This window comes from Gopherus evgoodei, unplaced genomic scaffold, assembly GCF_007399415.2.
Source record: "Gopherus evgoodei ecotype Sinaloan lineage unplaced genomic scaffold, rGopEvg1_v1.p scaffold_36_arrow_ctg1, whole genome shotgun sequence".
Taxonomy (NCBI): domain Eukaryota; kingdom Metazoa; phylum Chordata; order Testudines; family Testudinidae; genus Gopherus; species Gopherus evgoodei.
The window spans coordinates 1,325,417-1,397,195 of record NW_022060038.1 but is presented as its reverse complement, the minus strand read 5'-3'; the positions used below and the strand labels follow the sequence as shown (position 1 = coordinate 1,397,195).

Below are 71,779 nucleotides of genomic sequence, written 5' to 3'. Positions count from 1 at the left end.
CCTGGGTCTAGGAGTGTGTGTGTACCCATCTTCCCTTCCCCTTTCCTTTCCATGTGGGCTACTGACAGTCTGATCATCTCACTGGATGCAATCAGAGTAAGCGGCGCCGTCTCCCAGAGACTAGCCGACGCTCTTTGCTGAAGGGAGGTGTAGGAGGGTCGTGGCCATCCTCGTTAGCCTCTCCTGTGTGAGTACCCTGTAGGGAAAAATCCTTAGTTTATGAGCCGCTAGTGCGGACAGGGCACCCTCCCTGTGTGTGTAAGTGGAAAATGGGTGGGGAACAGTCTAAACATTCCATCTCACCCCCTAAGGGTACCCCAGCATATTACATGTACGTACATTATAGTTCAACAACTGCAGGTATTTAGAGAAATGGAATATTTACACGCGTGAAAATCCATCTAAACAATGCCCACTAGAAGGTACTTCAATCTAGATAAGATCATACATCTAAGAGGAGCGTTTAATCACCAAAAAGCCCTGACACAGGGTGAGCAAATTTGTCTATTGAGGAAAGGAACGGGTTAATTTAAAAATCATCTTGGCCCAGGGATGGAAGGGGGGGATTGCTCTGCGTTCAAGGTCCAGAATCAAAGCAGACTATGCTAAGTACAAAGAAAAACTGCTTTCGGCCCCAGCTGGCTGTGAAGGAAAAAATATAGATAGAGGCGAACCAAAGGCAATACAAGTTACAGAACTAAGATTACATTTGCAAAGCTTAACTGTCCAGTAAGATCCAACAGTGTGCCTTTGTGACCCCGGAGCCGGTGTGGCTTGGTGACACTGAAGAAGCCGCAGGCAGCTGACCTGGATTGGAATCTCTGAAAGAGACGCTGCAGAAGATTCCAGGGTGCAAGAGAACAGCCCTCCAAAGAACGGAAGCAAGTTAGAAATTCTGGACAAGCTGTATACAGGATAATCTCCAGTCCACCTCTCCCCCCTTCTCTGAACATTATACACAGAAGTGGCCAGTCTGGACGTACGTGTGTGGGTATGAAAGGGGCTTGGGGCATTAATGTTTTCCTGAGTGATGAGGGAGCGTTCCCAACACTCTCCGTTGTTGTTTTATTATTTTATTAATGAAGCTTTAAAATTCAGTTATATGGTGTGTTTTCTTTATCTTCCCCCAACGATCCTGTAGTGTCAGCCTGATCACCTGACATGAGGGATAGATTGGTAACAGAAATTTGTCACAGTTTGGTGAACAATTAAGAAGGGGGGAGCCCTGCAGAATTTACACCATCTATTTGTTTTACCCTTGTTATTTTGTGTTTGCTTTGCTTGGTACTGTTGGTGTTATATGTTGAGAACTGCATGAGTAAAAGTGAGTCCTAATAGGATAAGAAAACGCTATCTGGTTCTGGTTCTGTTCTGTTTAACCGGTTACTGTTGTTTTTTTGCTCTGTTCATTTGGGCGTTAGGAGTGTGGGCGGAACTGAACCTCTTGTTCATAATTCCTCGGAGTGGAAGCCATGTGTGCGAGAAAGTTCTGAGGTCGAATTGAGATCCTTCTGTCCCGTCCCCTGTAGCGGTCAGTGTATAGAAGTGGGAAAGTCTGGCTTAGACTGTAATTCCCTCTGCTCTCTGTGTAATTCTCTTTTCTGTTTAAGTGTCAAACAGATGAATGAGTCTCTGGGTAAACCCTCTAAGAATAGTCCTTTAAATTATATGTTAAGTAGATGGCCTTTGCCCAATGGGCCATGTGTTTTTGTCCAGGTGGCAAGCCTCATGAAGGAGGACTCGGGGAGTCTTGTGAGTAAGAATGTTTAAGGGAAGAGACCAGGAGGGGTGGAGGCTAGATGAGAAGCCCACCCTCCTAGCTAAACTGGTAGTGGAACAAGTTGGTGCCCATGGAAGGGACGGTTCAGCAAGAAAAGCAGGATCGGGCCCAGGCAGGCAGGCAACAGAGAGAGAGAAAGAGATTGAAAAACAGGTTGGAAAACTTTAAGGGTGTAGTGGAAGGAAGGAGTCAGTCAGTGTAAGCATGGAGATTTCAAATACCCAGGACTTACTTGGAATGGTGATTTAAGTTGATAAAAGTGGCTGTTGGGAGACAAGCAAGTGATTTAAGGGAGAGTGAGAAGTTAACTCTGTAGTTGCTGGAGAAAACGGCAGTTGAACTTTGTAAAAATGCTAAAAAAAAAAAAAAAGTTTTTGGTGTCTGTGAAATGTTTGTAAATAAATTCAGGCAAAGAAGTTATTGGATCGCAATCATTTGGTGTGGCTATGAACAATTTAGTTGAATTAGCTGAAGAATGTATACAGTGTTATGTAATTGAAAACCTGGGCTGCCTATGAAACAAATACAAGAAACTATTGGGTAATTCCTCTGTTTTGCCTGAAGCCAACAAGAGTATTTGTATATTTCAAGCGATGATTGTCTGCCTAGAAGGGTAGACCTCTGTTTTTTTTTGTCTTTCAGATAATCAGAGAAAACTGATGCCAGCTGAACAGCATTCAACGTATCATGCATTTACTGGCACAACAGGAATTATGTTTTGTGTTCTATGTCCTGTCTTGTGGTGTTTGTCTCGTGGCCAAAATTGTTGTGTTTAATATTTTCATAGGATAGTCTAGTTAAAATCAAATAGAAGGGTTAAATTAAAATGCAGATATTTGTTTTGTTCAACTTGGAATACAAAGTGTTTGGATAAATCAGGAGAATGTAATATACTAAAGTCTAATGCATTTCCTTAAGTAAGGAAAAGAAATTTCATTGGCCAAACTGTTAATTGCAAAAATTGTTGTTAAAATTTGCATACCAACAGTCTTTGAAAGCAAAGACATGAAAAGTTAACCCACTCCCCATATTGTACATGGGATCTTTCTGGCTACCTCAGATTTCTAGCCAGAGGGCTGGGGATGGTGAAAGGCTATTGGACTAGAGGTTGTATTGAGTTAACTCCTCAAAGTGGGTGTGCTTGTCCTGGCTTGTTGCTCCAAAGCTCTGTAATAAGGTTATTTTAGTAAAAGGGTGTGTGTGGCATATATTAAATAATAAGACTAATTACTGTATAATGACAATGTTTATGTCTTCATTGTTGGGAAAAAGGTGTATAAGTAAAAAGTGGAAGTTTCCTTTGCAGGTTAAAAGAAGACAAGAAAGGAAGAAGAACAAAGCACAGAATGAGTTAACGGGGAAAAAAAAAATTAGCTAGCAAGCTCAGGCTATAGATAAGACACTGACTCCATTCAAGGACACTGCTCACAGTTAAGACTTGGCTAACAACTAGGAAAAGGTGGGCTTGAATTTGCCCACACAGCTATGAGATCTGAAAAACATTGCCAGGCACTAATGAAATGTGTTAAGTTTCTTTTCTCACAGGTAAAGAAGGGCTACCCAAAGACCCTAGCAGCCCTGCCACTCCTTGGAACCAGGAGACAGGATTGATGTAAAGGTCCACCGACAAAAGACTGCCTTGGCTCCATGCTGGAAAGGCCCTTATTAAGTCCTGCTACCTACCAACACCACTGTGAAGTGCCAAAGACTGACTGCTTGGACCCAAGATTCTCACTGCAAAAAGACCCCTCCACATCGGGAGAATTCTCCTACTGATGATTAGCCTATTTCACCTTCTAGCTCCACTGTGCCTTCTGGACAGTAGGGAAAAAGTACAAGGATGCTGCACCATGACTGTTTTGGGAAAGAAGAAGGAACACTCGCTCCACTGAAATTGCCAAAGTCCAGGAATTCCTGACTAGAAAGGACATTAAGAACTGACCCTGGTGAAGAAACAAAGAATTATACACTGGTGGGAGGACATTTGTGGGACCCATGTTTGGGAATGTGGTATTAATTGGATTTTGGGGTTTATTCTACAGGCTGCGCCATGTGTTTTGGATAAATCCTTCAGCATATATATCTCTCTCTAATTGGATTTTAAATAACAAGTACCCAAAGAGTTTTTTCTGCTACTAGAAATTTTACCCGTATTGAAACCATTCCAGTGACTAATAATGTATGCTATTAATGGAAATGCCTTTTGACAGTACCTGAAAATAGTTAAATAACAGGTGTATTATAGTACTACACCAAAAAAAGATGGTATTAAATATAACTGAGGCTGGGAAGGCATTGCAGTGGGATCTAGTATGTTTAGGAATTCGCGATTTCCTAAATGACCAGCTGATGGCCATTCGGAGTGATCTTGAATACCAGACTTGGCCCACTGCCCTTACAGACGCATCAGGAATACCATCTGATCTGTGATCATGGAGACATACTTGGACACTTCCTGGGTGGAAGTGTGGCTTCCCAGGGCTGGGTGTGCGCCCTTATAGGGGATGAATGCTGTACTTATGTCCCAGGAAGCGCACAGGATATTAACAGGCACATCCTGTCAGCCAAACAGGCTTTTGAACAGTGGAAGGCCCAGGAAAGGAAACCCACTATTTCTAATTCCCTCTGGGGCTGGTTACTCAACCTGGGAGAAATAGGGGAAGGCATTGTTCACCTCCTGCTCACTGGTGTGGTGTTGTGTATTGTTACTCTTCTCTTGCTTGCTTGCTGTAAAGCACTCCAGCTCCCTAGAGCTTAATCACATGTTATCCTTTAAATGTGAGAACACTCAGCCAAAAGTTTGTTGAGTATTCTCAAAGGAGGGAGTTGTTGGTGTCACTAAGCATAACCCTACGTAACTCGGGAGGGTGGAAGGCCACAAGAGTATGGAGCCTTCCTGGTTTTAGGCCTCAGCAGACAAGAGTCCCTCCATGTTTGAACTTTAATTGACCTAAAAGGCCAGGTGTAACAGCCGTTATCAGTTGCAACAGTTCTAACTGGTCTAAAGCAGAAATAATGAAGCTTGTGCACCTTTAGCAGAAGGACAAGATAACTTGCAGAAGGAAAACTTACTAACGAGCTGCTGCGGCCAAGATTACTTAATGCACCTGTGCTTACGTAATTGCTACAGGGGGAGGAAGGAGGAGGAGGGAGGGGAAACGGGGGATTGCTAGTCAGTGAGAAAAGTTCTCATGGATATAAAGGAACAGACTGCTTGTTTTAGGTGTGCTTGATCTGAGTCAATCTCCCTGCACCGCTTTGAGATCTCAAATAAACTTGGTTTGCTTCTCCACCCTGGTGTGTTTATTGGCGCGGCACACCAGGCGATGGACCCCCCCGCTGTTGCTTGGCCTCAGGCAGTTATCTGCCGGCAACAACGTGACTTGATGTAGCAAATGTAAGATCAGTATCCCATTGGTACACGTACTTTGTTGGGACCCTTGATGACCTATGATCACAAAATTCTTCTCTGTGGTTTAGCCATGTGGCTAACGGATTCAGTACAGCCCAAAGGACTAACAAGTGGGAGAAGATGGTAAATCCCTCCACAGGTTTAATATGCAGCAGGTTATAAAATTCCCAACCCTCACTCCCTGGCTTGTGGACACAGTTCAGGCAGCAGGGGGTCCCCAAAACAAGTTCCCTGACTGACAACTTAAAGATAGTGCACTCACAAATTCCATGAATGATCCTCAGGGTCAGAGCTGACTCAGGACTCCCCAGTCACTGCAGAGGGGCTGGTTTCTGCTGGCTGGGATCCTCTTCAGGCAGGAATCATGCTGCATCGGTCCCAGGATTTCCCCTTCCCACAAAGGGGTGCAGGGCTCAAGGTGCAGGTTACACAACTACACCAAATTCCAAACTGTCATTTCCTAGCCCAGCGTCCAGACACACTCCCAGCAGGCAGCAGCCCTGGACTAGCAGCTGAGGGATTTTGCTTTCAGGTCCCTAGAGGCCAGTTCTCAGGGGTAACCTAGCATCCAGGCCTGGGACTCCCCAACTCCCCACACAGCCAGTCCTGCCTTTGCCCTGGGTGGCTCCAGACTGACTCCAAAATGGCTTTTCCCCTTTCCTGAACTCCCTGGGAAGGGCCTCTCACTCCCAGTTGCTGGGCAGACTCTGAGCCTGCCTTGGCTCCCCCCTCCCGCCTACCAGGGACAGTGCCTTTCCCTGAGCTGCCCGCAGACAGAGCCCCAGGAATCCAAGTCATCTCCTTGGTGGTTACACTAGGTTAACCTAATCAGACTGTAGCTGCACTTCCCAACAGGGCAGTGAAGTTGGTGAATTGGAAAACTTCAGTGAACCAACAGAAAACCACACCACCCGAAAAAAGGAAGCTACTGTGATAGATAGAAGGACACAGAAAGAGACAAGGAAATGATTTTAAAAACAAATATTTGTCTAAACTACTCCCAATACATTTGTAGTTCGAATTTTAGCAGGTAAATCCCTTCATGTTTCTAACAATACTAAAGAGTTCAAGTCACTGTGCTGGTGAATTCCTGCCCAGATGGATTTTGGATGGAACCCTTGAACGCTTCCTCAGACCTCAGCACTAACTTTAATGCAGATACAGGCAACTTACCAAAAATTCACTCAGGAGAGAGTGGAATTCTCCTTATGACAACAGGAAGGAAGAGTCATGAGAATCAGCATATGAATCTCACATGTCTGACATTTGGCGTGCTGAACAGCGACCTTTATGATTCCCCTGAACAATCCCTGCAGACTCTCAGGTTATACAGGTCTCCCAGACAATTCCCTTGGCTCCATCACCAGTGGGAAGAGCAGAAAATAGACCGTGGAGAACTTCAGCCTGAGAGCCTCCCCTGGGAGTGAAGAAATGAATCCCAGGGGTTCAGATTGTCAGGGAAAATTGAGCTTTGCAGACTGTTCAGCCTAGCAATTAACGACGGCTTTTTTTTTTCTGTGTATAATTGTACTGCCATCTGCACTATTTGTGGCAATGCTGCCACAAGATACAGGACCAAAACCCATTTTCTATTGATCGTAGTAGCGTACCACTGCATGCCACACATGAAGTTAATTCCCATTCCCTTAGGATCCAAAAAGTCTCTGCCACCCTGGGAAGGCCAAATGACATGATCGTGAATTGATGCAAACCAAAGGACATGGAAAGGCTTCCTTCTTACAGGATTCTGGCATTAACAGTATTCATCAAATCTCTAAATCGGATAAGCATCAAATGTCAATACTGTGGTGATCTTTCAGAAATCGATGCAGAAATGGGTTCTGATATCCTGGGTCAGAATTAACACAATGGAACTCTCCAATCACTGTGTGATTCCTTCACCCGTCCCAGGCCAAAATGACCTGGAGTTCATCTCACATGGAATCCTTCATTTTACAAGCGACCAGCTGTGGAGATTCCCTGAAATGTTCCCACAGGGCCATTTCAGTGTGGTGATATTTTAGGTAAATGTGTCACGCTGGGGTCATGACATGGTGGTAAAGAAATCAAACAACTGCTATATCTGGATCTTTTCTTTGAGCTACAGCTCCTCCCCCATACAAGCATCATAGGAACAAATTTGGGCTCTGGAAGGTATGTGTTTTGTCACCTCCGAGCTGAAAACTGGGAGCCATGGAAACTGCTGCGCTCTTCTAACTACACATCTGGGCTATTCATTTTTACCCTGCTTTTCTACTCTCCAGGCCCTCTGATCACTCAACACAATAGCAGATGGAGCCACAAACTCCAGTTGAGCTATGTAAGGTCTTACCTAAGCCACCCAAGTACAAACAGCAGAGACCAGCCAATTTCCCAGCTCCTCTTGAATTACGCATGGCTCTGTACAATGTAAGATGATTAGTGGAGGTTGCCCTTCCCTCAATGTGGGAAGGATATGGAACAAGCCTGTGCTAACCAAGCTGAGATTTTCTCCAGACACTTCATTCAAAGCGACACTGGTTTAGATAAAGGGGGAAAAAAACAAGTTTAACTACAGAAAGACAGAGTTTAAGTGATTATAAGTGAAAGTAAACAGATTAAAGCAGATTACCTAACAAATAATTAAAAACCCAATATTAAGCCTAAAATGCTAGATAGGTTGGATATGGATTAGCAATTTTTCACCCTGGCTGGTGATCCAAAGTAGTCCACCAGTTTCCATGAACAGAAAAGAAATCCTTCTGGAGTGGGACCAGCACTTCCCTCAGTTTAGTCTTTGTTCCTCAGTTATTTCCAGTTCTTTTTTGTGAGAAGTGAGGCCTCTAAATGATGTTGCATACCACCACATATAGTTTTAATTGATGATGGAATCCTGTGTTCCAAAACCAGTTCCCAGTTGAGTTCATGGAAAAAATACAGGTACCTAAAATAGAATTCAGTGTCATGCGGTCCGGTCACATGCCCACGCAAGCGCTGCTGAGTCATAGGAACCATTATCCTTTGGCTATATGGAGCTTTCTCCCCAGATTGGGAATAAGTTTCTCCTAAGGTCTATTATTTCCCTAATGGCCCATTTCTCTGGATAGGTCCTTCACCAGCTTTCCAGATTGGAAGCATTTTGCCTAGGGTGCATCACCCAGGTGTAACTACATATGAAATACAGATACATAGTCAATATTCATAGCATCACATACAAAAATGATACATGCACACAAATAGAATAAATAATTTCAGCACATCATAACTTTTTCAATGACATGTGACAAGACATATCATGTACAAAATACATCACATGTCATATTTATATTATAATCATACAAGCATGGAGAATGTGGGGCACAGTGTCACAATGAGGTTGTGAGGAGGACCCCTCCTAGCGGTAAAGCACATGAGAAAACACAATCCCAACTATACATACAGAATGATGGAATCTAAATCAGCTGTTACCACTCAAGAATGAGACTTTGGAATCATCATAGACAGTTCTCTGAAAACATCTGCTAAGTGTGCCACTCTATGAATCCCAAACTATGGATACTGTGTGCAGTTCTAGTCTCAAAAAAGTTATGTTAGAAATCAAAAAGTTGCAGAGAATGGTTGACGGCGTCTAATCTGGATATTAATTCAAGTTCAGTAGTTTCTCATTGAAGTCTGTTTTTGAAACTTTTCTGTTGCAAAATTGCCACCTTTGAGTCGGTTACTGAGTGACCAGAGAGGCTGAAATGTTTAGGAATCATAACATTCAAAAACTAGTAGGAGAGCTAAATATAATCAGTTTAGGTTTGAACAGAGACTGGGAATGGTTGAGCCATCACACACATTGAATCTATTTCCCCATATTAAGTATCCTCACACCTTCTTGCCAAACTGTCTGTAATGAGTTACTTGATTATCACTACAAAAGTTTTTGTCTTAATTAATTAGCCTCTTAGAGTTGGTAGGGCAACTCCCACCTTTTCATGTACATAGATATATATACATCTCCTTACTATATGTTCCATTCTATGCATCCAATGAAGTGGGCTGTAGCCCACAAAAATTTATGCTCAGATAAATTTGTTAGTCTCTAAGGTGCCACTAGGACTCCTGTTTTTTATTGATATCTCGCTTTTTCTCATAGGCTAAAAGCTGGTTCCATACCAATCTGCGGAAAGCCCTATGATCATTGTCTGCTTTCTGAGGAAACTGCCGACGTTGTCCAGCCTGCGAGCTTTTGGGTATGGAGTATTCCTTTATTTGGGTTCGTGGGCTACTCCTTTGATGGCCGGCAACACAACTGTGATTTCCTTCCTTGCTACTGGTGATGGCCGCTACCCTTTTTCCTTTGGTATTAACAAAGAAGGCCCCTCTTTGAAGTTCATACCCCTCCCAGAATTAGTGTCCATTTCCCGAAGAGAAAGGACCAAGAGAACCAAGAGATCCCACAGCAATCTGAAGGACAGGATGTTACCCCTGGACTACTGAGTTCTTAAATTCATCAATCTCTAACCTGGTCCCTCCTGACAGTAAATAAAGGATTTTTTTCCTTCCCAAGTAGTGCTCCGGGTACACCTCTACCGATTGCTGTTCAGAATAAAAGCCACCTATTAGGCTGCTATGTGGGAAGAAAAATTGATGAACTCCTTCATACATAAGTAGGGGGGTCAAGATACTGGATGCTTGCAGCTCTACTGGGAGGCTAAAATAATCTTCAGGATTTATACACTCCTGGATGAGAGCTGCAATTTTTCCCACCACCAGATCTGGTATGGCTGAGAACCTGACCATCCAGTCCAGCACAGTCTCACAAGTCAAGGGGCCCATGCATTTACTTAGGTATTATACTTTCTTGGAGGAGAACATCTTGCTCTTATGTCTTGTTTCTCCACCCCGAGTCACCATTGTAGAGATAACCGGAGCCAGAGGGGCTGGCTCCTCTGCACGGTAGGGATTTGATGTTGCAGTTTCCCATTCCTTTTACTCATAATAGGGCACCAATGACAGGATGTGTAAGCCTGTTTTCACCAAGTCCTGGAGGAGTTAAAAATCATCAGTTAAGGATTGTGATGGGGTATTACTGTCCTTTAATCTGTAGAGAAGGAAGATATGTTGGTTCTCGCTGTTGCCTTTTCCTCAAATCTGCTGTCCTGTTCCTCCATATTCTCTGGAGGTTCCAGCATTCTGGATGCTGTAGCAAAGGAAGAATGTCTTAGGGGCTCATGGGTGTGGGTAAGCCCAAGAAGCGTGGGGGCAATATGCCATCCAGAGACCCCAGTAGGGCTTCTAGGGAAGTGGGATGTTCATGGCCGCCCTACCATCTTGATGGAGAAGTCAGTTGAGGGTATACCCGAGGAGGTCCTTGACAATAGGCATTGTAGAGAGCATGGGAAGAGTAATGAGAGACGACCTCCTAGGGCTCATTGTCTGATTCGCTACTAGAAAGTGGTAGTGCACAACAGAGTACTGGAGAAGACTCCTACAGTTCTGGTGCTGAGAGGAAGAGACTCTGGTATATCAGATACCCCGAGTTCTCTTGACCTGGTGCCATTGGCAGTACAGAGTGAGCCAGGAATTGTGCCCACACTTAATGTTCCAGTGCTGGATGGCTGGATGAGGGGTTTCTGCCAGTTTAAAGCAGAGTCCTAATGGGAAGGTGCTAGAGAGCCTAGATCTTGGAAATGATGCACTCTAATCTTTTCTCATCTTTGTCAAATAGCCTCTGAAAAAAATATGTCTGGCTTTTTTGTGGCATAACTTCTGACTGACACAGATAAGTCTATCCTCTTTCTATTCCCTATAGTTCATGCCCTATTCTCATTACCTTTCTGCTAGGAAGCCGAATAAACAACCAGTGGGGACACTAGACAATAGAGGTGCTAAAGGAGCACTCATGGATGATAAGGCCATTGTGGAAAAACTAAATGAATTTTTTGCATTGGTCTTCATGGCTGAGGATTTAAGGGAGATTCCCAAACCTGAGCCACTCTTTTTACGTGACAGATCTGACGAACTGTCCCAGATTGAGTTATTGAGTAATGGTCTCAAGTTGCAGTGGGGGAGGTTTAGGTTGGATATTAGGAAAAACTTTTTCACTAGGAGGTGGTGAAGCACTGGAATCTCCTTCCTTAGAGATTTTTAAGGTCAGGCTTGACAAAGCCCTAGCTGGGATGATTTAGTTGGGAATTGGTCCTGCTTTCATCAGGGTGTTGGATTAGATGACCTCCAGAGGTCCTTTCCAATCCTGATATTCTATGATTCTATGATCACTAGAGGAGGTTTTGGAACAAATTGATAAATTAAACAGCAATAAGTCACCAGAACCAGATGGTTTCACCCAAGAGTTCTGAAAGAACTCAAATGTGAAATTTCAGAACTACTAATTGTACTCTGTAACCTGTCATTTAAATCAGCTTCTGTACCAGATGATGGAAGGATAGCTAATATGACACCAATTTTTAAAAAGGGATCCAAAGGTGATCCCGACGATTACAGGCCTGTAAGCCTGACTTCAGTACCAGGCAAACTGGTTGAAACTATAATAAAGAACAATACTATCAGACATATAGATGAACATAATTTGTTGGGGAAGAGTCAAAATGGTTTTAGTAAAGGGAAATCACACCTCAACAATCTACATGAATTCATTGAGGGGGATCAACAAGCATGTGGACAAAGAGGATCCAATGGACAGAGTGTACTTAGATTTTCAGAAAGCCTTTGACAAGGTCCTTCACCAAGGGCTCTGGGATAAGAGGGAAGGTGCTCTCATGGATTGGTAACTGGTTAAAAGATAAGAAACAAAGGATAGGTATAAATAATCAGTTTTCAGAACGGAGAGAGGTAAATAGTGGTGTCCCCCACGGGTCTGTACTGGGACCAGTCCTATTCAAAATATTCATAAATAATCTGTAAAAAGGGCTGGACCGTGAGGTGGAAAAATTTGCAGATACAAAATTAATAAAGATAGTTAAGACCCAGGCAGACTGTGAAGAGATACAAAACAATGTCTCAAAACTGAGTGATTGGGCAACAAAATGAAAGATAAAAATTAATATTGATCAATGCAAAGTAATACACATTGGAAAGCATAATCCCAACTATACCTAAAAAATGATGGGGTCTAAATTAGCTGTTACCACTCAAGAAAGAGATCTTGGAGTCATTGTGCATAGTTCTCTGAAAACATCCACTCAAAGTCCAGGCACAGACAAAGAAAAGCAAATAGAATGTTGGGAATAATTAAGAAAGGGATAGATAACAGGACAGAAAATATATTGCCTCTACATAAATCTATGGAACACCCACATCTTGAATACTGTGTGCAGGTGTGGTCGCCCCATTTCAAAATATATATATTGGAACTGGAAAAGGTTCAGTAAAAGGGCAACAAAAATTATTAGGGGTATAGAACGGCTTCTGTATGAGGAGAGATTAATAAGACTGGGATTTTTCAGTTTGGAAAAGAGATGGCTAAGGGGAGATATGATTGAGGTCTATAAAATCATGATTGATGTAGAGAAAGTAGATAAGGAAGTATTGTTTACTACCTCTCATAACACAAGGACTAGGGATCACCAAATGAAATTAATAGGCAGAAAGTTTAAAAGAAATAAAAGGAAGTGTTTCTTCATGTTAGGATATAGATATTCAGGCCTGTCTGCAAAGGCCTATGCTTTAAGATGTAGGTGTATTCTTATCACTTAGCTAGTTATAGAGGTATAAAAGAAAGAATCAAAGATCACTGTCTGTGTAAGGGCCTTCTCTTACTGTGACAGGCTAAGGCCTTCAGCTAAGATGTAGTTAGGCAGCCACAAGCTGGGAAGTGTATGGTCACATCCTCACATTCCAAACTAGTCACATTGAAATAAGGTGCTATTGGGCTGTTAGGAATACAATCCTGTCCTGATATTCCATCACCTCCAGAGAAAGGGAAGAGCCTAGAAGATGTAAAAGGAAACCTAGTTTGATAGCATCCTGTCTGGCAAGAACTCTCTTATCAATAGACACAGCTGGAGAACTCTTATGTCTGTATAGATGTAGTTGTGAAATCCTCACTTCTGTATTGTTTTGTATGTTTATTTGCATGGTCTCTGTATGGTTCTGTGATTGTTTCTGTCTGCTGTATGATTAATTTTGTTGAGTGTAAACCAGTGAAGGTGGTGGGGTATAATTGGTTAAATAACCATGTTACAATATGTTAGGATTGGTTAGTTAAATTTCAGTAAAATGATTGTTTAAGGAATAGTTAAGCAAAGGAAGTAAGGAGGGGGAATGGGAACAGGGACTGGGGACGGGGGAATTGGGATCATGTTTTACTAAAGGGGGAAATGGGGACAGGGGATGGGAACAGAAACAGGGACACAGACAAGGCTCTGTGGTGTCAGAGCTGGGAAGAGGGACACTGAGGAAGGAAACTGGAATCATGCTTGCTGGAAGTTCACCCCAATAAACTTCGAATTGTTTGTGCCTTTGGACTTCAGGTATTGTTGCTCTTTGTTCATGCGAGAAGGACCAGAGAAGTGGGAGGGTGAAGGAATAAGCCCCCTAACACTTCACACAATGCACAGTCAACCTGTGGAACTCCTTGCCTGAGGATGTTGTGAAGGCCAAGACAACAACAGGGTTGAAAAAACTAGATAAATTCATGGAGGATAGGTCCATCAATGGCTATTCACCAGGATGGGCAGGAATGGTGTCCCTAGCCTCTGTTTGTCACACCAAGAGTTTGTCCAAATTAGCATAAAAGCTGTAGGATGAAAATCAAATTAAAAAACAAACCTCCAGTATTGATATTTGTATCCTGACTGAGGATTAGCAAAGGTTTCAAACAGAACTCTGAAAATGTTGGTGTTAAAAATAGACCTCAAAATAGCCCAAAACTTATGCAGTTCAATAACAACAACATTACTAAGTTTATTTCTTATAGCATTCTGCAATGGCATTTAATTATTTCACCCTGGCTGCCATTGTTGGAAGTAAAATGCTTCTGCTGCTGGTCATATATCAGCAGTTACTAGGGCAATCTTTTCTTTCGTTGGTGGAAAATGTTCACAACACATTTTGTGTTCTTGCCTGTACGCCCTAACGTTAAAAATGTTTTCTAAAAGTTCCTCTCACATCTTGTTGCACAGTATAGTTTTTATCAAGTTTATTTGAGAAAATAGTCTTTCAGCTATGGCATTGCTAAAGTGTAGCAACAGCAATGACAAAGCAAGCAAGACAGGTTGACTAAACTGTTTGTCCCCAGCAGTATCTGTGTGTTTGAGACTTCCAACCCAAAACTACTCTATTTGATTTTCTGAGTATAAGACCAGTGAACTACATGCAAAACTCTCCCCTGCTGCTCCAACAGTTCAAGGTCTCCACAAAACAATCACAAAAATGACACATCAGACAATCTAGGTAATGAAGGGCTGATCACAGCAGGACTTAGCACTGCAAGCAATTCAATCACCTGGACGTTTGGTGGAATCTTTCACAAACTCCAAGATGAAATCTCAATACCTACTTTTGACATCTTCGACAACAGGAACAGTTAGAGTGTATTTTGAAAGTTGCCGCTGAAACTGACTCCAAAACAGACTGCACATGGCAGTAAGTTATTTGGCTCAAAGCTGATGTCACAGCAGTGCAGTTCTCAAAAACACACAGTTTCATAACTCTCACCAACAAGCTCTAGTAGAATGTCCTCAATTCCTGCATTAACTTTCCTGTACTTGCATTTCCAACTGAAACATTTAGTTTATCATCCAGGCTTTCGGAAGGATTGCATGCAGGAAAATCAGGCATATTTTGTTCACCAGATCACATATGATACATGTCATAAGTTAAGCATTGTACTTGTTTTCTTTTTCTTCGGCTATCAGAAAGTAAAGCTTCAGTTCATCAAACTGATGAAGAACCCTGTTACATAGGGTCTAATGCAAAGCCACCTTGTATCAGAAAGCTGCAGTATCCTCTGGTGGTCTGGAAGTCATGGAAAGGCCAAGTGACAGGGTCATTGGGGTTGGGGGCTGGCAGGTGATGCAGAAAGAGATCAGGTGATGGTCAGAGACAGTGAACTTAGCAACAGAGAGAGCAGAGCTTGGTGATGGAGTGATAAAATGTTAGGTGTGAGGAACTTCTCAGACTGTGAACTTCCACATTTCTGAGAACAGCAAAAGTAGGAAAGAGCATTCTTGATTAACAGGGAGATCTCCTTTCCCCCACTTGTCTGGCAGACTTAAATTCAGTGGCCCAGCTGATCACCCTGCAGGTGTATTTCCCCACTTTGTCCCGAAGCTCTTTGGTTTTGACCCCATAAATGATAGGGTTGAGCATGGGGGGGACAAGGAAGAAGAGGTCAGCCAAGATGATGTGTACATAGGGAGCAATGCCCTGACCAAACCGGTGTGTCAGAGTGGTGAAGAGGACAGACGAATAAGATATCAGCATCACACAGATGTGGGCTGTACAGGTGTTAAGGGCTTTCTGATGAGCTTTCCTGGAGGAGATTCTGAGGATGGCCCTGGTGATCAGGCTGTAGGACAGGGTAATGAGCATCAGGTCTGATCCCATGACTACAAAGGCCATCATCAAGCCATATGTCCTGTTGACAGTGGTATCTGCACATGACAGCTTCACCACGGCTATATGCTCACAGTGTGTGTGGGAGATAATGATGTTAGGACAGAATGGCTGCCGGCTCAGGAACAAGGGCAAGGGAAGAGCTAAGAGAACCGATCTTATCAAACCCACTAGCCCTAATATAGCTATTCGTGTGTTAGTGAGGATGGTGGTGTATCTCAGAGGCCTACATATGGCAACATAGCGATCGAAGGCCATTGCCATGAGGACGGCTGAGTGCATAATGGAAACTGAATGAAGGAAGAACATCTGGGTGAGGCAGCCACCCACCGTAATAATATTCAGATTGAACCAAAATATAAACAGTGCCTTTGGCATGATGGAGGTAGTCGTGCCAATGTCTGTGAGTGCCAGCATGCAGAGCAGCAAGTACATCGGCTTGTGCAGGGTCTCCTCTTTGCCTACAACAAACAGAAGTGTGAAATTTCCCAACATTCCAATAATGTAGAAGATAGCGAAAGGGATGGAAATCCAGAGATGCTCAGCTTCCAGGCCAGGGATGCCTGTTAGAATGAATGTTGAAGGGACAGAGTTTGTGAGGTTGATTCCAGCCATGAGATGGTTGATGCATCGATAGGGCTCAGAAATGCTCAAGTTGCCTGTAATGATAGGGAAACACGGTGAGGTGGGTTGCATACTTTATTATAAAGTGTACATTAAATATTTTGTAGTTATTAACCAATCTAGAAATGGAGGTGAGCAGTGAGTTGCAAAGATTTACAGATGGCACCAAATTATTTAAGTCAGAGTCAAGTCCAGAGATGTCCTCAGAGGGAGATCACCAAGCCAGGTGAATGGGCAGCATGACGACAAATGAACTTCTTTGTACATACCTGCAGAGTGTATGCTCATTGGAGGGGAAAGCTTGAACTTCTCAAACACCATTCAAGGTAATAATTTAACTATATGAATTCAGGAAAGGGACCTGGGTGTCATTGTACACAGCTCCGTGAAACCTTGCTCACAGTGCAAGCACAGACAGAAATTGAACAAAATATTGGGATCCAGGAGGAGTGCAATGAAGAATTATATAGAAATTACAATGCCATGTGGTCACTAAATCAATGTTTCACCTCCTCTAGACTCCTCTGTGTAGTACTGGGCACTCCTGTGACATGATATTGCAGAACCAGAGGGGTTCAGGCAGAGTCAATCAGAAGATTCAAAGTCCCAAGTAAACTCTCATAATAAGAGAGGTTGAAAAGACTGGGATTGTTACCTTACAACTGAGATGAATTAGAGGGGATATGAGAAAAGTTTATAAAATACTTTCTGGTATAGAGTAAATCAAGAATGTGTTCTCCCTGTCTGATAACACAAGATCAAGTCAACATTCAATTAAACGGAAAAGTAGCAAATTCAAAACAGACAAAAAAAAGAATTTTCTTCACTCAGTGCCTAACTAGACTGAGGAACTCATTGCCACAAGAGGTAGCTGAAGCTGTGAACTATGTAAGAATCAGGAAGAGGAGGGACATTTGTATGAATAGTAAAACTATCCAGCTTCAATAGTTACAACTAAATAAATATTTTAGAAAGCCTATACACTCATATGTTTCAGGGTAAAAGCCAATCTCTAGCTTTTCTGCAGCACCCGGGGCTGTCACTATCAGAGAAGAACACTGGACCAGAAGGACCACAGGTCAGATTCATGATGCAATTTCTATATTGCAAAGGAGCCACGTTTCCCCCATGGAAACAGATATTATCATGCTGGGCTATGGAAGGGAGGAAGGGTCTTGGTATTTAGGACTACAGGAGTGCACCTCTGTTACTTTCCTTGGTGTGGTTTTTCTTTCTTTTTTTTTTTTTGGTGAAACACTTTCATGCAGGCAGCCAGCTTTGTCTGAGACAGAAGATACGGTTGTTAATTGACAAGTGTAAGCAGAGACGTGTCAGCAACTCAATTGCTAACCCTTCCCAGTCCTGAATATTAATGAAATTTGCAGATTACAAAAACATTGAAAGATCGCAAAAAATAAAGAGGACAGGTCACTAATTCAGAGCAATATGGACTGGATGGTAAACTAGTTTGAAGCAGACAATATGTGTTCAAAGATAGCTACGTAGATATCTACATATAGGAAAAACAAATGTAAGTGATGCTTACATGATGAGGGACACACATGGGAAGCACCATGAATCTGTAGAATATTTGGGGTATGAAGGCATAATTAGTTAAACATGAGCTCCCAGTGTGACCATGTGACCAAGTAATCCATATGATCCTTGGATGATAACCAGGGGAATCTTAAGGAGAGGTAGATAATTTATTTTAGCTCTATATTTGGCACTCGTGCGACTGCTGCTGGAATCCTCTGTCTAGTTTTGGTGTCCAGGATTGAAGATGGATGTTGATGCTCTGAAGAGGGTTCAGAGAAGAGTCAGAACAATTAATTATTAAATAATTGGAAAACCTGCCTTATACTGCATTATGGTGACATCCTCAAGCCGGTTGTCACTGTCAGAGAGAGGACACCGAACTAGATGGACCATAGGTCGGATCCACAAGGCAATTCCTAGGTTGGAAAGGAGCCAAGATTCCCTTATGGAAACAGACACAAGGGTCTTGGTATTTAGGGCTACAGGACGGCACCCAGTTACTTCCCTTGTGTCCTTTGGTGAGACACTTTCTTGCAGGCACCCAGCTAGGTCTGGGGCTATGTTCAGAAAAGAATCACAAAAATTAGTAAATGATTATAATACCTGATTATAGTGATGAACTGAAAGATTTTAATCTAATTTTTTTAATAAAGATGGTTGAGTGATGACTTGCTAACAGTCTATATGTACCTACACAGGGAACCAATATAAAATAATATGCTTTTCAGCCTAACATATGCAGGTGTAAGAAAATACAATGGCTGGATGCTGAAGGTGAAGAAATTCTGACTGGAAATAAGGTATACATTTTTCAATGGTAAGAGAATTTAACCACTGGAAAAATTTACCAAGGCTCTGGGTGGATCCTTCATCACTGAGAATTTTTAACTCAGGGTTGGATGTTTCTCTAAAAGATCTGCTCTAGGAATAGTTTTGGGGTTATGTTATACAGGCCACTGTTATACAGGCTAGATGATCACAATGGTCCCTTCTGGCCTCAGAATCTCCGAACTTGTCTCCAGGAGTCAGCTGGAGGCATTACCCCTGAATAAAGCTCATGCCTGAGCTTACTGAAGGCATTTTTTCTATTTGTGACCATGTTGCATTTAACTCTCCGGGAGAAAATCTTATGAGACTGCGCTGCCTTGGAAATGTATATTTCGCAGGGCTGAGGGATCCCATGAAATACTGCATGGATGAACACTATAGCTGAGAAAAATAATGACTTGAGCCCATAAAATCTCAACTTTGAGGAATAAATTGACAGCCCTCACCATGAAAGACTAACAGAGCTGACTAGTAAATGGCCCCAGAGCCAGGGCCGGCTCTAGGCACCAGCCTAGCAAGCAGGTGTCTGAGATGGCAAACGGGAAAGAACAGCTTCCCGGGTGGTCTTAGGACAGCACTGCAGCAGCTTTTGGCGGCACTACAGTGGCAGCTCCTCTGGTTCCCTCTTCGGCGGCAATTCGGTGGCAGGTCCCTCAGTCACTCTCTTCCTCTTTGAGCTGCTGCTGAAGTGCCGCTGAAGAGGAAGAGAGAGATTGAAAGACTCATCGCCGAATTGCTGACGAAGAATGAAGAGGCACGACTGAGCTGCCGCTGCCCAAGTTCCTCCAGTCAGCTTTTTTTTTCCCCACTTGGGGCAGCAAAAAAGCTGGAGCTAGCCCTTCCCAGAGCATCCTGGATTAACCATCACTCTCCCAGTGGCCCCCTGTTTTAGACAGCTGCCAGCGGCTCCTGTTGGTGGCAGCTGTATTTATCTCAGCCCTCACGTGTCCCAGAATTGCCTGCTCTCATTATATAATGTGCAAGCTTCTCAGCTTGTGAGTTGTTCCTGTGTAGCAGTCCTTGAAGCACCATACACTGTGTACTGGTGTAACAAGAGAAGCCATGCAGATGCCTGCCTTTGCGTTTGCCAGCAGTGTCTGATATATCTAACCATGGAGACACAGTCACTGATTGCCCCAAAGGAGCAGACGTGATGGGAGGCATCTCACCTCTTGCAGAGGAAGAGTTGTGGGGAATATGGGGCAGCTTGGGTGTAGGAGCCAGGAATGAGTGGGGAGTATGGAGAAGACACTGCGACCAGTGTGCAGTTGGAATTGTGGCAGCTTGGGATGGGGGAGGAGAGTACGGACAGCGGGTCAGAGTATGATCAAAGCCTCAATGTCTAGTGGGAAGCAGGTATCAAGCGGAGTGCTCCAGGTTTTGGTCCGGGGGCTGGTTTTTTCAACATCTTTATTAATGATCAAGATGAGGGGATGGATTGCACCCTCAGCAAGTTTACAGATGACACTAACCTGGGGGGAGAGGTAGATATGCTGGAGGGTAGGCAGCTGGGGACCAACTGGCTAAACAGCAGTTCTGCAGAAAAGGACCTAGGGGTTACAGTGGACAGAAAGATGGATATGAGTTGGCAGTGTGCCCTTGTTGCCAAGAAGGCCAACGGCATATTGGGCTGTTTTAGTAGGATCATTGCCAGCAGATCAAGAGAAGTGATTATTCCCCTCTATTTGGCACAGGTGAAGCCACATATGGAGTATTGTGTTCAGTTTGCGCCCCCCCACTACAGAAAGGATAATGACAACTTGGAGAGAGTCCAGTGAAGAACAATGAAAATGATTAGCAGGCTGAGGCACATGACTTACAAGCAGAGGCTGAAGGAACTGGGCTTATTTATTCTGCAGAAGAGAAGAGTGAGGGGGGATTTGATAGCAGCCTTCAACTACCTGAAGGGGGGTTCCAAAGAGGACGGAGCTCGGCTGTTCTCAGTGGTGGCAGATGACATAACAAGCAATGGTCTCAAGTTGCAGTGAGGGGGGGCGTGTAGGTTGGATATTAGGAAACACTATTTCACTAGGAGGGTGGTGAAGCACTGGAATGTGTTACCTAGGGAGGTGGTGGAATCTCCGTTATTAGAGGTTTTTAAGTCCTGGCTTGACAAACCCCTGACTGGGATAATTTAGTTGGTGTTGGTTTAGCTTTGAGCAGGGGGTTGGACTAGATAACCTCGTGAGGTCCCTTCCAACCCTGATATTCTATAATTCGTCTAAGATGGGAGATTTAAGCAGCTGAGAAGGAAAGTGTGACAGGTTGCTCCCAACATGCCACCTGGAACTGGGGTACCACTGAGCCCTCTGACTCACCAGCCTGGGCTCTCTCTGTCAACGTGCTTCTGGGACAAGATTCAGACCAGCTCCTGGTACTTCACCTTCGCCAGCATTCACGCAGGCAGGGACACAGCCAGCTGCAGATACTCACAGGCTCTCTGACCAGCCACTGCCTAAAGCAACGATAGTGAGATTATAACCACAATAACCATTAGCTCCCTAGCCTAGGACCCCAGAGCTGTACAGGAAGGCTCACCAGATGGGAGATATGTTTCTCCGAAGGTCTACCATTTCCCCTATTGGCTCAATGCCTGAATAGGCCCTTCCCACTCAGCTGACAGCATCTTCCCTATTGGGCATCACCAGATGTAACTACATTGCAAATACTGATATGAAGACAATATTCATAATTTCAGATTTAAAAAATGGTTCATGCCTACAAATAGGATCATATTCAGAAAATCATAATTTTTCCAATTACATCTTACATGAGTCAACTTACATAAAATATATCATATTTATTCTATGACCATATCAAAATAATATCACTATGAAGAATATGGGGTTCAATGTCACATAAAAATCAGTGCTTCTTTCCACCGGGAAAATGCCTGAAGTTACATAACAACAACAATAGTTGGAAAAAAAACTGAATAAAGGTTGTGACACCCAGGCTAAAGTTCTGTGCCTTGCCAGGGCAAACAGACCCCGAGACACCCCTCCACCCCTGCTGTGTATCTAGAGCCAAGAAAGTTCCCAGCACTGTCCTTGGATTAACAATCACAAAGAAAAAAAATATTTCAGCAGCACTGCCTGCCTGTCCATGTACATTCAGCTGCCAAGGCCCAATACCCCACAGCTGACTGCTTCTCTGTGTACACCTATCCTTCTGCCCCTCAAACCCACTTATCTCAGTACACCTCACTCCCATAACCCCCATCAGTGCCTGCCTGCCCATGTGGTTCCACCACCCCCACAATTTCCACCCTGCCACATGGTGATGCCCCACCTTGGACCAAAACCAGGTGCAAGATCTCGTGGCGAGAACTCACAGAACTATATCCATAGACTCAGAGTCTGACTGCACCAGGGAAAATGGGAGATCAGCCTGAACTGTCTTTGTGGGGGTGAAGGGAACCCCAGGAGCTGCTCTGCCTGTGCAGGGAAGGAGAAAGGGACTGACTCGGAGGAAGGGAGGGAGAGAGGACATGGAGACTAAATGGAGCCAGCATGAGAAACTCTTCCCCAAAATGACACAAAGCTTTAATGTATTGCAGCCCACCTCTTGTTCTGTCATCTGTTAACTCTGAGAACAGCCAAGCTCCATCCTCTTTGCAATCCCCAGTCCCCTAATCATAGTTGTTGCCTTCCAGTTTGTCCACATCCTTTCTGCAGTGGGGGACCAAAACTGGACACAACACTCCTCACCAATAGTGAATAGAGGGGAATAATCACTTCCCTCGATCTGCTGGCAATGTTCCTACTTATGCAGCTTAATATGCTGTGAGCCTTTTTGGCAACAAGGGCACAATGCTGACTCATACTCAGCTTCTCGTCCACTGTGATCCCCTGGTCCTTTTCTGCAGAACTGCTGCTTAGCCAGTTGGTCCCCAGACTGTAGCGGTACATGAGATTCTTCTTGTTGAACCTCATCAGATTTATTTTGGCCCAATCCTCAAATTTCTCTAGGTCACTCTAGTATTTGCCTAAAAGTTACAATTTTGTAAATCCAAATGTACCAGGTAAATTCTTGGTTTTTCCCCCACAATACTAAACAGTTCAAGTCACTGTACTGCTGAATTCCTGCCTAGATGGTTCTTGACTTTAACCCTGAGACCTTTCCTGAGTCCCTTAGCACTAACTTAAAGCAGAAACAGACGACTCACCATAATCCTGTTCAGCAGAGAGAGGAAATCGCATTACAGGGACAAGATGGCAGAGCCCTGAGAATCAGCTTATGAGTCTGACCTTCAGGATGCTGGGCAGCAACCTTTATGATTCCCCTCTACAGTCCCTGCAGACTCTCAGATTGGCCTGGACTCCCAGACAATTACTCGGCTCCTTGAGCAATGGGAAGAGCAGAAAATAGACCCTTCAGAACTTCAGCCTGAGAGCCTTCCCTGGGAGTGAAGCAATTATTCTCTAATACCTGAGGCTCAGATCATTAGGGAAAACTGAGACTTGCAGACCCAATAAAGTGATCAGTCACTACTGAAAACCCGGAGAGAAAAGGAAGAGCAAAGGGTTAGACGTACTGATTTATCTATCAGCATTTCTGTGTTGCTGCCCATTGTCATAGAATCTGAGCATCTCCTCCTCCTGTCCCAGCTGATGAGCCCTGCCCTGAATCCCAAACATGCAATGGAAAGGCTCTCACACATCAGAGTTTCAAACAGAAAGGGGTTTTGTTTGTTTGTTTGTTTAACAGAGAGTAATAGGCACTCTGATCTGATAGCTTCTCTGACACAGGGCAGCACAGATTGCCCCTGCTGAGTCATAAACCCCCATAGCACAGTATTGTGCCGTGGGCAGGAGCAGCTTCCTGAGCCCTGAAGCTGGGAATAGGTGATAGGAGATGGATCACTTGATGATTCCCTGTTGAATTCATTCCCTCTGGGACACCTGGCATTAGTCACTGTAAGAAAACAGGATACTGGGCTAGATGGATATTTGATCTGACCCAGTATGGCCATTCTTATGGCTAAGGAGAGATATGATATAGATCTATGAATCTGTGACTGGTGTGGAGAAAGTGAATATAGACGTGTGTTTGGGTTTTTTATTATTTTATTTTATTCCTTCACATCACAAAAGAACTAGGGGTCACCCAGCAAAGTTAATAGACAGCAGGTTTAAAACATACAAAAGGAAATATACCACGCACCGCACAATCAACCTGTGGAACTCTTTGCCAGGGGCTGCTGTGAAGGCCAAGACTGCAACAGGGTTCAGAAAAGAACTAGATGAGTTTATGGAGGATATTAGTCAAGAGGTTCAGGGACACAACCTCATGCGCTGGGTGTCTTAGCCTCTGACTTCCAAATGCTGGGATCCCTCGATAATTTCCCTGTTCTGTTCTTTCTGTCTGAAGCACATAGCACTTGCCACTGTGAGAAGACAGAATACTGGACTAGATGGACCATTGGTATGACCCAATGTATCCAGTTTTATGTTATTTTCTGAGTCTCTTTTTTCTTCTCTGAGTGCTGGACCTCATACTTCCCTCACTGCCTCAAACGGTTCCTGCCATTGAGCCAGTAATTTGAACTGCTCGCTTTGTAGTAACAATAACACTCAATCACCCAATCTGAACAATCACAGATGGACTCCTTTGTTATAGGCATTCTCCTGTCTCTGTTGTGAATTTATCAGATTTTTCTACCAGACACCCTGTCATGGTATATTTCCCCAATCTGAACCTTAGAGTCCAAAAAAATGGGGTACCAGCATGAATTCCTCTAAGCTTAATTACCAGCTTAGAACCTGTAGCGCTGCCACCAACCAGGAATTCCAGCTTAGATCTGATAAGCTGCCACCAACCAGGAATTCCAGTGCCTGGTACACTCTGGTCCCCCCAAAACCTTGCCCGGGGACCCCCAAGACCCAGACCCTCTGGATCTCAACACAAGGAAAGTAAACCCTTTCCCTCACCGTTGCCTCTCCCAGGCTTCCCCTCCCTGGGTTACCCTGGAAGATCACTGTGATTCAAACTCCTTGAATCACAGCACAGAGAAATCAGGTTTGTTTCCTCTCCTTCTCTCCCCCTCCAGGCGTTCCCTCCCTGGGCTATCCTGGAGAGATAGACAGATTCAAGCTCCGTGAATCTAACAAAGGGATTCTACCTTCCCCCCTTCCTTCTCTCACCAATTCCCTGGTGAGTACAGACTCAATTCCCTTGAGCCTCATCAAGGAGAAAAGATCAAACAGGCCTTAAAAAGCAAAACTTTTAATAAAAAGAAAGAAAAAAAGTAAAAGTTGTCTCTGTAATTTAGATGGTAAAATTACAGGGTCTTTCAGATTATAGACACTAGAGAGAAGCCTCCCTCCAGCAAAATACAATTTAAAATACTTCCAGCAAACTACACATTTGCAAATACAGAAAACAATTAAAAGACTATAACCGCCTCTTTACTTAATACTCACTATTCTGAATATATAAGAGACTGTAGCAGGGAGATTGGCAAGAAACCTGGTTGCACGTCTAGTCCCTTTTAGGACCCAGAGAGAACAAAGCAAAACCCAAAAACCACAAACAAAGGCTTCCCTCCACTGAGATTTGTAAGTATCTTGTCTCCTGATTGGTCCTCTGGTCAGGTGTTTTTGGTTCCCTGTTTGTTAACCCTTTATAGGTAAAAGAGACATTAACCCCTAACTATCTGTTTATGACACACCCATAAAGACTTGGCGTGATTTCTTTAGCTGAAGAATGTATTGGACTATGTTCATTGCCTGGGGTCTTTGCTCTTCCATGTTTCTTCAACCAGGTCTGGAAAGCCTCGAGGTTGCTTCCCAGATAGAAGTTCAAAGGGAGAAAACTTGGCTATTTGATTAGGGTTGCCAAGCATCTGTTTTTTGACTGGAACACTTTGCTGAAAAGGGACCATGGTGGCTCCCGTCAGCACCGCCAAGTAGGTCATTAAAAGTCTGGTCAATGGGGCAGTTGAGGTCGGGGGCTATGGCAGACTCCTGGCCTGCCCTAGCTCTGCACAGCTCTCAGAAGCAGCCAACAGATCCTTGCAGCCCCTTGGTACCTGAGTGACCCGGGAGGCTCTGCAAACTGCCCCAGCCTGAGTTCTGGCTCTGCAGATAACATTGGCTGGGAACCACGACCAATAGGAACTACAGGGGCTGTGCCTGCGGGTGCAAGGGCACCCCTACACCCCCCTCAACACCAGGCCCCAGGCCTGAGCCCCCTTCTGCACCCCAAACCCCTCATCCCCACCCAAGAGACCAAATCCCCAGCAGGGGTCCCCACCCCCTCCTGCACCCCAACCCCTGCCCCAGCCCAGAGCCCTTTCCCACACCCCAGACCCCTCAATCCTGTCCTCAGCTGGACCCCTCACCCCCTTCCACATTTCACTACCTCAGCCCGGTGAAAGTGAGTGAGGGTTTGGAAAGAAAGAAATGGAGCAAATGGGGCTGGGACCTCGGAGAATGAGTGAGGAAGAGCGGGGCCTCAGAGAAGGGGTGGGGCAGGGGCAGGACCTTGGGGAAGGAGTGGAGATGGGGTGTTCAGTTGGCAACCCTAGACTTGAAGTACCTCCCTCATAGCAAAAAAGAAAGCAGGGGAAGAGTTAGTATCAGTGTTTGGGATCCAAGGCTACAAAATTCTTTAACGTTGCCATCAAAATTCTGTGAAATCGCTCTACCAACCCATCAGTTTGACAATGGTAGATAAATGTTCCGAATGTCTTTACCCTCAGTAGATCATACACTTCTTTAATTAGTTGTAAAGTGAAGTTAGATCAATCAACACTAAGTATTTCTCGGGGTATTACCACCTGGGAAGATAATTTCATAAGCTCATTTGTGCTGGTAGGTGAATTGGTGGAGCATAAGGGGATGGCTTTGAGGTATGCGGTGCATAATCAAGAATAATGAGGATGTCTTTATCCCTCATAGCACTCTTCTCTGGTGGCCACCCAAAGTCCATGCCTATCTTTTCAAATAGGTTACCAACATGGGAGAGCGAGATGAGGGGGAGGTTAGGTACTCCCTAGGACCAGTCAGTGTAGCAAAGAGAGAGCCTGGAGCATGGGGTCTGGTGCAAGATCTGAAACCTAAACAAGAGGCTGTGAATCAAAGCCACGTCATGTATTAAAGCAGATGCTCCCAAGTTCACTAAGGAGATGGACCAGGGCCAAAGCCTGAGTCCCACCATTCATGATTTTATAGATCTTTACCATATCCCCTATTTGTCATCTCTTTTCCAGTCTGAAAATCCCAACATTTTTAATCTCTGCTCCAGTGGATGCTGTTCCATAACCCTAAACGTTTTTGTTGCCCTTCTCTGGACCTTTTCCATTTCTAATATATCTGTTTGGAAAGGAGGTGACCAGAACTTTGGTGAGGGATTAAATAGTGACATTTTTTACATTTTGTCTTCTTATCTCTCTTTCCTAATGGTTTCTAACATTCTGGTAGCTTTTTTGACTGCTGCTGCACACTTTCATTTTCACTTTCAGAAAATTGTCTGTGATGACTCCAAGATCTCTTTCTTGAGTGGTAACAGCTAATTTAGACCCCTCCATTTTATATACTGTACATGTAGTTGGGAATATGTTTTCTAATGTGCTTTACTTCCATCATTTGAATCTTCCAAAAGCCTAGGAGGGGATCCTCCTAATACACTCATTGTGACGCTGCACCCCATAATCTTCAGATTTATAGAATTATGACATAATTGTGATATAGTTTGTACGAGATATGTCTGGTCAGGTGTCATTGGAAAACTGATGATTTGGTGAAAAGGATTATCCTATTTGTGTGCATGTGTCATTTTTGTATGTGAAGTTATGGATATTGACTATGTATCTGTATTTCAAGTTCTGGCCCCAGCAGGGCACACTTACCTAAAATATTGTCATACTGAAATGGCCCCAGGGCAGCAAATCAGGCAAACTCCATGGCTGTTCCTTCATAAAATGTGGGATACCATGTGAGATGAACTCCAGGACATTTTGGCCTGGGGACTGGTGAACGAATCACACAGTGTGTGGACAAATTCCACTGTACTACTTCTGATGCAGAATAGCACAACCCTAATCTGCCTCCATTGCTGACATTTCACAGTATTCAAATTTGATGCTTCCCCAATGCAGAGAGTTGATGAACTGTTAGAACAGTTTGAGCTGCCACTTTAGACCTCACAAAGGGAAACTGGCAAATACCTTTGATGCCAGAATGCTGGGAGAAGAAAGCACTTTGCATTGCATCAATTCAAGATCACATCATTTGGATTCCACAGAGTGGTAGTGACTTTTCAAGGGCTAATGGACTGGATATTACAGCTGCATGGGGTATATGCATCATTACACTGCTCCAATTAATTGAAATGGGTTTCGGCATGTAACTTATGGTGGCATTCCCACACATAGTGCATTACGCACAGAAAAGAAAGTCATCCCCAATTGCTAGTCTGCACAATCAGCAAGACTCCATGGTATTTGTGAATCATTTCTTCGCTCCCACGTGAGACTCTCAAGCTGCGGTTCTCTGGGGTCTATTTTCTGCTCTTCCTACTGCTCACAGCGCCGAGGGTATTGTCTGGGAGTCCTGCCAACCTGAGAGTCCACAGGGACTGCAGAGGGAAATCATAAAGGTCACTATCCAGCACGCTGAGTGTCAGACACGTGAGATTCATATGCTGATACTGCAACAGGAAAGTAGAGCCCTGAGTAAGGAGATTTCCTCTCTGCTGAGTGGTATTTTGGTGAGTCGCTTGTTTCTGCACTGTTTGTACTACGGGCTCAGGAACGGTTCCAAGGTTCAGATCAAGAGCTATCTGAGCAGGGGAAGGGATAGCTCAGCTCTTTGAGCATTGACCTGCTAAACCTAGGGTTGTGAGCTCAATCCTTGAGGTGGTCACTTAGAGATCTGGCGCAAAAATCAGTACTTGGTCCTGCTAGTGAAGGCAGGGAGCTGGACTTGATGGCTTTTCAGGGTGCTTTCCAGTTCTAGGAGATGGGTATATCTCCAGTTATAAATTCACCAGCATGGTTGTTTGAGCTGTTTTATTGTCAGACATACCCAGGGATTTGCCTGGCATAATTGGAACAATAAATGTATTGGAAATAGATCAGACTTTTTTTTTTAAGATCAGTTTCTTGTGTCTGACTGTGTCCTTCTATCTGTCTCAGTAACTCTCTTTCTTTGGATGGAATCATTTTTCCTCTGAATCGCTCAAGTTTTCCAGTTCAGCAACTTCACTATGTTGCTGGGTAATATGGCCAAAGCCTCTGCAGTGGGTCTCTGTGCTACCAGAGAGTTCACAACACGAATCGCATACACGGGAGTTCACACAATGGTCAGGTTCTGCTGTCACTTTCTGCCATCAGTGGATCTCTTCTTCAGACTCATTCAGCACCCTAACACAACGGTGCTCTCTGTAGCAGGACCTGAAGCCGTGATTATCGCAGCTCAGAGCCAAAAGTTAAATAGGTTAAAGGGAGAAATCTAGGCTCCATTGAGATCACCCTAAATCCACATCTAGGAACGTCAATAAATGACCTGTTTACACCAATCATAAGCTTTCAGTGATTTCAACTGGAGTCATCCCATGGCTTCTAAGGATGAGTGAGCTAATTTGGATGAAAGAAGAACTGACAGGAGAGGAGAGTTGCTAAAATCTCAAACTCACAGACTTAGAGGTTCAAACCAATTAAGATAAACAATATTTTCAGGGATAGAAAGAGATCTGCTCTGTCCATGCCCCTGCATCTCTGGTTCTGGAGAGGACAAGAAGCACCAAAAGAGTGTAAAAATAGAAGCATGTTTCTGGCTTAGAGGAAACAAGGCAGTGCTGGGAATCTCACTGAGGGAGGTCCAGGAGTGCACAGTCTGTGTGTGTATGCGCCTGAGGGAGTGGGAGGAGGAGGGTGTGACAGTGAGATATGCTGTCTCTATATCACAGTGGTACAGAGTCCTGAAACCAGGCAAAATATAGAATTCACATCCTTCCTAATGCACAGACCAAAGAGGCGTTGAACTCTGTTGAGCACAAAGTGATAGCCCAGCATGATAATATCTGTTTCCATAGCAGACACTTGGCTCCTTCCAACATAGGAATGGCCTTGCGGGTCAGACCTATGGTAGATCTAGTCTATTTTCCTCTCTCCGACGGTGACAGCCCCAGCTGCTGCAGAAGGTGTAAGAAACCCAGTAGCAGTGGATGGGGACAGTGACTTGAGCATCATGAGGCGTCACCCTAACACCTAACCGCTAGAGGTTGGCTTGTGCCCTGAAGCACATGGGCGTAGAGACATTCCAAAATATGTATTTAGCTGTAAGTAATGTAACTGGATACTCACTATCCATGTAAATGTCCAAATCCTTCCGGATTCTTGCTTATCTCGTGACCTTAACTTCCACTTGTGGTAAGAGTTCCTCAGTCTCGTCAGGCATTGAGTGACGCAAGCATTCTTTATTTATCGGTTCTGATTTTGCCATGTTTCAGTGTAACTGAACGACCACTTGAGCTTGTGTTACGAGATATGGAGAACACAGTCTCAATCTGCCCTCTAACAGTCAGTATTTTACAGACTTTTCTTCTGTCCCTTCTTATTTGTCTCCTTTGTAAAGGCAACAACCCCAGTCTTTTCAGCCTCTCTACATATCAGTTTCCCAAGGCCCTTGATCATTATTACTGCCCTTCCCTGAATCCCTTTAGTTCTGCAATATCCTGGGTGAGAAGGGTGCCCAGTACTACACAGAGGAGACCACAGGAGGGTGAAGCATTGACTGACTGATCTCGTGACACTGTATTTGCTGTATGATTTCCCATCCCACTCCTCCTAGAGCTCAGTGTTTTTCTGAGTTTCTGTCCATGCTTGCACAGTGAGCAGGGTTTCACTGAGCTGTGTACCATGACGCCCAGATCCCTGTCATGAGCTCTTACAGTTAAATTAGAATCTTGTGAGGTGTTAGGCAAATACATTGGCATAAACACTGCAGTTATTAACATCAACATTTATCTGCCAACATGTTGCCCATTGACCTGGCTTGGTTAGCTCCCTCTGAGGACTTCTCTGGATTTGACTATAACTGAAATAATCTCTATAAATGTTCCCATCTACTTCTTGACTTCTTTCTAGACTGTTAATAGAGTAAATATTTTATATTTCACTTTATTATTTGCTATAAAGTGTTTAACCCCCCCTTGCTGTGCTTCACTCTCTTCACAGGCACATTGAACATTTCTGAGCTCAAGCAACACATTGAGAACTTCATGGTAGCTTTAAACCTCACCCCCTCTGACCCTTCAACATTCATCTTTATGGGCATCCCTGGCCTGGAAGCTGCCCACAGCTGGATTTCCATCCCTTTCGCTATGTTCTACATTATCGGCCTGTTGGGAAATTTCACAGTTCTGTTTCTTGTAGGCAAAGAGCAGACCCTGCACAAGCCAATGTACCTGCTGCTCTGCATGCTGGCACTCACAGATATCGCCATACCTACTTCTGTCGTGCCAAAGGCACTGTGTATATTTTGGTTCAATTTGAAAGGCATTACTATGGGGGGCTGCCTTACCCAGATGTTCTTCCTTCACACAGTTGCTGTTATGCACTCAACCATCCTCGTGACAATGGCCTTTGATCGCTACATTGCCATATGTAACCCTCTGAGATATGCCACCATCCTCAGCAATGCACGAATAGCTAAGCTAGGGTTTCTAGGTTTGATCAAAGCTGTTCTCTTCATTCTGCCTATACCCCTTCTCCTGAACACATTGCCATTCTGTTCCAAACGCGTTATCCTCCACACGCACTGTGAACCTATAGCTGTGGCGAAGATATCGTGTGGAGATATTACAGTCAACAGGATGTATGGCTTAGTGATAGCATTTGTAATTGTTGGGTTAGACATGATGTTCATTGCCCTGTCCTACGGTCTAATCATCAGGGCCCTCCTCAGAATATCCTCCAAGAAAGCCCACCAGAAAGCCCTCAATACCTGCACAGCCCACATCTGTGTGATGATTACGTATTATACTTCTGGCTTCTTCTCCACTCTCATACATCGGTTCGATCAGGGCATTGCTCCTCATGTTCACATCCTCTTGGCTGACCTCAATTTCCTCATCCCCCCCATGCTCAACCCTATTATTTATGGGGTCAAAACCAAAGAGCTTCGTGACAAAGTGGGAAAATATATCTGCAGAATGTGATCACTGGGGACATTGAATTTAGCCTTTGTTATGAGAGGGGGAATGGCTATGCCCTTGCTAATCAAGGGTGCTCTGTCCCAGTTTGACTGAACTCAGCATTGTGTGGGGTTCACAGTCTGAGAAGTTCCTCACACCTAATCTCTCATCACTTCATCACCCAGCTCTCTCCATTTCTGAGTTCCCTCTCTCTGACCATCGCCTGACTTCTTTCAGCATGACCCATCAGCCCCTACCTCCTATCCCCCTGCCACATGGCTTTTCTGTAACTCTTACATTACCAACTCAGCTGCTACTGCAGTTTTCTGATGCAAGGTGGATGTCCATTAGTCCTTGCGTGAACAGGGTTCTTCATCAGTTTGATGAACAGAAGCTGCAGTTTGAGATAGGTGACAACAACATTAAGAAACTATCCTTTGTATAGTGTTATGATGAGTGAAATTTACCTGATTTTTTTTTTACTTTTTTTGGTTTTTACATCCAATCCTTAAAGAAACCTGGAGGATAAACCAAAAAAAGTCTGACTGTAGCAAACTAATTCAACACAAAATGTGGACACTGACTACCATCACTGAATGCTATTAGAAGTAAATACTATAATAATGATAAAGTTGTTTTTTCATTATAAATGTTTTGGGCTACTTTGGGGCTTTTTTTAATGCGATTTTTTTGATTGAAACACCTGCCAACCCTCAGTTGGGATACATGTACCAGTATTTTGAATTTGATTGTCATCTCACAAGTGTTTTGCTAATGTGAACAAAAGCCTGTTGTGGCTTGTAGCTTTTTTTTTTAAAATCACATCTGTGGTAGGTGTGTAACAAAAGCTTTCATCTGTTATTTTATGTATAGACAAATTTGTTAATAAAAAATTTTTCTTTTAAGAAAGCGATGGGTCTACTTTCAGGTGAGTTGTTAAATGACTTTGGGCTTCTAATGCAGTGGAAATCTGGCAACGCCAGCCAGATCCTGCTGGACTGCAGAGCTGAGGCAGAGCAGAGCAGCTGGGGAGAGCAAGGTAGGGCCATGGGATGAGGGCCCAGCAAAGGGAGATGTCACCCAACAGAAGGGCCTTCAAGGTCTGACTCAGGGGTGGGGACGGGACTTGAACCCAGTGTGAGGGCAGGTGCTGGGAAGAAGGGCCCTGCCACCTAAAATCTGTAGGTACTGTTGGCTTTCTGTACTCGTGGGTGCCACTAGCAGTATCTTATGGATATCTTCATTATACAAACTCCCTCTCACCCCTCCACCCCCCAGCCATCTTTAGCAGTGAAATAGCTCACGTGATTACTCTTTCAATTATCTTTGCTGGGCTTCTGTGGCAACACCCTGATAGGATGTACAGGGGCACAGCAATCCTCACAGGCTGTCTGCAGACGACCGAAGGCCAAAGGCAGAAATGATACAAATAGTGGAAAATGTATTTCGTATGTGTGATAGGTGCTGGTCAGTCAAGGTATAATGCTGCATCTGTTGTACTTAGCTCATGATGGGAGAAATTCCTTTGCAAATAGAATCTCTAAAAACTTTAGAGGTTTTTCTTTTTTTAAATGATAGCTGGCATTGTGGTGCCTTGCAGCAGAGTCTTGGGCTAAAATAATCAAAACTTTGCAGCTATAAAGCAAAGTTAAGTGTGAGCAAGAGGCAGGCTCACAGAATCTGTCAAGAACAGAGCTGATATTGCAGAAACACACACTGCTAAGCAGTGTTAGCTATAAGAATATAGACACAAACACATTCCAGAAAGGTGGCACTAGAACACCTCTACAGCAAACACACTCCTCAATGAGCATAGGGACACGGTGATCCATCTGAAAGATAAGGTCAGGGATAACAGCATAATGGATGGAGATATCCAAAGTAATGTGCAGTCCCTGGATACGTCAATGGTAGACACCCTAATACTTCAAATGGTGCCATCCTGATACACCAGGAGCAATATGGGACTTGTTCAAATTGGTGTATAAAAGTTTATCTCAGAGGACGTGTCTTTTTCTGGTGTAGGTGATAGTGGAAAGTCCTGCCACTAACTGAGCTCATCCATTGCAACAGGCCTACACGTATTAGTGTATCTGTAACACCTGAGCAGGGCATTAGGACCACACTTCATTGTCAATAAACCAGACCAAATCCCTTCTCTACGAACTGAGTCCATGGATTTATTGGGAAGATCAGTCGGCGCTGGCTGTAGGGGCTATGTGGCCAGAGTCAGATCAGCACACAGCAAGGACATACACACACAGCCAAACATCTGCAAACAGTGCACAATGTGTAACTAGCAGGGAATTGGTCCAACTCGTTCAGGCACATCAAATGGGCTCAGCTGAAGTTTTGATCTTCAGTCCTTGGAATCAATGTCCAGGGTGAGCCTGGCTCAGAACCTCATCGAAGCATCAGAACCTCAACAAGACATCAAATCCCTCCACAACTGCCACCTGTGCACCCGGGCGTGTTGTCCCCAGCACTGGAAACCTAACAATAAACCCCAGCCAAACCCACAATTCCCCCACGCAGCAGCTGCACACATGCTGAGCCGGCAGAGGAAACTGTTCCAACAGGGGCTGCGGCAGGCTGGAATTGGGGGAAGCATCATTTCCACATCATACCTAAAACCCTGCTAGCAACAAAGCATTCATCTGTAGAATACATGGGGCTGGAGCGGGTTCATGAAGGAGGCAGCCAGGCATGTCACTGATGACCAGCATGGGCAATTCACCTTGTGTAGTTTAGGCAGAGCTGCTGTGGAGCATGCCCAAACATCTGGTCCATATTTTACTCCTCACAAGTAAAGAAACACCCGTTAAAGCATCACAGAGACTTGGAAAAGTACCAAAGCTCTCAGATTCTAGCAGAGACTTTAAGCTTCTGAGGTGGATCCTGCATTGGGAGAACAGAGCTTGGTGATTTTTCATAACACTTGGATGATCCACATCCCATCTCAGGAGGACACAGAGACTATTGGATGGGGGATTCTGAGACAATAGTCTATATAACTCTCTTGCATTACCCCTATGTCCTGCACCTCAGCTTCTCTTTTTTGCTGGAGCCCAGGCCAGTGCTCTGTCTGGTCAGGATTTTTCAGAAAGTGTTTCACAGAGTGGAATTTTGGGGGCTATTTTATGTAAAACCTTGACAAAGAGATGTTAATTGTTCCTGGTCTGTTTCAAGGAGAGAGAACCATACATCTGTTAATGGAGATTCCCTACATCCTAGGAAGGACGGAAGGCTGGATGATGGTAAAGTACAAGTAGGATCTGATGAGAAACAGTCAAAGGGAAAAGATTCCCATAGTGAATGGCAATGAACATAGGGTAGGTTCAGAAATTAAAATAGTGAAAGAACAAGTTAAAATTTACTTAGCAAGTTAGATACATGCAGCAAACCAGTGGTTTTCAAACTGTTGTACTGGTGACCCCTTGAACAAGCAAGCCTCCAATTGCGACCCCCCCATAAACTTCCACAAATATTTAACACAATTATAAATGCTAGAGGCAAAGTGAGGTTTGGGGTGGAGGCTGACAGTTTGTGATCCCCCCATGTAATAACCTCATGACCTCCTGCAGGGTCCTGACCCCCAGTTTGAGAACCCCTGCAGTAAACATATACAGTTCTTTGTCTGGCTTGCTATTTGGTTCCTTACCCTCAGAAGGGGAAACTGATACACCATTTATCTATGCCAAATTTTGCAAACACTCATACTAACTTGCTCTAGCGAATCACACAGGACACAGATCTGTAGGTCCCTTGCAATATAGCCAAATATTACAAATAATTATTGTTATGAATAGCATATACTGGAATTCAGCATAAACAAAACACAAGAAAATAAAATAATCAATGAAACCAATTTAAAAAAAACAATAAAAAAAACTGATAGCAAGCTAGTAAACTGTCCTTTATGGGCGAAGTTCCCCACTAATTTTAGGCATCTGGGACAAAACTTCATATAAATGATAAAAGCTGAAATGTGTAGCTTTGGGGAGTGCACTTTCTGTGTAAAGTGAATGTAACATCGCTGCACAAGACAGTTTTCCATAGCCTGGTATCCTATATATCCTTTTTTCCTGTACATTTTATTATGGGATTATACATCTCTACCCCGATATAACGCGACCCGGTATAACACAAATTCACATCTAACACAGTAAAGCAGTAATGCAGTGCTCCGGGGCGGCGGGGGGGAACTGCGCACTCTGGCAGATTGAAGCAAAGTTCCATCTGTTCCAGTGGCCCCTACCAACTTCCCTGGCCTCCTCGCCGCCTGTGTTCCAGCCCCCTTAGCTGGGTTTCTCGAGCGCCAGCAGGCACAGCAGCCGCAGGAATCCCACAGCTGGTGTAGGAGCCATCAACAAGAGCAGAGGCGTGCAAATGCCAGAGATGATTAATTGACGTAAAGTCCAAAGAAGGAGAGAAAGTGAACTAGGGAGATTAGAATAAGCAAAGCTGTGTCTCAATCTTGCTCATTTACATTGGAATATGACAGGAGATTTTCATTCTCCGAGTACAGTGAGCAGGCAGATGCAGTTTTCTGCTTTCCTTGCAGACAGTTTTCCAGTGGTTTGAGAGACCTTGCTGTGATGAGTTGGACACCCTGGGATGTCACCTGGTGTTCTGGGACACCACTGAATCAGAGTCTTCTACCAGCCTGGGACGCCCTTTAGCCCTATCTTGCTGAGCCAGGCAATAAAGCTTCTTCTAGCCGAGTTTACAGCCAGGGCCACCCCCGGCTTCAGTTATAGACACTGAGGTCAGTTCTTGAAAGATTCTGATTAAGGGATTTGTCACAGCACCCAGATGTCCACTCCCCTTTGGAGAACAAACCCAAAATTATACGAAATCTGCCACTTCCCTTAGTGTGGAAGAGAATATGCACAGTTTCTCACTGCCGTAGTTTGAAAGCTCATAATCTGGGTTATATTATAAACAGGGGCGGCTCTGGGTTATATTATAAATCATGGGCCTTCAGCAGCGCTCCTGTGGGTGGTCCACTGGTCATACACGTTCGGTGGCATGGCTGCAGGAGGTCCACCAGTCCTGTGTCTTGGGCTTCCCCGCCACCGAATTAGAGATGAAGCTGCAGGACCAGTGGACCTCCCATAAGCATGCTGCCAAAGGCAGCCTGACTGCCACCCTCACAATGACTGGCAGGCCGCCCCCCGTGGCTTGCCACTCCAGGCACATGCTTGCTGTGCTGGTGTTTGGAGCCGAACCAGATTATAAACGAGAAATAAATTTATTAACTATGGAAAGACGTATTTTAGATGGACAAAGAGATAGCAACTTGAACAAAGCAGGTCACTAAGAAAATAATGCAAGCAAGTAGGGTAGTGGTGGTTGGAGACTCTCTGCTGAGGGGGACGGAGACACCCATCTGTCGCCCTGACCGTTCATCCAGGGAGGTATGATGCCTGCCAGGGGCCCGTATCCAAGATGTTACAGAGGCTTTGTCGAGGATTATCTGGCCTTCTGAGTACTATCCCATGCTACTCATCCATGTGGGCACAAATGATACTGCGAGGTGTGACGCTAAGCAGATCAAGAGTGACTACAGGGCTCTGGGAGTACGGGTTAAGGAGTTTGGAGCGCAGGTGGTATTCTCTTCGATTCTTCCTGTTGAAGGTAGGGGTCCGGGCAGAAACAGATGCATCGTGGAGGTGAATGCCTGGCTGCGAAGATGGGGTCGCCAGGAGGGCTTTGGCTTCCTCGACCACGGGATGCTATTTGAGGAAGGACTGCTAGGAACAGATGGCGTTCACCTTTCGAAGCGGGGAAAGGCCTTATTTGCGCACAGACTGGCTAACCTAGTAAGGAGGGCTTTAAACTAGGTTCGACGGGGACAGGTGAGCAAAGCCCACAGGTAAGTGGGGAACAAGACCTGGGAGATGGGTTGGAAACAAGTGGGAGCACGGGCTATAATGGCAGAGAGGAAGGAGGGTCAGGGCAAAACTGGGAGGCAAGATCAAACCAGTATCTTAGATGCCTTTATATAAATGCAAGAAGTATGGGTAATAAGCAGGAAGAACTGGAAGTGCTAATAAATAAATACAACTATGACATTATTGGCATTACTGAAACTTGGTGGGATAATACACACGACTGGAATGTTGGTGTGGATGGGTATAGTTTGCTCAGGAAGGATAGACAGAGGAAAAAGGGAGGAGGTGTTGCCTTATATATTAAAAATGTACACAGTTGGACTGAGGTGGAGATGGACATAGGAGACGGAAGGGTGGAGAGTCTCTGGGTTAGGCTAAAAGGGGTAAAAAACACAGGTGATGTCATGCTGGGAGTCTACTACAGGCCACCTAATCAGGCGGAAGAGGTGGATGAGGCTTTTTTCAAACAACTAACAAAATCATCCAAAGCCCAAGATTTGGTGGTGATGGGGGACTTCAACTATCCAGATATATGTTGGGAAAATAACACCGTGGGGCACAGACTATCCAATAAGTTCCTGGACTGCATTGCAGACAACTTTTTATTTCAGAAAGTTGAAAAAGCTACTAGGGGGGAAGCTGTTCTAGACTTGATTTTAACCAATAGGGAGGAACTTGTTGAGAATTTAAAAGTAGAAGGAAGCTTGGGTGAAAGTGATCATGAAATCATAGAATTTGCAATTCTAAGGAAGGGTAGAAAGGAGTACAGCAGAATAGAGACAATGGATTTCAGGAAGGCAGATTTTGGTAAGCTCAGAGAGCTGATAGGCAAGGTCCCATGGGAATTAAGACTGAGGGGAAAAACAACTGAGGAAAGTTGGCAGTTTTTCAAAGGGACGCTATTAAGGGCCCAAAAGCAAGTTATTCCGATGGTTAGGAAAGATAGAAAATGTGGCAAAAGACCACCTTGGCTTACCCTTGAGATCTTGCGTGACCTACAAAATAAAAAGGCGTCATATAAAAAATGGAAACTAGGTCAGATCACAAAGGATGAATATAGGCAAATAACACAGGAATGCAGAGGCAAGATTAGAAAAGCAAAGGCACAAAATGAACTCAAACTAGCTATGGGAATAAAGGGAAACAAGAAGACTTTTTATCAATACATTAGAGCAAGAGGAAGACTAAGGACAGGGTAGGCCCACTGCTCAATGAGGAGGGGGTAACAGTAACGGGAGACTTGGAAATGGCAAAGATGCTTAATGACTTCTTTGTTTCGGTCTTCACTGAGAAGTTTGAAGGAATGTCTAGTATAGTGGATGCTTACAGGAAGAGGGTAGGTTTAGAAGAGAAAATAAGGAAAGAGCAAGTAAAAAATCACTTAGAAAAGTTAGATGCCTGCAAGTCACCAGGGCCTGATGAAATGCATCCTAGAATACTCAAGGAGTTAATGGAAGAGGTATCTGAGTGTCTAGCTATTATCTTTGGGAAATCATGAGAGACGGGGGAGATTCCAGAAGACTGGAAGGGGGCAAATATAGTGCCCATCTATAAAAAGGGAAATAAAAACAACCCAGGAAACTACAGACCAGTTAGTTTAACCTCTGTGCCAGGGAAGATAATGGAGCAGGTAATCAAAGAAATCATCTGCAAACACTTGGAAGGTGGTAAGGTGATAGGGAATAGCCAGCATGGATTTGTAAAGAACAAATCGTGTCAAACTAATCTGATAGCATTCTTTGATAGGATAACGAGCCTTGTGGATAAGGGAGAAGCGGTGGATGTGATATACCTAGACTTTAGTAAAGCATTTGATACAGTTTCGCATGATATTCTTATAGATAAGCTAGGAAAGTACAATTTAGATGGGGCTACTATAAGGTGGGTGCATAACTGGCTGGATAACCGTACTCAGAGAGTAGTTGTTAATGGCTCCCAATCCTGCTGGAAAGGTATAACAAGTGGGATTCCGCAGGGGTCTGTTTTGGGACCGGTTCTGTTCAATATCTTCATCAACGATTTAGATGTTGGCATAGAAAGTACGCTTATTAAGTTTGCGGACGATACCAAACTGGGAGGGATTGCAACTGCTCTGGAGGACAGGGTCAAAATTCAAAATGATCTGGACAAATTGGAGAAATGGTCTGAGGTAAACAGGATGAAGTTCAATAAAGATAAATGCAAAGTGCTCCACTTAGGAAGGAACAATCAGTTTCACACATACAGAATGGGAAGAGACTGTCTAGGAAGGAGTATGGCAGAAAGAGATCTAGGGGTCATAGTGGACCACAAGCTTAATATGAGTCAACAGTGTGATACTGTTGCAAAAAAAGCAAACATGATTCTGGGATGCATTAACAGGTGTGTTGTAAACAAGACACGAGAAGTCATTCTTCCGCTTTACTCTGCGCTGGTTAGGCCTCAACTGGAGTATTGTGTCCAGTTCTGGGCACCGCATTTCAAGAAAGATGTGGAGAAATTGGAGAGGGTCCAGAGAAGAGCAACAAGAATGATTAAAGGTCTTGAGAACATGACCTATGAAGGAAGGCTGAAGGAATTGGGTTTGTTTAGTTTGGAAAAGAGAAAACTGAGAGGGGACCTGATAGCAGTTTTCAGGTATCTAAAAGGGTGTCATCAGGAGGAGGGAGAAAACTTGTTCACCTTAGCCTCCAATGATAGAACAAGAAGCAATGGGCTTAAACTGCAGCAAGGGAGATTTAGGTTGGACATTAGGAAAAAGTTCCTAACTGTCAGGGTAGTTAAACACTGGAATAGATTGCCTAGGGAAGTTGTGGAATCTCCATCGCTGGAGATATTTAAGAGTAGGTTAGATAAATGTCTATCAGGGATGGTCTAGACAGTATTTGGTCGTGCCATGAGGGCAGGGGACTGGACTCGATGACCTCTTGAGGTCCCTTCCAGTCCTAGAGTCTATGAGTCTATGAGCCTATAAGTTATCTAAACTAGATTCCCTAAAGAACTGGCTCCAAATAATAATTTCTCACCCTAGTTTCTGTTTCAGGTAGAGTCCACTGCCAGATTTCCACTGCATTACTCGATCAAAGTCACTTAAAAACTCACCTGAAAGTAGCCCAATCTATTTCTTGAAAAAAAGTTATTTTTATTCACACATTTCTCTATACATAAAATAAGAAATGAAAGCTTTTGCTACATACCTTCTACAGATTTGACTACAAGCTTAAACAGGATTTTGTCCACATTAGCAACACCTCTATGAGATAACAATTAAGTCAGACTCAAAAACCCCAGTACTGATTCTTGCATCCCAATTGACAGATGGCAGGTGATGCCAACCAAAAATGGCAAATGGCAGCGTTAAAAATGACCCTAAAGTAGCCCAAATCATTTGTAATGAAAAAACAATAGCATTATTATATTATTTATTTCTAATTCCATTCAGGGATGGTAGTCAATGTCCACGTTTTGTGTTGAATTAGTTTGGTACAGTCAGCTTTTTTTGGTTTATTCTACAGGTTTCCTGTAGGATAAAGTAAAGAAAACCAGGTACATTTCATTCACCGGACAACTGTAAAATTGATAAAGAAGCTGAGCATTTTAGTTTCTTACTTTTCTCTTCAAATTGCAGCTTCTGTTCATCAAACTGATAAAGAACTTTGTTCACATAGAGACTAAGGGAAAACTACCTGGTTGTGTCAGCGCCACGGAAAGGCTGAGTAGTAGGGTGTGTGGGGGTTGGGTGCTGATGGGTGGCAATGAAAGAAGTCAGGTGATGGTCAGAGAGTGGGAACTCAGCAAAGAAAAGAAAGCAGCACTTGATGATGGAGTGATAAGACATTAGGTGTGAGGAACTTCTCAGACTGAACTTCCACAATGCTGAGCTCAGCCAAACTGGGGCAGTGCATCCTTGATTAATGAGGAGATAGCTTTTCCCCTCTTGTCACAATGGTTTGAAATCAGTGGCCCAGGTGATCATCATCTGCAGGTGTATTTGCACAATTTCTCCTGAAGCTCTTTGGTTTTGACTACATAAATGATAGGGTTGAGCATGGGGGGGATGAGGAGATAGAGGTCAGCAAAGATGACGTGGCCGTGCAGAGCAACGTCCTGAACAAAACGCTGTGTTAGGTAGTAGAAGAGGCTGGGAGTATAATACGTCAGGATCACACAGATGTGGGCTGTGCAGGTGTTGAGGGCTTTATAGTGGGCTTCATTGGAAGACATTCTGAGGATGGCCTTGATGATCAGACCATAAGACAGGGCAATGAACATCAGGTCTAAACCAGTGACTAGAAACAGTATCACCAAGCCATATATGCTGTTCACTGTGATGTCCCCACATGAGATCTTTGCCACAGTTATAGGGTCGCAATGTGTGTGGGGGATGATGCGGTTCGCACAGAACGGCAGCCTGGTTAGGAGCAAGGGCAAAGGCAGAATGAAGAGAAAGGATTTGATCAAACCTAAAAGCCCTAGCTTAACTATTCGTGCATTGGTGAGGATGGTGGCATATCTCAGAGGGTTACATATGGCAACGTAGCGATCGAAGGCCATTGTCATGAGGATGGTTGAGTGCATAACAGTAAACATGGGAAGGAAAAATGACTGGGTGAGGCAGCCATGCACAGTAATGGTTTTCAAATTGAACCAAAATATGCACAGTGCTTTTGGCATAACGGAAGTAGAGCTGGTGATCTCTGTGAGCGCCAGCATGCAGAGCAGCAGGTACATTGGCTTGTGCAGAGTCTGCTCTTTGTTTACAACAAACAGAAGCATTAAATTTTCCAACAGGCCGATAATGTAGAACATTGCGAAAGGGATGGAAATCCAGACATGAGCAGCTTCCAGGCCAGGGATGCCCATTAAGATGAATGATGAAGGGTCAGAGAGGGTGAGGTTGAAAGCTGCCATGGAATTCTCACTGTGTTAGTCGAGCTCAGAAATGTTTAAACTTCCTGTGAAGAGAGAGAAGCACAGTGAGGGGGGTTACACACTTTAAAAGAAATAGTAGGGTAAATATTTTATAGTTATTAACAGTCAAGAAAGGGGGGCGAGTAGTGAGGTGCGAACATTTATATATGACACGAGATTATTTTGGCTATATTCAAGTCTAGAGAAGTCCGCAGATGGAGCAAACTATGCCTTGTGAAACCCTGCTCCCAGTGCAAGCATGGAGAGAAACTCAACAAAATGTTGGATCCAGGAGTGGGATTGGGAAACGATACAGAAGATACAATGCCATGAGATCAGCCAGCCAAGTTTCACCCTCCTCTGGACTCCTCTGTGTCATACTGTTACCTGGGGTTCTTTCAACCCAAAGCTCTTGGTAACTTTTACTCTGTGCGAGGTGGTGTCAGGAAATAAATCGGGGAGACACGGCTGTCCGACCAATAGATGTGGCACAAACAGGACAACACAAGCGTGCTTTCACTTAAAGCTAAACTTTACTTAAGTCTAGTCTATAGTAGAGGGGCAGATCGATCTAAGTTATCCAGCTTCAGCTACCTGAGTAACATAGCTGATGTTGACATATTTAGATCGATTTACCGTGGTGTCTTCACTATGATGAGTCGACTGCTGCCACTCCCCCGTTGACTCTGCCTGCGCCTCTCGTGGAACTGGAGTACAGGAGTTGATGGAAGAGCGCTCAGGAATCAATTGATTGCACCTAGACTAGACGTGATCACTCAATCCCCACTGGATTGATCTCTGCCTGTCGTTCTGGCTGGTAGTGAAGACATACCCTTAGTTTCAAGCACTTACACAGGTCCGCAACAGGTTAGTAAAACACCCTCAGCCCTTGATAATTGCCAAAGCTGAGTGTGGCTCTCGAGTGACACAGCGGCAGGTTTCCGGTGGCCAAATCTTCCGTCTGCTGGTGGGGACTGCAAGATGTATCCAGAAGGAGAGTCCAAACAAGTCCGAAGGAGTCCCACTACCTCAAACTTTCCCCCCTTATTTATATATTAGTAATACAACTTGTTAAGCAAGTAGTTGTTGAGGCCCCAACAGACATTCCTGGGGCACATCCTGCTCTTCTAAAATTCACATATCAGCAACTTCAACATAATTCTTATCAAGAAGGACGCGGAGTGGCACCCCAAACCCCCTCCCCTCCTGCCTTGGTCAAGCTGAGATTGCTGAATGGCCAATTTACAGCTTGCTGACTAGGCCGCCTTTAACAATAAGCCATTGTGGCGTCAAGCACTTTACTGGTTTGCCAAAATCTCTCCATATAGTACTGTGCACCCTTCTCACACAGGATATTGTTTTGGGAAGGGCAATGAGAATAATGAAGGGCCCGGGGAAATTGTCATATGGAGACAGGTTGTAAAGACTGGGATTGTTGCCTTACAAAAGAGATCAATAATAATATATGGAGATATACTTATCTCCTAGAACTGGGGGGGCACTGAAAGGTCATCGAGTCCAGCCCCTTGTCTTTACTAGCAGGACAAAGTACTGATTTTGCCCCTGATCCCTAAGTGGCCCCTTCAAGGACTGAACTCACAGCCCTGGATTTCATAGATTCATAGACTCTAGGACTGGAAGGGACCTCGAGAGGTCATCGAGTCCATTCCCCTGCAGGATTTAGCAGGCCAATGCTCAAAACATTGAGCTATCCCTCTCCACAAGGGAGGGGACATGAGAAAAGTCTAAGAGGGGACATGAGAAAAGTCTAGAAATACTGACTAGTAGAGATCTGATTGAGAATGTGGTCTCCCTGTCTCATAAAACAAGATCAAGCGGACATTCAATTAAACTGAAATGTGGCAAAAACAGAATTCTTTACTTAAATATTTGTTCTTCGCTCAATGCCTAAACAGACTGAGGAACTCCTTACCACAAGAGATGGTTGAGGCCCTGAGATAAGCAAGAATCATGAAGAGTTTGGACATTTCCATGAATAATGAGACTTTCCAGTGACCTAAATATTTGTGAAAGCCTCTACACACATATGTTTCAGAGCACAAGCCAATCTTTAGTTTTTAGGCATTAAGGTCACAGACTCTTGATGGTCAAGTCATCCCACCACATCCACCTACTACTGGGTTTTTTACACCTTCTTCAGCAGCACCTGAGGCTGTCACTGTCGGAAAGAAGAAACTGGACTTGACTGACCATAGGTGTGATTCACACGACCATTTCTATGATGCAGAGGAGCCAAGTGTCCACCATGGAAACAGACATTATCATGCTAGGCTATGACCTCATGCACAACAGAATGGACATGAAAGGTACAAGGGTTTGGTATTTTGGGCTACACATGTACATGTGTCTTTTGGTAAGACACTTTCTTGCAGACAGCCAGGCTCACCTGAGACATAAGTTACAGGTGTTAACTGACAAGTGTAAGCAGAGACTTTTATCTGCTTACCCTTCTCATGCCAGAATATTGATGAGATGTTACGATGACAAAAAAAATTGGAGGATGGTAAATAATAAGAGGAGAGTTCAGTGTTTCAGAGCAATCTGAATTGGTTTCTAAACTGGGTCGAAGCAAACAATACATGTTCTAATATAGCTATGTCGATATATAAATCTAGGAGCAAAAATTTAGGTGACGCTAACGTGATATGGGACTATCTTCGGAAACACAATGATTCTGAAGATTTGGGGGTAAGAAGGGATAATTAGCTAAACATGACCTCCCAGTATGACCCTGTGGCCAAAATAGCCAATATGATCCTGGGATGATAAAGTCATAGACTCATAGACTTTAAGGTCAGAAGGGACCATTATGATCATCTAGTCTGACCTCCTGCACAATGCAGGCCACAGAATCTCAACCGCTTGTCCTGTAAAAAAAACCCTAACCTATATCTGAGTTATTGAAGTCCTGAAATCATGTTTTAAAGACCTCAGGGTGCAGAGAATCCTCAAGAAAGTGAGCCGAGCCCCATGCTGCAGAGGAAGGCGAAAAACCTCCATGACCCCAAATATGGCAACCAGCTAAAGCCTAATCATGTTGGGGATATCAAGGTGAGGGAGCGAAGTTATTTTACTTCTGTGTTTGGCATTAGTGCGACTGCTGCTGGAACCCTCTGTCCAGTTCTGGTGTCCGCTTTTAATGATGGAGATTGATACACTCTAGAGTATTCAGAGAAGAATCATGAGAACTAGTAAAAGATTAGAAAACCTGTCTTATAGTGATAGTCTCAAAGATCTCAATCTATTTAGTGCAACAAAGCTGGTTTCGGGATAATTTCACAACAGTCTTTAAGTACCAGGACAGGGAACAAATATTTAATAATACAGAGGTGTAACATGATCCAGTGACTGGAACTTGAAGTTAAAGAAATTCTGACTGGCAATAAGGCACATATGTATTACACGGTGAGAGTAATTAACCACTGGAACAATTTATCAAGGGTCTCAGAGAATTCTTCATCACTAAGAAAGTTTAATTCTAATTTGGATGTTTCTCTAAAAGATCTTCTCTAAGAATATTTTTTGGGAAATTCTGAGGCCTGTGTTATACAGGCAAGAGCACAATAGTCCCTTCTCACCTTGGAATCTACAAACATGTCCCTATGGGTCAGCTGATGGCATTTTGCCTGCAGGTTAGTTCCTGAAATTACGGAAGGCATTTTTTCTATTCAAGACCATGTTGAATTTAGCCCCATGCGGAGAAATTCTCTTGCATCTGAGGAAGTGGGTATTCACCCACGAAAGCTCATGCTCCAAAACGTCTGTTAGTCTATAAGGTGCCACAGGATTCTTTGCTGCTTTTACAGATCCAGACTAACACGGCTACCCTCTGATACTTGTCTCTTGGAAGTGTTATGCTGGTTGTGTATTTCCTGAGCCTGAGGGATCCCATGAGGCACAGCATGGATGAATGTTTTAGGTGAGAAAAATAATGAACCTCTGCACTGTGGAGTAAATGTACAACCCTTGCTATTAATGACTAAGAGGCGTGGTTGGCAAATGGTCCCAGAGCATCCTTTCTTTACCGTCTCTGTCCAAGTGGTGCACGTGTTCGGTCAGCTACCTGGGGGTTCCTGCACATGGGAGTTGTATTTATCTAGGCCCTCACATTTCCCATCGTTCTGCTCTCATTATGTAATGTGCCTACTTCCCACATTGGAAGTTGTTCCTGTGTATCAGTTCTTGAAGCACCTGCAGTGAGTGTGGGTGTCACAAGAGAAGCTCCACAGGTGCCTACCTTGGAATTTACCGCTCGTGAGATTTCTCAGCAGTGAGACACAGTCACTGATGACCCCCAGTCAATGGACCCCCAGTCTGATTGGAGGCACCTCACCCCCTGCAGGGGAAGAATTGTGGGGAGTGTGAACTGGCTCAGAGGTTGGGGGAGCCAGGGATGACTGGGAAGCATGGAGAAGACACTGGTGACCAGTGTGCTGTTGGAATTAGGGCAGTCTGGAATGGGGAAGCAGACTACAAACAGGGGGGTCAGAGTATGATGGGAGATTGAGCCAACTGAGGAGCACAGATCAGGCATTTCACCAGTGGGAAGATGAACTGAAGTTACGTAATTAACATTCAACAACCACCATTGGAAACAAAACTGAGTAAACTTTCTGACCCCCATGCTGCAGTTCTGTGGTTTGGCAAGACAAAGAGACTCTGACATTCACCCCCAAAACATACTCCAGGCCAAGAAATGTCCTGCCCTGCCCCACAAACCCCAAGTGCTGCCTGCCCATCCATGTAAACCCTGCTCCCTGCCCCCATAACCGTCAGTGCTCTCCGCCTGCCCATGTACCCCTCGCTCCATGCCCGAGAACCTCCAGTGCTGGCTCCTTGTCCATGTAGGTTCCCCACCCTCACAACTTTCACTGCCCTGTCACACAGTGATACCCCTCATCCAAGACCAAAACCAGGTGCCAGACCCCACAGTGACACCAGGGAAAAGGGGGAGATCAGCCGCAACAGCCTTTCTGGGGGCAAAAGAAATCGCAGCAGCAGCTCAACCTGTGCCACGGAGAGAGGAACAGACCTGGCAGAAGGCAGAGAGTACAGGAAGATTAAAAGGAGCCAGTGTGAGCAATGGCTCTTCAAAAGGACACAAAGCATTAATGTATTGCAGCCCATTAGAAAACCAGACACCCTTCCTGAGGCTGCTTTTCCATACGAGCAATTGCTGAGGTTACTATGAGGCATTAGTGGAAGATGGATGGTCCAGATGTGGGGTGGTGTCAGAGATAATCTGCTACCATGCCACTGTGATCTAGGTGCTGCACGTCTCCATCCCCTCCATACACACACACAGACCTGGATCTCCTATGGTGAGATTTCCAACCCTGCCTGGTTTCCTCTGAGACAGAAACATGGTTTTATTTTTACTGCTTTTCGGTTCTTCTCATCCTCTTCAGAACCAGAGATGTAGTGGTACGAAAAGAGCAGACTCCTCTCTCCCCCACAAAAAGAATTGTTCTTCTAATTGTTCTGAACCTCTAAGCCTTTGGGTTTGAGATCTGAGCAACTCTCCTGTCAGTTCTTTGGTCCAAATGAGCTCACCCATCCTTAGAAGCCACAGGACGCCTCCAGTTGAAGTTACTGGAGGATCATGGTGGTTGTAAATCTGATCATTTATCTAAGCCCCTGCATGTGAATGTAGAGTCCTCTCAGTGGGCCAAAATTTCACCCTTTAACCTGTTTATCTTTCAGCTCTGAGCTGTGGAAATTACAGACACTGGTCTTGCTACAGAAAGTCCTATTCTGTTAGGGTGCTGAAAGAGTCTGAAGTAACCCCCCCACATCAGGTTATGTGAAATTCTGAGACCAGATATGAAAGATGTGGATTCCGAAACATAAGGGACCTGATTTTGCTTTGAGGGAGGCCATTGTCAATTTGGAGTGACTGACTGAAGGCAGAATGTGAGAGCAGAATCTGGCCAGTGTGTGACCCATTCTTGCGGTAACACCGATACCCACTGCAAAAGCTTTGGCTGAACCTCCTAAAAGGACAGTGAAGTTGCTGAATTGGAAAAGTTGAGCGAATCAGAAAAAAACCTACGGAAAGCTACTCAAACAGATAGAAGGGCAAAGTAAGAGACAAGGAATTGATCTTAAAAAAAATAATTGTCTGAACTATTTCTAACACATTTGTAGCTCCAGTTTTACCAAGTAAATCCCTTGATGTTTCTCATAATACTAAACAGTCCAAGTAGCTGTCCTGCTGAATCCCTGCCCAATGGTTCTTGATTTGAACTCCTAAACAGTTCCTTAGCCCTCACCACTAACTTTAAAGCAGAAACAGGCAACTCACCAAAATCCTGCTCAGCAGAGAGAGGAAATAAACTTTCAGTGACAAGAATGCAGAGCCCTGAGAATCAGTGTATGAATCTCATGTCTGACACTCAGCGTGCTGGGCAGCGACCTTTATCATTTCCCTGTACAGTCCCTGCAGATGCTCAGATTGGCCAGGACTCCCAAAGAATTCCCTCCGCTCCATTAGCAGCGGGAGAGTTAAAAAAATAGACCCCAGAGAGCTTCAGCCTGACAGCTTCCCCTAGGAGTGATGAAATAATTTGCTGATGAAAGAGGCTCAGATTGTCAGGGCAAACTGAGTCTAGCAGACATTTCAGCCTAGCAATTACTATGGTTCTTCAGTGTACTACCATTTGCACTATATGTGGGAATGCAGCCACAAGATACGGGACCGAAACCTCTTTTCAATTGATCATAGCAGCGTACCACTGTATATCGCCCAGGCAGTTGTTATATCCAGAACATTCGCCTCTGAAATTCATTGCCACCCTCTAGAGGCCAAAGAACAGGATCTTGAATTGATGTGGGCCGGAGGGCACGGAAAAGGTTTTCTTTTCTCAGGACTTTGACATCAAAGGTGCTTCCCAGGATCCATTTGTGAGGTCTAACGAGGATGCATATCTATCAGCTCTGTACTGTTCTAACCACTCATCTGCTCTCTGCACCAATAAGCATCACATTTCAATACTGTGTTGATCTTTCCAAAATGGATTCGGAAATGGGTTTTTCTATCTTACTGTAGAACTGGTACCATGGGATTTCTCCACTCACTGTGTAATTCCTTCACTACTCCCAAGGCCAAAATGACCTGGAGTTCATCTCACAAGGTATCCCACATTTTATGGGAGATACAGCCACGAAGTTTGCCTGATGTTTTGCCCTGGGCCATTTGAGTGTGGTGTTATTTGAAATAGGAATGCCTTGCTGGGGCGAGTACATAGTGATAAGAGATCAAACAAGTCCTATTGAACTACCTAAGGGTTTATCTGAGCCACGCAAGTATAAACAGCTGACACCAGACATTAGAGGACTTTCCCTTCACTCTCTCACCTGATTGTTGTCACACACACACAGAAAGCAGAAGACCAGAAGTCCCAAGTGCAGGCAATGTGATGTTTATTCACGTTAGTGTCCAGCAAGCACATGTACCAGAAATCTGAGACCGCAGAACCTTGTTTCCCAGTGTCCCTTCTCAGCTCTGATGCCACAGAGCCTCTACCTGTATCCTCCCTTCTCAATCCTGATGCCATAGAGCCTTGTTTCCCAGTATCCCGACCTCCCCACTCCTTGGCACGCATAATTATCTTATCTGTTCTATTATACCAACAAATCCATGTGGCCAGGCAGAAACAACACACACAGTGTCTTTGTCCTTTTGTCACATGCATTGGCAAAAGTTATAAGAATATATAGATATAAGAGTATCAAAATTCAAATGGTCAAACAAGACCCAGAATTCTATCTCAGATGAAGATACAGGCCTGAATCTTACATAGTCACTAGCATGTCTAACATTCCACCTGATTTTTGTTTCTCTTTTCCTCTGGGACCCTGCAGCCCAGGTGTCCCAGGAAGAGCATAGGTCATAGGGTGGCACATTTCCTGAGAGGGCCAGGTATCAAGGTGGAATGTGTTGGTGCTCCATTTGCCCCACTACCCCCTGTGCGGTATGATGTCCTGCACCTTCCCTCATACACACATACTGCAAGTTTTCAAATTAGAGTTCCAGACTTCCCGCAGCAATGGACCTGAGAAGGTTGGGTCTGGGCTATCTGTTACACTACGCTGGAGGGCCTATATCGCTTTATGTGTTACAATTAGCAGTTGTGCTTCTTGGATCTGTGCCCTCCATAAACACCACAGTACACATTGCACAATTAGTATACGTACTAATAGGCCAATAGCTATAATAACCCACAGTAATGCTGAGAGCCCTGACCATTGCAAAATTGTCCATCACCTGGGCCACCACCAGAAGCACTGCTTCTCCTCTTTGGACTAGGTTAAGATTCTTTTAACACTATTCTGGAGAATAAATTATTAATGTGTCCAATTGTTGGCTGGTCCATCCAGCTGCTCCTGCAGGCTTTGCATGCTTTTGCTCATATCATGAGGGCTAGCTCAGTGGTTTGATCATTGGCCTGCTAAACCTAGGGTTGTGAATTCAATCTTGGGGGGGGTCATTTGGGGGCACTGGGGTAAAAATCTGGTGTTTGGTCTTGCTTTGAGCAGGGGGCTGGACTAGATGACCTTCTGAGGTCCCTTCCAACCCTAATATTCCATGATTCTATGAATAGCCACATAATATAATCCAGGACTCAGCAACCTTTCAGAAGTGCTGCATCAATTCTTCATTTATTCACTCTAATTTAAGGTTTCGCGTGCTGGCAATACATTTTAACATATTTAGAAGGTCTCTTTCTATAAGTCAATATTATATAACTAAACTATTGTATGTGTAAGCAGAGTCAGGATGAGCTCCACTCTGACATCTGGTGGTGAATTATGGCGATTGTGGAAAAGAATTTCAGAGGCTGATCGTGTTAGCATAGGCACATACACTCTGTCTAGCATAGCCCACGACAGCCTAAAATGGTTACTTTCACAGCTGTGGGATCCCCAATTTCTTTGCTATTGGGGCAGGAGGAATAAAGTGTTGTCACCCTGATTAAGTAAATGAGGAACTATGAAACTGTTTCATGATAAAGGGCTTCACTATCAACTAAATTGCACTTTCTAGACAAGGGACGTGGGTTCCAAAACCCAGTGAATTGAGAGAGGCTGGGGATAGATATCTGTATCTGGTGGTGTAGGTGCCTTGTGTGAGCCAGAAGCACCAATTCCACCTACTCCTTTCTCCACTGAGGTATATCAGAGTTGATTTTTGATTCCCTTAAGAATCTAGATACAGGTTACTGAGCTGAACTCACCATGGGCTAATGGTTCGCTAGCACTGGGGCTCCCCTACTGTGAGCTGAAATCACTAAAGAGCTGGAATTGCTGAGCTGAGAGCACCGTGCTAACTAATGGGGGAGCGTGAAGCTATACTGTGGAACAGAGCAGCTGACAGAGCAGAGTGGAGCTGAGCAGTTTGTGGGGACAGCTGGAGCGGATCACGGGACAGCTGGTGGAGCAGAGCAGCTGGCAGAGCAAAGCAGCTGTGGTACGGGTGGAGAGGCTCACAGAGTGAGCGAAGCTGAGCAGTTTGCAGGGATGGCTGGAGTGCATCACAGGACGGCTGGTGGAGCAAAGCAGCTGGCGGAGTGGAGCTGAGCAGTTTGCGGGGACGGCTGGAGTGGATCACGGGACGGCTGGTGGAGCAAAGCAGCTGGTGGAGCGGAGCTGAGGGGAGCGGAGCAGTTTGTGAGGAAGGCTGGAGGAGCAGAGTGGAGTGGCTGGTAGAGCGGAGCAGTTCGTGGAGAAGGAGGAAGCAGAACCCTACGGAGAGGCAGGACAGTTGACCCCAGATCAAGTAAGGTGCCCCTTCTAGCCAGGCTGGTGTGGGGGACCTCTGCAGATGGACTCTCGAACTCTGGGGCTGCACTGACCCGCGACAGAGACTTTTGGATTATGGGACTTTTGGGACTGTAGGTGATCTTTCGATTGCTGGACTCTAGGGACATTTGGGGTATTGGACTTTGGAGTCTTGGGGTGATTTGAGGGTTGCTGGACTCAAGAGCCCAGGGAAAAGGACACGGCCCAATTTCCTGGGGTGGGTCTTTGCTCACGGTTTGTTCTATGAACTCTAGTTGAGGTGTTTTCTCAATTTAATGCTTGTTGTTTATCTCATGTAATTAAACCTTTTCTGCTACACCGAGGCTCTGTGCTTGCAAGAGGGGAAGTATTGCCTCTTCGAGGCGCCCAGGGGTGTGTGTAAGATTTTCCCAGGTCACTGGGTGGGAGCTCGAGCTGGTTTTGCATTACGTTGTAGGGAAGGGACCCCTGTGTATTGAACCCGGCCCTGCTGCCATCAATCCGGCCTGGCAGAAGGGTTACAGATGTAAAGTAAACAAGGTTTTCAAAATGTTTAAAAAGCATCATTTAAAATTAAATTAAAATGCTGATCTTATGCTGCCAGCCTGCTGAGCTCGCTGCCAGCCTGGGGTTCTGTTCACCTAGGCCAGCAGCAGGCTGAGCAGGGCGTGTGGCTGGGACCCCAGATCTGGGGGTGGGGTTCAGGGGTCAGGGCAGAAGGCTGGGGAAGGCGGTTCAGGGATCAGGGCAGAGGGCTGGGGTGTGTGGGGGGTGTAGGGCAGAAGGCTGTGGGGGGGGTCAAAGTTAGGAAAGAGGGCTGGAGGTGTGGGGGTGCAGGGCAGAATGCTGGGGGTGTGAGGGGGTTCAAGGGTCAGGGCAGAGGGGTGGGAGGGTGCAGGGCAGAAGGCTGAGTGTGTGGGGGAGTCAGTGCTGAGGGATGGAGCTGTGAGGGTGCAGGGCAGAGGGCTGGATGTGTGGGGGGATCAGGACAGAGGGATGGGACAGAAGCCTGGGTGTCTGTTGGGGTGGTGGGGTTCAGGGGAGAGGGCTGGGGATATGTGGGGTGCAGGGTAGAAGGTTGGATGTGCGTGGGGGATTCATGGCAGAGGGATGGGGCAGAAGGCTGGGTGTGTGTTGGGGTAGAGGGGTTCATGGCAGAGGACCTGGGAGTGCAGAGGGGTGCAGAGCAGAAGGCTGGGAGTGTGGTGGGGGTGCAGGGCAGAAGGCTGGGTGTGTGTTGGGGTGGGGAGTTCGGGGCAGAGGGCTAGGGGTATATGGGGTGCAGAGTAGAAGGCTGGACGTGCATGGGGGGTTCATGGCAGAGGGATGGGGCTGTGGGGGTGCAGCGCAGAAGGCTGGGTGTGTGTTGAGGTGGGGGGGTTCGGGGCAGAGGGTTGGGGGTATGTGAGGTGCAGGGCAGAAGGCTGGATGTGCGTGGGGGGTTCATGGCAGAGGGATGGGGCTGTGGGGGTGCAGGGCAGAAGGCTGGGTGTGTGTTGGGGTGGGGGGTTCGGGGCAGAGGGCTGGGGGTATGTGGGGTGCAGGGCAGAAGGCTGGGTGTGTGCTGGGGGTATGTGGGGTGCAGGGCAGAAGGCTGGGTGTGTGTTGGGGTGGGGGGGGTTCAGTGCAGAGGGCTGGGGGTTTGTGGGGTGCAGGGCAAAAGGCTGGATGTGCGTGGGGGGTTCATGGCAGAGGGCTGGGGCTGTGGGGGTGCAGGGCAGAAGGCTGGGTGTGCGTGGGGAGTTCGGGGCAGAGGGATGGGGCTGTGGGGGTGCAGGGCAGAACGCTGGGTGTGTGTTGGGGTGGGGGTGTTCAGGGCAGAGGGCTGGAGGTATGTGGGGGTGCAGGGCAGAAGGCTGGGTGTGTGTTGGGGTGGGGGGGTTCATGGCGGAGGGATGGGGCTGTGGGGGTGCAGGGCAGAAGGCTGGGTGTGTGGGGGAGTCAGTGCAGAGGGATGGAGCTGTGAGGGTGCAGGGCAGAGGGCTGGATGTGCGGGGGGATCAGGACAGAGGGATGGGACAGAAGCCTGGGTGTCTGTTGGGGTGGTGGGGTTCAGGGGAGAGGGCTGGGGATATGTGGGGTGCAGGGTAGAAGGTTGGATGTGCATGGGGGATTCATGGCAGAGGGATGGGGCAGAAGGCTGGGTGTGTGTTGGGGTAGAGGGGTTCATGGCAGAGGACCTGGGAGTGCAGAGGGGTGCAGAGCAGAAGGCTGAGTGTGTGGTGGGGGTGCAGGGCAGAAGGCTGGGTGTGTGTTGGGGTGGGGAGTTCGGGGCAGAGGGCTAGGGGTATATGGGGTGCAGAGTAGAAGCCTGGACGTGCATGGGGGGTTCATGGCAGAGGGATGGGGCTGTGGGGGTGCAGCGCAGAAGGCTGGGTGTGTGTTGAGGTGGGGGGGTTCGGGGCAGAGGGTTGGGGGTATGTGAGGTGCAGGGCAGAAGGCTGGATGTGCGTGGGGGGTTCATGGCAGAGGGATGGGGCTGTGGGGGTGCAGGGCAGAAGGCTGGGTGTGTGTTGGGGTGGGGGGTTCGGGGCAGAGGGGTGGGGGTATGTGGGGTGCAGGGCAGAAGGCTGGGGGTGCGTGGGGGATTCATGGCAGAGGGATGGGGCTGTGGGGGTGCAGGGCAGAAGGCTGGGTGTGTGTTGGGGTGAGGGGGTTCGGGGCAGAGGGCTGGGGGTTTGTGGGGTGCAGGGCAGAAGGCTGGGTGTGTGTTGGGGTGGGGGGGTTCAGTGCAGAGGGCTGGGGGTATGTGGGGTGCAGGGCAGAAGGCTGTGTGTGTGTTGGGGTGAGGGGGTTCGGGGCAGAGGGCTGGGGGTTTGTGGGGTGCAGGGCAAAAGGCTGGATGTGCGTGGGGGTTTCATGGCAGAGGGCTGGGGCTGTGGGGGTGCAGGGCAGAAGGCTGGGTGTGTGTGGGGAGTTCGGGGCAGAGGGATGGGGCTGTGGGGGTGCAGGGCAGAACGCTGGGTGTGTGTTGGGGTGGGGTTGTTCAGGGCAGAGGGCTGGGGGTATGTGGGGGTGCAGGGCAGAAGGCTGGGTGTGTGTTGGGGTGGGGGGGTTCATGGCAGAGGGATGGGGCTGTGGGGGTGCAGGGCAGAAGGCTGGGTGTGCGTGGGGGGTTCATGGCAGAGGGATGGGACTGTGGGGATGCAGGACAGAAGGCTGGGTGTGTGTTGGGGTGGGGGGGTTCAGGGCAGAGGGCTGGGGGTATGTGGGGGTGCAGGGCAGAAGGCTGTGGGTGTGTTGAGGTGGGGGGTTCAGGGCAGAGTGCTGGGGGTATGTGGGGTGCAGGGCAGAAGGCTGGGTGTGTGTTGGAGTGGGGGGGTTCGGGGCAGAGGGATGGGGCTGTGGGGGTGCAGGGCAGAAGGCTGGGTGTGTGTTGGGGTTCGGGGGTTCGGGGCAGAGGGCTGGGGGTATGTGGGGGTGCAGGGCAGAAGGCTGGGTGTGTGTTGGGGTGGGGGGGTTCGGGGCAGAGGGCTGGGGTTATGTGGGGTGCAGGGCAGAAGGCTGGGTGTGTGTTGGGGTGAGGGGGTTCTGGGCAGAGGGCTGGGGGTATGTGGGGTGCAGGGCAGAAGGCTGGGTGTGTGTTGGGGTGGGGAGGTTCAGGCAGAGGGATGGGGCTGTGGGGGTGCAGGGCAGAAGGCTGGGTGTGTGTTGGGATGGGGGGGTTCGGGGCAGAGGGCTGGGGGTATGTGGGGTGCAGGGCAGAAGGCTGGGTGTGTGTTGGGGTGGGGGGGGGTTCATGGCAGAGGGCTGGGGCTGTGGGGGTGCAGGGCAGAAGGCTGGATATGTGTTGGGGTGAGGGGATTCAGGGCAGAGGGCTGGGGGTATGTGGGGTGCAGGGCAGAAGGCTGGGTGTGTGTAGGGTGGCTCACAGCAGGGGCCTGGAAGAGATGTGCCCTGTCCCACCCCCTTCCCCGAGGCTCTGTCCCCACCTGTCTCTGTCTCCTCTCTTCCCCTTCCCCCTCGCTAGGGCCATCAGCTGATTGGCGCAGGGACGGAGGGGGGGCCAGGACAGCACCGCACTGGGGGAAGAAGCGGGGGAGGAGGGACGCTTGGCTGAAGCAGGATCGAGCTTCTGCCTCCTGCCCCCACAGGGCAGAGTGGTGGTGGGGGGGGGGTCTGGGTTAGTCTGGGGCCCGGGACCGTGGCAGGCAGCTGCGTACTGTACGTTGCCGACCCCGATATAATCACTTAAAATCTATCTTTTGTGCTCATTAAGTTAACTGTTTATCTGAACCAGTCAGTTTCCCTTAAGTGTGTGGTAAATCCGCTCAGGTTTACAAACGCTGGGGTATGTCCACTTTCCATTGGTGAAGTGGGGAACCAATCAATAAACCTGCACTGCCCACCTTGAACTTTGCAAGACAATATATTCCTGAGGGACAGTGCTGGGAGTTGGGGAGATTTGGCTAGTGCCTTCTTTTGTGTGATACATGAGTGGCTCTGTGAACATTCATGCAATCTAGGTGGGTGTGGGGCTTCACATGCTGTTGTGCTGAGTGATAACAGGGCCTGGTGGTGTTTGCTGCTTGTCACTAGCAAAGTATTTTGTGATACATCTGTCATGGTATCAACCCACACTCTGAACTTTAGCGTCCAAAAGATGGGGTACCAGCATGAATTCCTCTAAGCTCAATTACCAGCTTAGTACCCGTAGCGCTGCCACCAACCAGGAATTCCAGTGCCTGGTACACTCTGGTCCCCCCAAAACCTTGCCCGGGCACCCCCAAGACCCAGACCCTCTGGATCTGAACACAAGGAAAGTAAATCCTTTCCCTCACCGTTGCCTCTCCCTGACTTCCCCTCCCTGGGTTACCCTGGAAGATCACTGTGATTCAAACTCCTTGAATCACAAAACAGAGAGGACAATTCACCTTCCTCCCTCCTTCTCTTTCCCCCTCCCAGACTCTTCCTGAGAGAGACAGTAATCCTGACACAGAGAGAAAATTAACCTTTCTCTCCCCCTTCCCTGGTGAATCCAGACCCAGTTCCCTAGGGTCTCACCAGATTAAAAAAAAATCAGGTTCTTAAACACGAAAAGCTTTTAATTAAGGTAAGAAAAAACAGTAAAAATTATCTTTGTAAATTTAAGATGGAATATGTTACAGGGTCTTTCAGCTATAGACACTGGGAACACCCTCCCAGCCTAAGTATACAAGTACAAATTAAAATCCTTTCAGCAAAATACAAATTTGAACTCCTTTCAGTCAAATACACATTTGAACTCTTTCCAACCAAATACACATTTGTAAATAAAGAAAACAAACATAAGCGTAACTCACCTTATCTACCTAGTACTCACTATTCTGGACATAAAAGAGCCTGTATCAAAGAGATTGGAGAGAAACCTGGTTGCACATTTAGTCACTCTCAGAACCCAGAGAGAACAACAACCAATAACTAACAGCACAGCACAAAACTTACCTCCTTCAAGATTTGAAAATATCCTGTCCCTGATTGGTCCTTTGGTCAGGTGACAGCCAGGCTCCCTGAACTTGTTAACCCTTTACAGGCAAAAGAGACATGAAGTACTTCTGTTCTATTAACCCTTAACTATCTGTTTATGACACCTAATATTCAACCTAAACCTCCCCCACTGCAACTTGAGACCATTACTCCTTGTTCTGTCATCAGGTACCACTGAGAACAGTCTAGATCCATCCTCTTTGGAACCCCCTTTCAGGTAGTTGAAAGCAGCTAACAAATTCCCCCTCATTCTTCTCTTCTGCAGACTAAACAATCCCAGTTCCCTCAGCCTCTCCTCATAAGTCATGTGCTCCAGACCCCTAATCATTTTTGTTGCCCTCCGCTGGACTCTTTCCAAGTTTTCCACATCCCTCTTGTAGTGTGGGGCCCAAAACTGGACACAGTACTCCAGATGAGGCCTCACCAATGTCGAATAGAGGGGAATGATCACGTCCCTCGATCTGCTGGCAATGCCCTTAGTTATACATTCCAAAATGCCGTTAGCCTTCTTGGCAACAAGGGCACACTGTTGACTCATATCCAGCTTCTCGTCCACTATAACCCCTAGGTCTTTTTCTGTAGAACTGCTTCCTAGCCATTAGGTCCCTAGTTTGTAACAGTGAATGGGATTCTTCCGTCCTAAGTGCAGGACTCTGCACTTGTCCGTGTTGAACCTCATCAGGTTTCTTTTGGCCCAGTCCTCTAATTTGTCTAGGTCTCTCTGTCCCTCTGTGGTTGTTTGCTTTACCACTGTGTTCTCACCCCAGCAGGACACACATACCTAAAGTACCACCATAGTGAAATGGCCCTCGGGCAACAGATTAGGTAAACTGCATGGCTGTTCCCTCATAAAAATGGAGGATTTCATGTGAGATGAACTCCAGGTCATTTTGGCCCTGGGAGTGGTGAAGGAATCACACAGTGAGTGGAGAAGCCCCATGGTACTAGTTCTGATGCAGGATAGCACAACCCATTTCTGCATCAATTTCTGAGAGACCAAAACAGTATTGAAATTTGATGCTTACCTGATGCAGACAGTAGATGAACTATTATAACAGTTAGGAGCAGCCAGATATATATCCACTTTTGAGTTCAAAAAGGATACTGGCAAATACCTTTGATGCCAGAATCCTGGCAGAAGAGAGCATTTTCCATGCCCTTTGGCCTGCATCAATTCAGGAACACGTCATTTGGTCTCCACAGGGTGGCAGTGAATTAGAGGCTAATGGACTGGATATTACAACTGCATGGGAAGCATGCAATGGTACGCTGCTATCATCAGTTGAAAATGGTTTTTGGTCCCATATCTTGTGGCACCATTCCCACACATAGAGCAGATGGCGGTACGTTACACAAAAAAAAAAAAAGCCATCATCAAGTGCTAGGCTGAACAGTCTGCAAGACTCAGTTTGACCTGACAATCTGAGCTCCTGGTTTTGCTGAATCATTTCTTCATTCCCTAGGGAGGCTCTCAGGCTAAAGTTCTCCAGGGTCTATTTTCTGCTCTTTCCTCTACTCATGGATCCGAGGGAATTGTCTGGGAGTCCTGGCCAACCTGAGAGTCCGCTGGGACTGTTCAGGGAAATCATAAAGGTTGTTCTCCAGAACGCCAATTGTGAGACATGAGATTCATACACTCATTCTCAGGGCTCTGCTTTGCTGTCTCAGTAAGAAGATTTCCTCTCTGCTGAGCGGGATTTTGTTGAGTTGCCTGTTTCTGCATTAGAGTTAGTGCTAAGGGCTCAGGAATGGTTTCAGGGTTCAGTGAGGAAAGCGGAATCAGGCCTAGACAAAGAGGCAGGCAACAGATAAAAAAATTGGAAAACAGGTTGGGAGCCTAAGGGGAATAGTAGCAGGAGTAAGGGAAGCAGTAAGTTCAGCCATGGGGAATTCAGATCCCTGGAACAATACTTGGAATGCTAAAATCTGAGTAAATGAAGGTGTCATTTTGGGAAATAAGCAAGTAATTAAAAAAAGAGTAAAAAGTTAACTCTGCAGAGACTGGAGGGAATTAAGCAGATAAAAGTTGTAAAAATGTTTTTAAAAGTGTTATAGAAGAAAATTCTTGGTTTCTTTGTAGCCTTTCTAAAGGGAAAATGCAAAACTTGCAGGAACAGCTTGATAGAGCAGTCAACAATTGGACACATTTACAGTGTATACTCCAGAATGGTGTTAAAAGAATCTTAACTGTGTCCAAAGAGGAGAAGCTGAGCTTCTGGTGGTGGCCCCGGTGATGGACAATTTTACAACGGTCAGGGCTCTCAGCATTACTGTGGCTTATTATGGCTATTGGCCTATTAGTACGTATACTAATAGTACAATGTGTACTGTGGTGTGTATGGAGGGCACAGATCCATGAAGCACAACTGCTAATTGTAACACAGCGATGTAGGTCCTCCAACACAGTATAACAGATAGCCCAGACCCAACTTTCTCAGGTCCATTGCTGCGGGAAGTCTGGAACTCTAATTTGAAACTTGCAGTCTGCCCGTACGAGGGAAGGTGCAGGACATCATACTGCACAGGGGGTAGTGAGGCAAATGGAGCACCAACATATTCCACCTTGATACCTGGCCCTTTCAGGAAATGTGCCACCCTATGCCCTATGCTCTTCCCGGGACACCTGGGCAGGAGGGTCCCAGAGGAAAAGAGAAACAAAAATCAGGTGGAGTGTTAGACGTGCTAGTGACTATGTAAGATTCAGGCCTGTATCTTCACCTGAGGTAGAATTCTGGATCTTGTTTGCCTGTTTGATTTTTGATACTGTGACAATCAGCAGCGACCCCCAACAGTTAGTAGCCTTATAATAGCTGGCAACCATTAGGAGAAATTGGCTATCTCATGGACACAGTAGCCTGAACTTTTGAACTGTCTTTCTTTATCAGTCTTGAGGCAGTTGGAGCTGGTCCTAAGCTGGTTTTTGCTGAGCAGATTGCAGAAGTGCAGGGTTTGCTAACCACCAATCAAATGCTAACACGACCGAAGCCTGTGTAAGAGTGTGTATAAAAGATTCTTGGATTTTATATAAAGTAAAGTTTTTTGTACCTAGGTACAAAATTCTCCTTTCTTCTGCAAAATAAAGCAACCTTTCCTTATCCCTGTCTAGCTGTCATTGGCTCTCAGCTAGGTGGACCTGACATTTTGGTAACAATACTCTTATATCTTTATATTCTTACATCTTATGCCAATGCATGTGACAAAAAGAAAAAACACCGTGTGTGTTTCTGCCTGGCCATATGGATTTGTTAGTGTAGTGGAACAGATAAGATAATTATGCCTGCTAAGGAGAGTGGAGGTTGGGACACTAAGAAACAAGGGTCTATGGCTTCAGATCTGGGAAGGGGGGATACAAGTAAAGGCTCTGTGGCATCAGAGCTCAGAAGGGACACTGGGAAACAAGGTTCTGCGGTGTCAGATTTCTGGTACATGTGCTTGCTGGACACTAACGTGAATAAATATCACATTGCCTGTACTGGGGACTTCTGGTTTTCTGCTTTCTGTCTGTGTGACAAGAATCAGGTGAGAGGGTGAAGGGAAAGCCCTCTAATGCCTAGTGTCTGCTGTTTGGACTTGGGTGGCTTAGATAGGCCCTCAGGTAGCTCAATTTGGGTGTGTGGCAGAAGCGTAGCTAGTGGGGTTCAGTGGAAGCAGCCGCTTCCCCTCAGGGCAGCAGGTGCGGAAGCGGCGCCTGCCGGCCGGTGCTACCAACGACACAACCAGAGGAGCCATGAAGGGGCGGCAGATGCGGCCGGAGGAACTAGGGGGCCAGCTCTTCGGCTCAGGGCTCAGCAGCTAAGCGCTCCCCAGCCCCCCTCCCTTGCTAATGCAGTGGGCAGGGGGAGGCGAAAGGGCCCCTGTGCCTTTAAGGCCGCCTGGCTGGCGAGTCCCGTGTGGAGCATGTCAAGTGCTGGGAGCAGGCCGGGGACAGGCAGTGGTGCAGGACGGAAGGTGAGCGAGGCAGGGGAGGGGGACGGTTGGGGGGCTTGGCCAGAGGAGGAGCCAAGGGAGGGCAACTTTTTTATGTTTGCTCCTCCTACACTGAAAACCTGGCTATGCCACTGGTGTGTGGCACCGTCTGCTGTTGTTTTCCGTGATAACAGGACCTGGAGAGGCTGAATCACCAGCAAAGTGGTGTGGAAAAGGGCCAGCTCTACTGGGTGATTAGATTCTCATGGCCCCCAGACTGCACCCCAGGGGTGACAACCCATCACACTCATACCTGTTATGCAAGCACCGGGGAGAGACTGTCAACCAAACAAAAGATGCAGATATAGCAGTTGTTTCTTTCCTTTACCACTGTATTCTCACCCTGTCATGGTATAAATCCCCACTCTGAACCTTAGAGTCCAAAAGATGGGGTACTAGCATGAATTACTCTAAGCTTAATTACCAGATTAGATCCTGTAGTGCTGCCCCAACCAGGACTTGGAGTGCCTGGTACAGTCTGGTCCCCCCAAAAACTTCCCTGGGGACCCTAAGATGCAGAACCCCTGGATCTTAACACAAGGAAAGTAAACCCTTTCCCCCACCGTTGCCTCTCCCAGGCTTTCCCTCCCTGGGTTACCCTGGAAGATCACTGTGATTCAAACTCCTTGAATCTTACAACAAAGGGAAATGCACCTTCCCCCCTCCTCTTTCTCTCCCTGTCTCCCACCAATTCCCTGGTGAGTAGAGACTCAGTTCCCTTGAGCCTCAACAAGTGGAAAAAAATCAATCAGGTCTTAAAAAAGAAAAAAAATTAATAAAAGAAAGGAAAAAGGAAAAGTTGTCTCTGTAATTAAGATGGTAAGGGTTACAGGGTCTTTCAGCTTATAGACACCAGAGAGAAGCCTTCCCCTCAGCACAAATACAAATTAAAATCCTTCCAGCAAAATACACATTTGCAAATAAAGAAAAGAATCAAAAAGACTAAACCGCCTTCTCCTGGTACTCATTATTTGAATAGAAAATTAGAGAGCCTGTAGGTACGTCTGGTTACCCTCAGAACCCAGAGAGAACAACAGACAAAACAAACAACACAAAACAAAGACTTCCCTCCACTGAGACTCGAAAGCATCCTGTTTTCTGATTGGTCCTCTGGTCAGGTGGTCCAGGCTTACTGCTTGTAACCCTTTACAAGTAAAAGAGACATCAAGCCCCAACCATCCGCTCATGACACACCGCAGCAGAGCATACCTATTTAAAGTACCACCAAACGTAAATGGCTAAGTGTAACTGTCATAAACAGATAGCTAAGGGTTAATGTCTCTTTCACCTGAAAAAAAAGTAACCTGATGCAGCAACAGAGGACCAATCAGGAAACAGGATTTTTTCAACTCTGGGTGGAGGGAAGTTTGAGTGTGAGTCCTTTGTTCTTGGTTTTTCTGTCTGCCTCTCTCTCAGCTTTGAGAAGTGATTTCTGTTCCCTGCTTTCTAATCTTCTGTTTCCAAGTTGTGAGTACAGAGATCATAAAAACAATAAGGGTTATTGTTTTTCTTTTGTATTTACATGTCTATAGTTGCTGGAGTGCTTTGATTTGTATTCTTTTTGAATAAGGCTGTTTATTCATATTTCTTTTAAGCAATTGACCCTGTATTTGTCACCTTGATACAGAGAGACCATTTTTATGTATTTTTCTTTCTTTTTATATAAAGCTTTCTTTTTAAGACCTGTTGGAGTTTTTCTTTAGTGGGGAACTCTAGGGAATTGAGTCTGTGCTCACCAGGGAATTGGTGGGAGGAAGAAGTCAGGGGAAAATCTGTGTGTGTTAAATTTACTAGCCTGACTTTGCATTCTCTCTGGGTGAGGGGGGAAGAGAGATTAGCTCTTGGTAATTCTGTTCTCCAGGCTGGGAACGGGAAGGGTGGAGTCCCTCTGTTTAGGTTCACAGAGTTTGCTTCTGTGTATCTCTCCAGGAACACCTGGAGGGGGGAAGGGAAAAGGTTTATTTCCCTTTGTTGTGAGACTCAAGGGATTTGGGTCTTGGGGTCCCCAGGGAAGGTTTGGGGGGACAAGAGTGCCCCAAAACACTCTAATTTTTTGGGTGGTGGCAGCTTTACCAGGTCCAAGCTGGTAACTAAGCTTGGAGGTTTTCATGCTAACCCCCATATTTTGGACGCTAAGGTCCAAATCTGGGACTAGGTTTTGACAGTAACACATAAGGAAAACTCCATGGCTTCGTCACCCATAAAATACGGCATACCTTGTAAGATGAATTCCAGGTCATTTTGTACTTGGGAGTGAAGGAATCAAAGAGTGAGCGGAGAAACCCATGGTGCTAGTTCTTACTTAGGATAGAAAAACCCATTTCTGCATTGATTTTGGAAAGATCAACACAGTATTGAAATGTCTTGCTTTTTGATGCTTATCCACTTTAGATCTCCCAAAGGAATACTGGCAAGGACCTTTTATGTCAGAATCCTGAGAGAAGAAAGCCTTTTTCCATGCCCTTCGACTTGCATCAATTCAATATCATGTCATTTGGCCTCCATTGGGTGGCAATGAATTTCAGAGGCTAATAGATTGGATATTACAACTGCTTGGGTGGTATGCTGCTACGATCAATAGAAAATGGGTTCTAGAAATTTTTGCAAAACTCAGCTGGTTCTGAAAATGTGAGCCACTCTTATCAGTGAATTATTTCTTCTATCCCATGTCATCCCATTCTTCCATGTCTAGTTGGCAGCCGGTATCAAGCGGAGTGCCCCGAGGGTCAGTCCTTGGCCAGGATTTGTTCAATACCTTCATTAATGATCTGGAGGATGGCATGGACGGCACCCTCAGCAAGTATGCAGATGACACTAAACTGAGAGGACTGGTAGATATGCTGGAGGGAAGGGATAGCATACAGAGGGACCTAGACAAATTAGAGGATTGGGCGTAAAGAAATCTGACGAAATTACACAAAGACAAGTGCAGAATCCTGCTCTTAGGACAGAAGAATCCCATGCACTGCTACAGATTAGGGACCGCATGGCTAGGCAGCAGTTCTGCAGAAAAGGAACTAGGGGTTACAGTGAATGAGAAGCTGGATATGAGTCAACAGTGTGCCCTTGTTGCCAAGAAGGCTGTCATGGTATAATTCCCTACTCTGAACCTTAGCGTCCAAAAGATGGGGTACCAGCATGAATTCCTCTAAGCTAATTATCAGTTTAGAACCTGTAGCGCTGCCACCAACCAGGAATTCCATTGCCTGGTACACTCTGGTCCCCCCCGCAAGACCTTGCCCGGGGACCCCCAAGACCCAGTCCCTCTGGATCTTACCACAAGGAAAGTAAACCCTTTCCCTCACCGTTGCCTCTCCCAGGCTTCCTCTCCCTGGGTTACCCTGTAAGATCACTGTGATTCAAACTCCTTGAATCCTAAAACAGAGAGGAAAATTCACCTTCCCCTCTCCTTCCCTCTCCCCCTCCCAGACTCTACCTGAGAGAGAAAGTAATCCTAACACAGAGAGAAAATTAACCTTTCTCTCCCCCTTCCCTCCTTTCTTCCCATCAAGTCCCTGGTGAATCCAGACCCCATCCCCTGGGGTCTCACTCCAGAATAAAAAAACAATTAGGTTCTTAAACAAGAAAAGCTTTTAATTAAAGAGAGAAAAACAGTAAAAATTATCTTTGTAAATTTAAGATGGAATCTGTTACAGGGTCTTTCAGCTCTAGACACTGGGAATACCCTCCCAGCCTAAGTATACAAGTAGAAATTGAAATCCTTTCAGCCAAATACAAATTTGAACTCCTTCCAGCCAAATACACATTTGAACTCCTCCCAGCCAAATACACATTTGCAAATAAAGAAAACAAACATAAGCCTAGCTCGCCTTATCTACCTAATACTTACTATTCTGAACTTATAAGAGCCTGTATCGGAGAGATTGGAGAGAAACCTGATTGCACGTCTGGTCCCTCTGAGCCCCCAGAGTGAACAACAACCAAAATCTAACAGCACACACAAAAACTTCCCTCCCTCAAGATTTGAAAGTATCTGTCCCCTGATTGGTCCTCTGGTGAGGTGACAGCCAGGCTCACTGAACTTGTTAACCCTTTACAGGCAAAAGACATGAAATACTTCTGTTCTATGAACTCTTACTTATCTGTTTATGACAAAGGCTAAAGGCATTTTGGACTGTAGGGGCATTGCCAACAGATTGAAGAACATGATTGTTCCCCTCTATTCAACATTGGTGAGGGCTCATCTGGAGTGCTGTGTCCAATTTTGGGCCCCACACTAAAAGAAGGATGTTGAAAAGTTTGAAAGAGTCCAGCGGAGCGCAACAAAAATGATTAGGATGCTGGAGCACATGACTTCTGAGGAGATGCTGAGGGAACTGGGATTGTTTAGTCTGCAGAAGAGAAGAATGAGGGGGGATTTGATAGCTGCTTTCAACTACCTGAAAGGGGGTTCCAAAGAGGATGGATCTAGACTGTTCTCAGTGGTGGCAGATGACAGAACAAGGATCAATGGTCTCAAGTTGCAATGGCGGAGGTTTAGGTTGGATATTAGGAAACTCTATTTCACTAGGAGGGTGGTGAAGCTCTGGAATGGGTTACCTAGGGAGTGATGGAATCTCCTTCCTTAGAGGTTTTTAAGGTCTAGCTTGACGGGGTGGGATGATTTATTTGGGGATTGGTCCTGCTTTGAGCAGGGAGTTGGACTGGATGACCTTCTGAGGTCCCTTCCAACCCTGATATTCTAAGATTCCAGCTGTAATTCTCCAATGTCTATTTTTGACTCTTCCCTGTGGTCTGGGAGCCGAGATAACTGTCTGGAAGTCCGAGTTAACCTGAGAGTCTGTAGCCAATGTAAAAGGGAATTATAAACCTTACTGTCCAGCATGGTGAGCATCAAACATGTGAGATTCATACACTGATTCTCAGGGCTCTGCCTTCCTGTCACAGTAAGGAGATTTCCTCTCTCTGCTGAGCAAGATTTCAGTGAGTTGTCTGTTTCTGCTTTAAAGTTAGTGCTAAGGGCTCAGGTAGGGTTCAAGGGTCCAATTCAAGAACCATCTGAATTCAGACTATGTAAACATGGGCTGTTTACTACTGTCAGAAAACAAGAATCTGTGTTACCAGAGTGCTCATTTCAAGAATGGACTGCACACAGGCCAGATTCTGCTCTCACATTCTACCTTGACTGAGTCACTCCAAATTGACACTGGCCTCCCTGAAATTAAAATCAGGGCTTACTTTTTTGCAATCCCCATCTTTCATGGCGGGGCTTAGAACGCCCCATAAACTGGGAATTTCCTTCAGACTTTCAGCACTTTCACAGACCAGGCCCTCTGTAGGAGGAACAGAAGCTGTCATTTTTGCAGCTCAAAGCAGAAAGTTAAACAGATTAAAGGGTGAAGTATTGGCCCCAATGAGATCACCATAAATCCACCTGTAGGGACTTAAATAAATGGCCTGAATTACACCAGCCGTGAGCCTCCAGTGACTTCAACTTAAGTCACCCTGTGGCCTCTAACGATGGGTGAGCTCATTTGATCCAAAGAAGAACTGACAGGAGAGTTGCTGTAATCTCAAACCCACAGGCTTAGAGGTTCAAAACAATTAGAAGAAGGGATCTGCTCTCTGTTCCCTGGCATCTCTGGTTCTGGAAAGGATGAGAAGAACCAAAAGGCAGTAAAAAGAAAAGCAAGTTTCTGGTTTAGAGCAAACCAGTTGGTGTTGGAAATCTCACCTGTGAAGTTCCAGGAATGCAGAGTGTGTGTGTGTGCTGTGGGGAGAGGAAGAGATGTGCAGTATCCAGGTCACAGTGGCATGGAGTCTGGATGCTGGATGAAATAGAGAATGCACATCCTGCCTAATGAACAGACCAGAAAGGCATAACAAGGCCGCCTGGGGTAGAGGGTGCCTCAGACTGTAACAGCATGTGGACCACACTGTAGCAGATGGTCTCTGACACCATCCCATATCCCAACCATCCCTCCTCCCGTGAGCAACCCCACTACAGTGTTGTAGTGACATCAGCAATTGCCAACGTGGGAAAGCAGCTTCAGGAAGGGGTGTCTGGGTTTCAAAGGGGCTGCAATAGGTTAAAGCTTTGTGTTGATTTGAGGAAGAGATACTCATGCTGGCACCTTTTAATCTCCACGTCCTCTCTCCATCCTGCCAGTTCTGTCCCTCTCTCCATCCCTGCACAGGCTGAGCTGTTGCTGGGGTTTCTTTTGCCCAAAGAAAGGCTGTTCAGGCTGATCTCCCCCTTTTCCCCGGGGCAGGCAGACACTGAGTTTAACCTTGTCTGAGGAGGTGTTTCTCTCATTATGGGGTCTGGCACCTGGTTTTGGTCCTGGGTGAGGGGTATTATGGTGTGGCAGGGCTGGAAGTTCTGGGGGTGGGGAACTTACATGGACAAGTCGCAAGCACTGTGGTTCTGGGGCCTGGAGCTGGGTGCACATGGGCAGACGCGGAGCACTGTGTTTAGAGGGCCGGGGGTGTCAGATTCAAATTGTCCTGCCAAACCACAGAACTGCAGCGTAGGTGTCACAACCTTTACTCAGTTGTATTTCCAATGGTGGTGGTTGTGAATATTAATTATGTAAATTCTCCAGTGAAATACTTGATCTTTGCTCATCAGTTGATTCAATTCCCCGTTGGCTGTCCTGATTCCAACAACACACTGGTGTCCAGTGTCTTCTCCATGGTCCCCCATCATCCCTGGCTCGCACAACTTCCAAGCCTCCTCACACTCCCCACAGCTCTTCCTCTGCAGGGGTGAGGTGCCTCCCATCATGCCTGCTCCCTTGGCTGGGGGGTAATCGGTTACTGTGTCTCATGGGTGAGAAATCTCACGAGTGGTAAATGCCAAGGCAGGCACCTGGGCAGCTTCTCTTGTGACACACATACACTCCGCGGAGTGCTTCAAGAACTGCTACACAGGAACAACTTGGAAGCTGCAAGGCATGCACATTATATAACAAGAGCAGCAACTCTGGGAAATATGGGATCTAGAGAAGTACAGCTGCCATGTACAGGAATCCCTGGTAGCAGACTGAAGGATCATGCCACTGGGACAGAGGCAGTAAAAAACGGATGCTCTGGTACCATTTGCCAGCCAGCTCTGTCACTCAATAATGGCAAAGGTTGTACACTTATTCCTCAAGGCAGAGATTTGATGGTTCAAGTCATTATTTTTTTTTTCACCTAAAACATTCATCCATGCAGTGCCTCACAGGACCCTCAGACTTGTGAAACACACACGTAGTGTAATGCTTTGAAGGTGCCATAGTCACATGAGAATTTCTCCCCTTGAGCCTAAATTCAAAATGGTCATGAATAGAAAAAAAAATGCCTCCAGCTGACTCCTGGAGATATGTTTGGAGGTTTCAGGGCCAGAAGGGACCATTGTGATCTTCTTGTCTGTATAACATAGGCTTGTAGAACATGCCCCCAAAGTTATTCCTAGGGCAGATCTTTTATGGAAACATCCAACCTTGATTTGACCTTTCTCATTGATGAAGAATCCTCCAAGACCCTTGGTAAATTGTTCCAATGGTTAATTACTCTCACCGTTTAAAAATATATACTTTATTTTGAGTCAGAATTTTTTTAACTTCAGCTTACAGACATTGGATCATGTTACAACTCTGTATGTTAGGCTGAAAGGTCTGTTAAATATTTGTTCCCCATGCAGGTACTTACAGACTGTTATCAAGTTACCATTTGACAATCTTTGTTACACTAAATAGATTGAGATCTTTGAGTCTATCACTATAAGGCAGGTTTGCTAATCTTTTACTCATTCTTCTGATTCTTCCCTGAATCCTCGTCAGTGTATCAACATCCATCTTTAATCCCGGACACCAGAACTGGATACAGGATTCCAGCAGCAGTTGCACCAGTGCCAAATACAGAGATAAAATAACTGTGCTGCCTCTCCTTGAGATTCTCCTGGTTAGCATCCCAGGATCTCATTGGCTGTTTAGGTCTCAGGGTTGTGCTGGGAGCTCACGTTTAGATTATTATCCCTTCAGAATCACTGTGCTTCCCACAATAGTCCCCCATCAAGTAAGAATCACCTACACTTTTTGTTCCTAGTTGTATAGATGGTCATATTAGAACATGTATTTTTTACTTTGACCCAGTTTACAAAACAGTTCAGATTGCTCTGAATCAGTGACCATCATTATTTACGATTCCCCATTTTTTTCTGTCATCAGCAAACTTCATTGATATTCAGGCATGAGAAGGGTTAGCAGCTGAATGTCTCTTCTCAATTAACACCTGTAACTTATGTCTCAGACAAAGCTGGGTGCCTGCAAGAAATTGTCTCACCAAAAGACACAGGAGAAGTAACAGAGGGGCAGCCTGTAGCCCTAAAAACAAAAACCCTTGTAACCCTCATGCGCCTTCCTTTGAGCACAAAGTCATAGCCCAGAACAATAACTGATTCCCTCTAGTTCTGCAGTATCCTGTGACAGGGATACCCAGTACTACCCAGAAGAGTTTAGAGGATGGAGAAACATTGACTCAGTGACCTCATGGCATTGTATTTTCTGAAGGATTCTCCATCCCACTCCTCCTGTCTGTGCTTGCACTTTGGGTAGGGTTTCACAGCACTGTGTACCATGATGCCCAATTCCCTGTCCTGAGTTCATAGTTTAATTACAACTTTTTAATATGTATGAGGAGTAAATGTTGCCATGTCACTGCTCTCTCTGCTTTCTGGATTTTAAATAACTATAAGATATTTACTGTACCTATTTCTTACAAAGTGTGTAATCCTCCTTGTCAAGGCTTTTTCCCCCGCTTTGAACTTTAGAGTAAAAATGTGGGGGACCTGCATGGACCCTTCTAAGCTTAATTCTTAGCTTAGATTTGGTAACACTGCCACCAGCCAGAAGTCTGTGTCTGGCACACTTCTGTTCCCCCAAAACTTTCCCTGGGTTGCCCAAGACCCAAACCTCTTGGGTCTTAAAACAAGGAGAATTTAACCATCCCGTCCTTTTCCCCCCAGATTCTCCCCTCCTTGGGTTGCCTTGGGAAGCTTCACAGATCCAAACTCCTTGGATCTTAAAACAAAGAGGAATTAACCCTCCCTCTTCCTTTCCCCCCACCAATCCCTGGTGAGTTTAGACTCAAGCCCTTGGATTCTAAAACAAGGAAAAAATCAATCAGGTTCTTAAAAAGAAAACTTTTAATTAAAGAAAGAAAAAGTAAAAATTATCTCTGTAAAATCAGGATAGAAAATGCTTTACAGGATACTCAGATTCATATAGACTACAGGGACTCCCTGCCCCCTAGCCTGAGATTCAAAGTTACAGCAAACAGAGGTAAAAATCCTTCCAGCAAAAGACACATTTACCAGTTGAGAAAACAAACATAAGGCTAATCCACCTTGCCTGGCTATACTTACAATTTTGAAACATGAAAGACTGATTCAGAAAGATTGGGAACACCAGGGTGTACGTCTGGTTCCTCTTAGCCCCAAGAGTGAATAACGAACAAAACAAACAAGACAAAGAGTTCCCTCCACCAAGATTTGAAAATATCTTGTTCCCCCAATTGGTCCTTTGGTCAGGTGTCAGCCGGGTTCACTGAGCTTCTTAACCCTTTACAGGTAAAAGAGACATTAACCCTTAGCCATCTGTTTATGACACCCCTCTCTGTGTTTCTCTCCCTTCATAGGCACCTTGAGTATTTCTGATTCCTCTGAACACATCGGCCATGTCATGGCAGCTTTCAACCTCTCCCCCTTTGACCCTTCAACATTCTTCCTAGCAGGCATCCCTGGCCTGGAAGCTGCCCATGTCCTGATTTCCATTCTTTTCTCTATGTTCTACATTATCAGCCTATTGGGAAATTTCATGGTTCTGTTTGTTGTAGGCAAAGATCAGACCCTGCACAAGCCGATGTATCTGCTGCTCTGCATGC

At 45.6% G+C, this 71,779-nt stretch overlaps 3 protein-coding genes across 3 annotated transcripts; 1 reads left to right on the top strand and 2 right to left on the bottom strand.

The window, feature by feature from the left end:
• Positions 1–15,353: 15,353 nt before the first annotated feature.
• Positions 15,354–16,682, bottom strand: LOC115641893 (putative olfactory receptor 52P1). Its single transcript, XM_030545251.1, has 2 exons — positions 16,631–16,682; positions 15,354–16,396 (listed from the first exon to the last, which is right to left on the bottom strand). The coding sequence occupies exons 1-2, from the start codon at positions 16,680–16,682 to the stop codon at positions 15,354–15,356; spliced, it is 1,095 nt and encodes a 364-aa protein (XP_030401111.1).
• Positions 16,683–30,956: 14,274 nt separating this feature from the next.
• On the top strand, positions 30,957–31,895 carry LOC115641850 (olfactory receptor 52D1-like). The gene has a single exon (XM_030545219.1). The coding sequence runs from the start codon at positions 30,957–30,959 to the stop codon at positions 31,893–31,895; it is 939 nt and encodes a 312-aa protein (XP_030401079.1).
• A 9,827-nt stretch (positions 31,896–41,722) lies between these two features.
• LOC115641892 (olfactory receptor 52N2-like) lies at positions 41,723–42,556 on the bottom strand. Its single transcript, XM_030545250.1, has one exon. The coding sequence runs from the start codon at positions 42,554–42,556 to the stop codon at positions 41,723–41,725; it is 834 nt and encodes a 277-aa protein (XP_030401110.1).
• Between the last annotated feature and the right edge of the window lie 29,223 nt (positions 42,557–71,779).

Coding starts and splice junctions, on each gene's coding strand:
- LOC115641893 (XM_030545251.1), bottom strand. CDS start 16,682: ATGGTGTTTGAGAAGTTCAAGCTTTCCCCTCCAATGAGCATACACTCT. Junction 16,397..16,630: donor AATGAGCATACACTCTGCAG/GTATGTACAAAG, acceptor CTATCATTACAG/GCAACTTGAGCATTTCTGAG.
- LOC115641850 (XM_030545219.1), top strand. CDS start 30,957: ATGGTAGCTTTAAACCTCACCCCCTCTGACCCTTCAACATTCATCTTT.
- LOC115641892 (XM_030545250.1), bottom strand. CDS start 42,556: ATGTTCTACATTATCGGCCTGTTGGAAAATTTAATGCTTCTGTTTGTT.